Source organism: Vicia villosa, linkage group LG6 (assembly GCF_029867415.1).
Source record: "Vicia villosa cultivar HV-30 ecotype Madison, WI linkage group LG6, Vvil1.0, whole genome shotgun sequence".
NCBI classification, from domain to species: domain Eukaryota; kingdom Viridiplantae; phylum Streptophyta; class Magnoliopsida; order Fabales; family Fabaceae; genus Vicia; species Vicia villosa.
In genome coordinates, this window is record NC_081185.1 from 87,882,774 (window position 1) to 87,954,862 (window position 72,089).

The following is a 72,089-nucleotide window of genomic DNA, read 5'->3' on the forward strand; positions in this document are numbered from 1 at the left end:
ATAAATAAGGTATAAATAATATTATGTAAACTATCTTCTTCTCTCTTAGTTTGGAAGATAGCACCGTGGCCTTCAATTTAGGCATATGTATTTACTTTGCAACCTTATTGTCTATTAGAATATTTTTCATATATGTGTTGAAAATAGTTTTTGTGTTACTTTAATAAAGTCTATCAATTCATATTTATGGAAAACTAAAAAGTCACTACAAAAATATAATAGTGTAGTAAGATAAATGTTCAAGTCTTAATTACTTTTTATTTTAGTTATTCCACTTCAATTTAATAGATTTGGTCGTGACTCTATAAACTAACTAATAAATTGCTGTTAGGCTTAGTTTGCATGTTTTAAACTCTACTTGCAAAATTTGATGAACTTTTACCTCGGTTAAAATATAGTTTTTATCTTAGTTAGGTGAATGAGATAACTTAAAATGTTAATTGAAAGTGATGGAACATTTAATTACTGTTGGAGTTGGAGAAGATGATTGTGTTTGAGTTGGCTGAGGACTAAGACATTTGGTTTTTAGGGTTTTCTTGTATGCGTGGGAGAGAACAAGAAAATGTGGGGTGGTTTTAGTGAAAAACAATGTACTAAAAGGGAAACAAAAAGAAAGGAAAAAAGATGGGGTGTTTCTCTCTTTAACTTCAGGAGAGGGAAAATTAATGTAAAAGTGAAATATGATTGTATGATTTATATTATTACTCCGGGTATAAGACACTTATACTAATGGTATTAATGATTGTCACAAAAGCTATTTGTCACAAATTTGTTAGGCCTAAGGTATATAAATTTTAAATGTATTCTCTCTATTTTTTGGTATTTTTTTTGTTTTTGTTTTTTTGCTGTTTATTTTATTTTTGTTGCACATCTCTCTTTTTCTCCATCTTCTTATTTTTGTTTATTTATCAAATTTAATATAACTATTTTAAAGACCAAAATTTTTACCCTTCCGGTGTTTCGGTGTCACTTGGCCAACAAGGTTAAATCGTGTATTTTCATTTATTTCTGGGATGGCCTAGGGGTCATTCCTCATAGATTCTTTTTAGAGACATTACCCTATTTGTAATCAGGAAAAAAAAAAGAAAGAGAAGGTGGGTGAGATAGGGTCTTGAGTTAATGAGACTTTAATCAGGAAAAAAAAAGAGAAGGTGGGTGAGATAGGGTGTTGAGTTAATAAGACTTTAATTTGTAACTTTCAGAGGGTAAGAACTCTCTTTGAATATGAGTTAGATCTAGTTAATGACATTCTTCTTACATTTCAGGACTACTCTTTCTTTGGAGTCTGTTAATGTTGGATTCATGCAGATGAGGTCTCTATCATATATATCGCTTTTTTCTATCGACTTATTTTTTTAAGAAAAGCCTAAAACCAATACTTTTTCAAGTAGGTTGGACTCTATATTAGTTTTTGTTTAGAGCAGTTGACCCTCCAAATAAATTGATACTTTTTATTGGAAAATTCTCAGATAATATTTCAACTAAAGATAACATGCTGAAAAGACTAGTTCATCTATTACCAAATGATATTTCTAGTAGGTTTTGTGTTGGGATAGTTGAATATGTCAATAATATGTTTCTCTTGTAGGCTTTTCTTGGAATTGGAGGGGTCGGGGGAAGTCCTAAGTATCTCTGACCGACCTCTATGTCATTTTTCGGTGTGGAATAAAACTGAATCGCTTTGGATCAGTTTTGAAAAAGTAATTGTGAACAAGCGCAATTAATATGGTTTCATCATTGAGACGCTTCTTCACTCATTCCTAACATGTGCGATGATGTGATCAATTAGGGTGTGTTACAATTCATATAATGCTTAATTGTACTTAAGGTTAACATGTTTCTATGAGTGGAATTCAAGTCGTTAATCTTCTGATCTTTGTTCATAGTTGGTCCTGATTTTTTAGTTGTCATTGCTGATAAGTAGAATGTGTTGAATATTTGGAAGTTTTCTTAAACTTTTAGCTTTCAATCTTTTAGTTAGTTTACATAAAACATCTTTGTTTCTTTTTCTTGAGAACATCACTAGAAGTGAGTTAAATTTTTGTTCAAACCTTTTGTATTTTCAATCTCGTTGTTTCATAAATCTCATGCCACAAAATACCCTTCTAACTCCACTTTTCCTCTAGTATTCCATATTACCTTAGTTGGGATTAGCAATAGCACTACTGATATAGTGAGAAATTCTAAAGCGGAAGCTTCATTTGGATCATCCCATGAATCTTATCATTTTCCCTCTAATAGTGATCACGTAGGACCATAAATCATACCCATTCTTCAGCTTCCTCTTGCAACGAATGAGTGCCAAATTGCACCTTCTGCTTTTCTAAACAAATCACCACTTGAAAAACCTTCTCAATTTCCTTAAGCCATCTCAGAGCATCATCGGGTTTGTGCTTGCCTTTAAAGATTGGCGAGTTGTTCCTCTGAAACCTCCCCCAAGCATGAGCCTCGTCATCATTTCCACTGTTTTGGTTTTGCATACCTTGTTTGTTTTGTAGAGCTTGATCCATTGCTTCCAAAGCCTGATCAATAACACCATCATTTATACGTCCAGCCATACTGTTCACATACACAATCAGTCATTAGGATCGGAGAATCACATATCGAAATGTTTTCACATTAATCGATCGAGAGGGATACACTTCATATAAAAACCTGGTCAGACGCACCGGTCTGCTCTAATACCACTAATGTAACACTCTTCTAAACCCACAAATATTTCGCATATAATTTACGAATATAAATCAAACAAAAATCAACACACAATGGTGTCACACTTCATATAAACCATCACAATAACCATCTTGCTCCGTAACACGGGTTACATCAATTTAAAACATACATTCAATAATAATTCAACACATCATATAAAACTTCGCAGCATAATCACCGTCATAATATCATACTTTATTTCTTAAAACTCGTAGTAATAGTCTCATCAATTGGAAACCATTTTAACATTTAAACCAATGCAAAATTTGTATCGAAGATCAAAAGAACATAACAATCACAAAGCATAGAGTTCTCAACCTGATGTTACGCATCAGAGCAAGACACCTCTAATTAACATAATTCAACAAAATACTCCGGAGCTATCCTCGAATACTTCTACGAACTACTCCTGGTCACCTGCGTGTTACCCACGTGGAGGAAACATTCAAACAGAAAGGGTGAGTAATCACAATTCATTACAGAATATATAAGGAAATGTATAAAAATTGCAACCAACATCACTATATAGTAACACACATCATTCGTCAATACGTCATACTCATTGATACATCATAATAGCTCACAGACATCTTTTATTGTCAAAACATCATATAATCACAAAGTTCACAATTATCATCACGTAGCAACGCATCAACAAAATTCATGCAATGTCACACATTATGTCAATGCAATAACACTGACTCAATACATATGGTACCTAAATTATGAACACCTGGTTCATCACCGTTCAAAGATCCCCACCATAGGATTGATTCCCTCTTCAAATCGGAGTACATCACAAAATGCACTCAATCAGCACAATGGGATTGAGGCACATCACAAGCGGATCACCGCCCAAAAATGCTATGAGTGCATGATGCACAACAACATCATATAAAATTCGACCACGGCTAGCCAATTGGGTTATCATTCACATAATCACCATCACATAATATAACAAGCAACAACAATGCATTTACGATTATGTCGCACCACAACAAAACAATACAAATGTATTTACCACCACAACAAATATTAGCTTTTAGGTACAATTTTTTTTTAAAATAAAGTTCACTGTGTTAGCTTCCCAACGCTTCGAATGACACTCGAATCAGACTTGCGGAACTAAAGTTGTGAATTTTGGAAGTTTTCAAAAATCTTTCATAACAGTGGTAACCGATTACTCCAAAAGCGGTAACCGGTTACTCTAAAAACACTAGCGCAGACCCCCCATTTTCACTCAGCGGTGACCGATTACTCTTAAAACGTTAACCGATTACCACGTAAAAAAATCCAATTTTTCAAAAATTGTCTCACTTATAATCGATTACTCCAAAAGTGGTAAGCGGTTATCACCATGACAAAAGAAAATTTTTCTGCAATTTTTTGATGTACAAAAACTAGTCCTAAAACCCAAATTTTCATGAAAATAGTGTTTCCAATTTCGACAGATTCAATCCAAAACACATAGCAATCATCATATATCACATAACAACATCGAAACACATCATAAACACCAATTCATGGCAATTTAACATCAAATATATCATCAATTCATAAATCACCACGTTCTTCATCAAAACATAATTGGAAACAAGAACAAAACCTACCACTGCCTTAATATGATATCTACCATATTAAACCCAATTACACCCCCTTACCTCGAATGCCTAACGATTGATTCCTTCCTTTGCATTTTAAGGAAAATTTCTCTTGGTGCTCTGTACCCTAGCTCTCTCACTTTCACGTTCTACCCGAGTTTTGACGACCAGTCAGAATGTATCCTTCATTCCCTTATTTTTCCTTTTTCTATTAATTTATTCTCTCTAATTAGCCTTTTACCATCATAGTCTCACTTAACCACACACACTTACCATTATGCCCTTATTCTCCTTTTCACTTTATTATTCTAATATTCTAATTTTAATTATTATTATTATTATTATTATTATCATTATTATAAATCTATATAAAAACTCAATTATTATTATTATTCTAATAACATAAACTAAAATTATTAAATCTAAGTAATTTCTAGTGATCACTTTAATTTAACACTACCCCACAACACATCACACACATGTCATCATATGTCACACAAACTGACCAATAATTCACAAATAATCAATTAAATAAATAATTCTAAATTTTGGAGTGTTACACTTCCTACTTAAAACATTTTCGAAAATGATGTGTTACTTCCATTCTACCGTAACACATGTAACGCATAAGCCATAAGACCTAATGCTAGAATGTGAACTTTAACATTGTCCATAAAAAACATCTAACGAATCAAACATTTTCTAGAAGAACTACGAAGCTCGGACTTCTTTATTGCACTATGAGGATACATAGGCACATGGTTCAAGAAATTTTGGCGAGCACACTAATTTAAAACCTTCGTTTCACCCTTTCTTAGCAAGTAAACCCTTAGATAACAATACCCTTAGAAACAACACACAAAATGGATCCTGTTGAGTACAAAAAATGTGAGGGGTGCTAATACCTTCCCCTTGTATAACCGACTTCCGTACCGAGTTTTGGTTGCGAGACCATCTTATCGATTCTTTAGGGTTTTCTTGATGTTTCCCCTTCCCTTTGGGATAAATAAAGTTCAATGGCGACTCTGTGTTTTTTCGCGTAGGAACACCTTTATATAAATTTTATGACAAAATCATAACTTTTATTTTATAACCTAACAAAACCAAATATACACAAAATACCTAAATACATTGTTTACGAAATTTGCAACTAAACCTAATAATACACATATCCAAAATGGTACATAAAGATAACCTATATACATATTTGAAAATATAACCATCAAGAAAAACTTATACATAATGCTTACAATAATTAAGAAAAACTTATACATAATGTTTACAACAATCAAGAAAAACTATTGTTGTTATTATTCATAAAAATATAGGAAGCAATTGGATCAACGTGATTGGGTGTCATTTATATCTTCTTGTTGGAATGGTGTTAGGTCCTTAAACACCCATAACTTAAACAAAATTTAAAGATAACCCAACAAAAACAACATTAAAGATTCAATCTCCACAAAACAACAACATAAATCTTTTACTAGCTAACAACAATAACATTAACTTAACAACTATAAAAAAAATTACATGTATATGAATAAATTTAATATCTTAACCCATGAATTTTTAATTCCTCTAGAGAAATTATCCAACATATGTTTCTAACTCATGCTTCTCTATTTCAATTACTTCTACCAATATATCATAACGTTCTAGTGGAACAGAAGTACCATCTTTGAATTTTTCAACCAGGAAATCCTACAACACTAATAAAATTTCATCTTTACTAAATTGAAACTAAAATAAGTAATATTGAAAATACTATCTACTTACAATGTTTTCAACAACTTTATGTGTAGCCTCTGATGTGAATTCACCTCATGGTCTTTGACGTGCTCTCTTCCATTCCTCATGGTGAGGTGGTGGAGATAGGTTGAGATCGAGGCTTCTAGAAGGATCTCCCGACTCTAGTTCAGTTTGTTTTCATTTTTCTTTAATCACTATTTGTTCCAGTTTTTTGTATTCTCTAGGAGACAATCTATATGGATTGATATTTGTTGCCCTTTTCTCCTTTCCATTTTGGTTTTTAGACAAGAATTCAGAAGTGTTCCGAGACTTGACAAACTTCTCTAAAGTGTTATTCCTAATAAGTTTATACATCACATATGGAGGCTCTTGTGAGTTTTGTTTTAAAGCCCCTTCAACATTCACCAACATATGTGTTCTGTGTCGACCAAAGACTAATGATACATTGCTTCGTGCCGACCAAAGTTCCCAATAACATGAGGCCCATTTATCCAACCTGATCCGTTAGACCTAAGGTATAAATACTTTCACAAAGTATTTTCAGGTACACAATCTCTAAGCTCCACTTTCACTACCACTTTCTTGATTCCGAAACTGAATTTGATGTTAGAGTGTTACCATGCAGGTACTCCCTCCCCCTTTTCTAATTTGTTGCATCAGAGAGTAAGAATGATGATTTAAGATCAACACATTTGATTCTAGAAACACCGAGATTGCAACCTTTGATCCACTAAGCCTCATTGTCGTATAGCTCAGGAAACCTCGGTCCACCACAATTTCCATAATTATCTCTATTTCTGGTTCCGCAACTGAACAATAGGAAATCCATTTCTTTTTTAGCTTATTGTTTATGTGAGTGCAGGGCAAGCAACAAAAGATTTGGAAATATTACTCCGAGATTTATCGTGTCCAATGAGATGGTGAGAGTGCCATACAACAATTTATATGGTTCCGAACTCGGGTTTGAATGAAGAAAAGCGTAAAAACGGAAAAGTAAATATTAACACAAAATAATTCTTCTTCGGAAAGAAACGACTTATCAAGCTTTACATATAATCTACTTTTCACAAACTTAAACTTATCGACTAGTTATACCCAACCTACGATACTCGTCAATGTCATCACATATCTCTCACATCAGTGTTCATCTCAGAAGCACCTACGAGACAATATCACAACCAAGCTTATCTCTAACACAAATTTGCGAGAACATCCATATTCTCGCGTCGGCGATCTCTCACGGGTCACTCAAACACGAAAGCATTAAAGACAGATACACAAGTGATTGTTAGCTCTAAATCTATCTCAAGAGTTCATAAACTAACAGATAATCATCCTAGATAAGGATTCAAGAAGTTTATCTCTAAAGCAACCGAAATCCTGAGCACAGGGCAACAATCTAAGACAACAATCAACACAGATTTATAAAGCAAGTTTTATATAACGCCATGGGCGACAAATATACATGAGTTGAAAGTAAATACATACGCAAAACCCAACTATAAGAGAAAACACAAAGAGGAAGAGAAATGAACCAAAAATCTCTCGATTTGTCAGCTCCGTTCGACGCTCAATCCACCTCCAATCATCCAAATTCAAGCTCCATAGTTGTTTTCTAACCTAATTTAACCTAAAAATGATAGTTTGATGAGTTGGAAACAAATACCCCAAAACATAACCTAAAAAATGTGATTTTTTCCCTTTTGACGAGTTGTTGTCTCATTCAATCTCGCTTAGCGAGTAGCAGAAAAAATCAAATTTTGTTTTCGCCATAACTTGAGAACCCTAACTCTGAATTTCGTCTGGTTTGAAGCATTGGAAATCTTATTCAATGCTCTATCTAAATATGATTAAATGGAAAACAAATTGATAATTTTTTCATCCTTATTTTGAGCCTATGGAAGCGGGCTTGAAGGCGGCTAAGCAAGCTTCTGCATGATTTTCATTTTATTGCTCCAAAACTATGAAATCAAAGTCGTGCCTTCTACACTTTATTCCTCGAGGCTCCGATATGTATAAATACCTATAAAATAAAGGAAAACTATCAAACGGTACACAAAATGAATAAAAACTCAAGAATACGAATATTTACACAAAAGTTGGAATTTTATTACAAAAGCCAAAACAATAGAATTGGTAAGTGCCACAATTAAATACTCAAGATAACGACATTTTGACACTTATCATTGTTTGGAACAATAAACAAAAATAAAATAAATGGTCATTTATACTTACAAAACAAATCATAAAATCGAAAATAAATATCATAATACCAGTCATTATTTGATCTTTCAATTCACTAGATACTTTGTTCTAATTATCTATCAAAATAATAATTTGCTTCTACCTTGTTTTGCCACATAACTCTTAAAATTATCAGCTTTTTTATCATAAGCCTTACCAGTTCCTGTACAAAAATCAACCGGATAACTAACATCGCTTTTATGATATTTTGACAACTTGGTCATCATTGTACCACCTCTAAAATTACCTTTACCTTTAGTCTTAACAGAGGTTGTATGGGATGTGCTGGTCGAATTGACCATCTCTCTTTAAACAAGAATTATACTACTCAATAACATCAACAAAACCAATAACATTAACATTTTATTTAACATAACATCAACACTCCCTAAGAACATTTAACTTTAAATAAAACCAACAACATCGACATTTTATTATACTACACATGGTACAACTGAACTTTTATCAACAACAACACTAAATACCAAACTAATTTTTATCAACATAAGCAGAATAATTTCTCTCAACATAATCAAAATAACTTCACAACATCAAAACCAAACATTTATTAGTTATGTGTATTGATAAAATGAGTTACATACCGAAAATGTGATAACGAAGTTTCATTCGAGTTTGGTTGGAAGAGTTTATGTATGAACACGTAAGTTTGTTGGAAGATATGATGCAATATGAATTTACGGAGTTTCGATGGAATTGAAAATCGTCTAGTTTTTTTAAGAGAATGAAGATGAAATGAGTGTTAAATGATAAATGAACAGATAGAGTCCAGTTATGTGACATATACATGCAAAAGAAATTTTCACATCTCATAACAAAACCAACTGAGGGAATATATAGATTTAAAAAAAGAACAGAAAAATGCCATATTTTGGGAAAAATAACCGAGGGATAAGACAAATTTAAAAGTAAAAAAAAAATCAAAAAATAAGGATCATTTGAAACAATGATACATTTTATAAAATAATTTAATGAAATCTATTTTTTTTAATAAAGAATTAATTTAATTTTTTATCAAGTATTTATTTTTCTTCCAACAAATATATATTTCGTAATTCAAAATAAATAAATAAAAGGGAAAAGGGGGGAAAGACGACAACTAAAATAATGTAACTAGGACTCGATGCGAGGTCCCTGATATATCTATTACCTCAATGTTAAATAAAACCGAGACAATATATTGTATTTAAAAATAAACAATTTAACACGGTTCACCTAGGAATTATTCTTATTTGTTGAACAAGATGAAAACTTTGTCAAAGAATATATTATTTGTAGTAGTGAAAATTTAATGAAAGAGGTAATTCGGAAACTGATGTATTTTGTCTTAAATACATCCTAAGAAACATTTAAGAATAGATGCACAAGTATAAGACATTTCCGTGAAATTTTACAATACTTTAGAATGATAATGGTTCATGAAAAGACATAATTTTGCATTTTGTACTTGTTTTCTTAAATCAGGTAAACAATTACCTGATACAAAAAATGCAGAATGACTATTAAATTTCAAACAGCAACAGTCATGTAATCAGTTTCTTAAATCGAGTAACGGGTTATCTGGCTTAAAAAGTGTAGAACATTTTAAAAAATTTAAAACATACAAAATGAACGTGTAATCGGTTACGTGATTTGTGTATTCGGTTACATCACTATAAATTTTTTAAAATATGCTTTGGAAATGGTTGAATTAAGTGGTTTTGATCCATGAATGCTTATGAACATTAGAGATGAAAAGATGAATAATTTTCTGAGCATCTATGGATATACTAATGTGAATTTTAATTGAATACACTTCCTGTACATCTTCTAATAAATTTCTTTTAATCCAACATGCAATGACTTTTACAATCTTGAAATTTGATTAAGCTAGACTTCAACCTTTTTTCTTCATTGATTATATTTTTGTCTTCATCAAAACTTCACACTAGAGAAAATCTTTTCAAGTGGAATGTTATAGTTGATCATCTAATTATCTTGAATCATGAGTGGGGACTTGATAGAATTAATTTCATATTTTTTCACTTGTTGTTTAGCTTTGTCTGTGTGGTATAAGACTTTTAGTGGTTTTGGTGGTTGGTTTTTCTTCCTAGGATCTTAGAATTCTTTTTGAGATGTTTCTCTCTTTATGAGATATAGTTTAAATTATAGGTGGTTTTTTATGATTTGTCATGCAAAGAGGTGGAGGAGAAGAATATTTTTTTTGTTCGGAACTTGTTTCTTAGTAAGTCATATGCAAACTCATGTGTTCTTTCTCTGGCCGGTTTTAAAACGGTATCATAAATCTTAACAAATAGCATATCAAAAGTTTAGATCTGATTCATAGATTGTTTTGTGATTTAGGATCTCTATTTATTTGTTGGTGGTCCTGGTAGTCCTAGATCTATCCTGAGTCTCTTATAGGTTAGTTTTAGATGAGTATCTTATTCTTTATTATTGGTGTTTCCTCTATAGTGTTTTTTATTTTTATTTTGTTTTGTCTCCTTTTTTTTGTGTAAGCAAGAAATCAAATTAAATGGAGAACTAAAGGTTCTCCAACCTTGATACACAAAGACGGCCAACAACCGACAAAAAAAACGAGATTACAAACCAAATAAGGTTACGACATAAAAGACCAAGGGTTTTTGCGAAAATCGTAAAAACTATAGTTGGGGAGTGAGTAGTATCGCCAAAGGAAGACCACTTCCAAACCAAACATTTTATATTCCAAACCATGTTGTTAATGTTCCAAACCTCATTCTTAAAGCAATATCCATTCTTTGTCAACCAAATAACCCACGAAGTGGCTAACCAAAACACCCCCAATTTGTCTTCTTTAATCTTTTTTACTCAGCCAAAAGAGTGTCACTCCATAAAAGACAAAAGACACTCATCCTCCACTAAACCCGGAAAATACACCCAAGAGGTTATCTCCCTCCAAAAAATCTTAATCACATCACATATAAAAAATATATGGTTCCTATTTTCCAAGTGATAATCACAAAAAATGAAATTTAAGTTAGGTAAAGTAAAGTTAATACCTCTATTTCTCAATAGATCTTTGGTGGGTAATCTATTAACAGAAAGTCTCCATCTGAAAGCTTTAATCTTGAACGACACCTCCATCTTGCAAACAAATTCCAAAGCCCCATCACACCTATTAATAGGCCCAAAAGGAGTACGCAAAAGAGCATAATGCGAGTAACAAGAGGAAGCCGTAAAACCCCTTTTTGGATCAAGAGACCAAAAAACTGAATCCTTTACATCAAACACACCTCCAAAAGACTCTAAATACCCCCATGAACTCCATGAAAATTGGTAAAATGTTCATCCCCGTAATAACAGATCGGAAATGCGCAAATCACCCCACTTCCATACACCATCGCACAAACCTCCCATACCCATCACCGATACTTTCTTAAGAAGAAGCCAAATAAAGCCTCGGAAAAGCCTCCTTCAGACTAACATTATCTAACCAACAAGCTTCCCAAAAAGGAGTTAGAAAACCATTTCCATTAGAGAAACGACAATTAGAAACAATAGGCTCCTTATAAGAATAAGACAAAAGTCCTACCTTTAGAACATATTGCCACCAAAAAGAAGAAGATGTGCACCTATAAGAATCTCCACCATAAAAAATAAGCATAGATAAATCACCATAGTGAGTCTTCAAAACATCATACCACAAAGATTTATGCCCTTGCATAATTCTCCATCTCTATTTGTTTAGAAGAGCGAGATTGAAATCGGCTATGTCTTTTATCACTAACCCCCTTCAGATAAGATAAAGTTACAACTTTCCAACTCACCCAATGAATCTTCCTTTTGTCGTCCACTCCTCCCATAAGAAGTTACTTTGAATCTTAGTAAATTCTTTAACCACTTTATTTAGCATCTTGTAAAAGGATAAAGTAAATATGGCGGGAGAACTCAAAATATATTTCAAAAGAGTGACCCTACCTCCAAGATTGAGAAAGCGATTCTTCCGTCCCACTAGACAATTTCTCATCTTGGTCAAGAGAGGAGTCTAAGATGATTCCTTCCTAGGAGTCATGCCAATTGGAATTCTAAGAAAGGTTAAATTACTCTCTTCAATTTTGCAAGAAAGATAAAAAGCGGCGGCTTCTAGAAAGTTAGTCGATACATTAATACCAATCAACTTGCTTTTATGAAAATTAATACCATGTCCCGAAACAAGTTCAAAGGCTCTCAACATGGTCTTCAAAGCCTTCACATGCTTCCAAGTCCCATTTCCTACCAAAAAAGTATCGTCCGCGAATTGGAGAATATCCACACTACAACTCCTTTTAATAACAAATTTCTCAAATTCACCAATTTCAATCGATTTTCTAACCAACCTAGTGAGAGCCTCCACCACTATTACAAAGAGGAAAGGCGATAATGGGTATCCTTGTCGTAAACCTCTCTTAACTACAAATTCCTTTGTTGGACTTCCGTTAACCAACATCGACATGTTTCTTTTTAAAATAAGAATCTCCATCCATTTCCTCCATCTCACCCCAAACCCCGACCTCACTAGCAAGTAACGAAGGAAGTCCCATGAAACTCTATCGTACGCTTTTTCAAAGTCAACTTTGAAGAGGATTCAAGAGGCACCCTCTTTTCTAGAATAATCAACAACTTCGTTTGCCACTAAAACCCATCAAGAAGTTGTCTATCAGGAACAAAAGCACTTTGACTTTGAGAGATAATAGAATTCAAGATACATTTCAATCGTCCCGCCAAAATTTTAGTTAGCACTTTATACATACATCCCACCAAGCCAATAGGCCTATAATCATCCAACGATAATGGATTGGAAGACTTAGGAACCAAAGCCAAAAAAGAAGATGAAACTGTCTTAGATAGCTCTCCACCCACATAGAAATAATCAAAGAATCGCACAAAATCTTCTTTTAGAAAGAGCCAACATCTCTTTATAAAATGAAAAGAAAAACCATTTGGCCCTGGGTTTTAGGATCCACCACAACCCCAAATAGCTTCCTTTATCTCCTCCTTTTGAAAAGTTTTTTCAAGCCACCCACTATCCTCCTCACTAATGTTTTCAAAAAGAATACGGTTTAGAATTGGGTTCGCTTCCTCTACTACACAGAATTTGTATTGTCTCCTTATTTTTCTGTATTCTGTTAGATTTTTTTCCGTTTCGGTATGATACTTCTTGTAGTAGTTAAATAGTTAACTCTTATTTAATTGATGAGTTTTTCATTTTCTAATATTTATATATTTATTTATTTTCAATAAAAGTCTATATTTATTTTCCCATTAAAAAAGGATGACGTGTTAAAGACATTAACTTCCACACATTAATTAATAAAGAGACATTTATAATGATAAACTATTACATGATCAAAATTTGGAAGAAATAAATGATGATAAATTTTTTATTTGAACTCCTAGTCCTAGCTAATTGCCCGAAAGGGTTAAAGGTAACTATTTAAAGGTTATAAAATAATGGGTTAATGAACTTTTTGGTCCCTCTAAATATTGCAAATTTCATTTTTAGTCCCTCCAAAATTTTCCTTTAAGAAATCGTCCCTTCAAAATTTTTTGTCTAAACTATTGGTCCCTAACGTCAAATTTGCTAGAAATCAGCTACGACTTTAACCACCGATTAGCTACGAAATTTGACGTTAGGGACCAATAGTTCAGAAGAAAAATTTTGAAGGGACGATTTCTTGAAGGAAAATTTTGGAGGGACTAAAAACGAAATTCGAAATATTTAAAGGGACGAAAAAGTTCATTAACCCTAAAATAATTTTAAATAGATATATTTCCCACACCTCCTTTCTGCGTACCTAAAAGGCAGAAAATACAACATATTCATATATTTCAGAGACAATTAATAATTATAAAATCTAAGATATTTATTTTTACAACTTTACAAGTACTGTGTGGAAAAAACTCAATAACTGTTAAAAAAACAACTATATAAGTATTGTAAGTGAAGTATTAAATCTTAAATAAGAGAGTAATACAATAATATTTTATTTGTTACGGTAGACAATATGGTTAAAATTGTTAATTTTGTTTTTGTTATGATCAACATTTTTTCTCTATTTCTTGTCACAACCAGCGTTGACGGTAACTTTTTTTTCTTTTTAAATTTTCTTCTTTACTTCTTGCATAATATTTTATCCTATTTTAGCAATATTAACTTTTATTCTCTTTTTCTACTATAGTGGATCAATATCGTAGCTGTTCTAGTGATAATGATTGTCAACAATATCGTTGCAGAGATCATTTGATACCTGTATGTGTTTTCAAAAAGTGTTTGTGTGTTTGAATGACTTCACATATGAAATGTTGATCAAATCCTATAATATTAAATAAGTTGTCCTTAATTATGGTATTGATATCTTATAGTTTGATTTTTATTTAGTTATTTTTTCAAATTTTATGGACTATAGTTGTGGCTTTAAAATAAGGTATAAAAAAATATGTAAACTATCTTCTTTTTGTTTATTAGAATATTTTACATATTTATGTCGAAAATAGTTTTTGTGTTAATTTAAAGCCTATCATTTTATATTTCTATCATCGTTTTCTTATAATATTTGTTTTTACTACACTTCAATTTACATTACTCCTACCTTTCAATTGGCTTATCTTGTTTTGTCTTTTCAACACAAACCTTTTGTTTCTCTATTGTTTTGAGTCGTTTCTATGCACAGTCATGTCCCATTATTTGCATTCTTTGAAAAATAGCGGTTTCCACTCGTATTCCACTGGTTGATAGAAATTGTTTCCTCGAGGGTCCCTTATGTATAGTTGGTCTTTCAATTCAAGCATAATATCAATGTCTATCAATACACACGCATAGGATACTCTTAAATTTTTTGTCATACATTCATTCGTCATCATGGGTTTGCCAAGAGCACTTACAATCTTTCCAATACTTCTTTCTCCCAGTATAGTAGAGGCAATTGGAGTAAAGTAACCAATATTGGTATTAATCTCACTGCATCTTCTTTGAATAGTGCTTTCCATTCGTGTAAGAACATCGGCTTGCGGTAGATTGTGTACAGTCCTCTCATTAGGATAGCTTGCTTGTCGGCTTTGGATGTCAATTTGTTGATGAAATAACCTTCCTAATTATAGTAGAGTTCAGGTAGTGAAATGAAATTCCATATATTAAGCATGAATTTCTTCACAATATTCATAGGTAATTCACCCCCCCAAACATACATAATCAATGAATTCTCCCAAAACCTAATCTCTGATTGAATGTCATGTTCTTCAATGACTACCTCAATTTCCCCATATATAATGTGGGGATCGGTATAGACAAAATCAATCCCATTGGATTGCAATCGGTTACCTCGAACGATGTCCACCCAAGGTTGATTATGTTCTTATGTTGTATCCTCTTGTTTATCTTCTAGAACTGGTTCAAGTTTTTCTTCGTTATGCGAGCTGGAACTTTTTTTATGAGTATGCATTATACTTTGGGGCTCTAATTACCGTGTAAAGACCCAAACACTCACCGGAGGTGTCTGCGTCGTCGCCTGCTTCCTCAGCCGGCCACACACTCGTCCCTTTCCCTAAATCGCGGCTCTGCTAGGGTTTCAGCACTTAAATCGTTGCTATGTGTAATAAATAGTACAACATTAATAGCATTAAAATCAAATGTTCTGTTAAAAAACAAATATGCTGAAATCATTAAAGGACTATGCTACCAATGGATCTCCATGTTTTACGGCACAACCTCGTACCACTATTACAACTGTGAAATTGATGATGCTTCCATTTTTATCCTCCAATGATATTATTCGTTATCTATTTTAAGAGGACAACAAATTATGAAGAAATAAGAACGCACAAAGCACTGTATAAAATATCCACAAAGAACATCCCTGAGAAACATAATAGAAAAATGAAAGAACTTCAACAAGAAGTATTTTGAGCAAAAACATTCATCCGTACATTTAGATCTTTTCATTGTATATTTTTTAAAGTGTAAGGCCTAAAATATACATTGTGTATCCACTTATTTAGACGTATCTTTGTAAACACACAATCTTTGTTTCTAACTCTGATTGAATTCCTTGAGAGACTAGGTATAGTCTGAAGCCTCAAGAAGTCATTGACAACTAGTCTTGAGTTGTAATTTATTAAGAGACTAAGTTTAGTTAGAATCCTTGAGAAGTAATTAACAGTAAGTCTTTGAAATTGTAATAATTTTGATTATTGAAATAAAATATTGTTCTGAATGCAAAATCACTCTAGCGAGTGGACTGGATTAACCTTGTTAGCAGTAAACTAGGATAAAAATAACTTGTCATTTTTAACATTGTTGTTATTGTTTTTGGGTCGCGTAAATCATATTTTAAATCCAATTCAATCCCTTTTTTCTCGTATTTCCTGAACATTTAATTGACATATGAGCTACAATTATGATATTAACTCTAGTTTTGATATTTTATGGTTTCGGTAGTCCGAGTTCAATCATGAATTCCTTATTGGTTAGGTTAACATAGATTTCTTTTCCTCTATAATTGTTTTTCCTCGGTAGTGCTTTTTCTAGACTTTTAGTTTCGATGTATAGAGGGACGGAGCCACTCTATGGTTATGTGGGCATATACCACCACTAAATTTCATTCATATACTAACATATAATATTCACATGTTTCAATCATAGTCTAGTACATAATATTAACACATAAGTGTTTCTTCCGCCCCTATTAGTTGTTGTGATGTTTTCTATGAGAAAATTCTAAATTTTTATACACCAATATTACAATATAATTCTCCAAACCAAAAATAATTAGTATTAGATATATGCAGAATGGTTAAATTACTCTCAAGGTCCTTTAAGTTATTTAATTGTAACAGTTTGGTCCTTCAAATTTTTTTTGTAACAACTAGGTCCTTTTGGGTTATATCTGCCTCCTTTCATCTCTCATTTTAATCATTTAGAAATGTTGATTGTTGTGTTTTTGGAAACACTTCATCATTTTTACATCCTCAAAATAATTGCATCCACAATTAACACATATTCTCGGATAAAAAAGGATAACATAAAGGATCTAGTTGTAGCGAAAATAACATGAAGGACCAAATTGTTACAATTAAATAACTTAAAGAACCTTGGAAGTAATTTAACCTATGCAGAATCTATTACTTCATAACACCTAATTAGACATATTTCTAACGCAATGTAATCTGACTCTTTTTTTTTTATTTAGCACAATTGGATTGAATCTGTTGAAACCACTAATATGTTACTATATTTTAATAAATTATGAATATTAATTTATGTTTAATATATGATAATATTTATTTTTTCAATAAAAAAATTACAGTAGTAATATTTGTAACATCCCAATTTTATTAATATTTTTATTAATTATATTAGTAATTATACTATTTGGTATTTTTAATATTCATTTATTTATTTAGTTATTATGTGATATAATAATTATTTGGAATATTTAATTGTATGTTTGTTTGTGTTATTTGGGTTAATTAAGTTGTATGAGAGATATAGTTAATTGGGCCTTAATAGTAGAAACATAATAGATGGATTATGGATTAAGCCCATTAAGAGAAAAGAGATAGTAAGAGTAAAAAATTAGGGTTTTAGAGTTGGAGTCTCATAACTCATTTTTGGGGAGAAAGGAAAAATAGAAGAGAGAAGAGAAACAAGGGAGGAGCACTTGAGAGAAGAAGAAAATTATGGAGGAAGCCTTAATTTTCGCAGCAAGTTTCAACATAGAGTCACCTTGGCAAATCGGGCATATCTCTCAATCCAGCCGTTGGATCGTTACGGTACGTGGACACAATGTTCGTGACTCATAGAGATAAGTTCTGACCGGAGTGATTTTGATTTTGAGGGTTTTGAGTTCGTCTGATAAGCTGATTCCCGAACTGGTTTTTAGGTGTGTCTCCAATTGATGTTAGAAAGGATTTCTTTTTGAGAAAAACTTAGAGCTATGGTGAAAGAGTCCATATTTACCAAGGTAGGGTGGGGTTCAAATTATATAACCCGGAATATGATAATTGTATGTGGGATTAGGGTGTATTTAGTTATCCGTAATTAATTGAAAATTGTAGAGGTAGTTCGTATATGCTAGTAGGTGATTGTGATCGGCTTGTTTTGTGAATTATGATGAGTATGTTGTGTTGTTATTAATTTGTGATTTCTGAGCGATGTGTATATTGTTGTTGTTTATGCGAAGTTGCAAGATGTTTCAGTGACGATGTATACCTATCTATTTATTGGTATATCGGCGATATAGGCTTATGCCTTTGTGACGATGATGTTGTTTGTTGTGTGTGTTTGTTGCATTCATATACATATGCATTTTTGGTGACGGCCTGGATTGGCAAATTAGTGACGAAGGCTTATGCCTTGATGCCTCTGTTAACTAGCAAGCGATGGGGGCTGAAGCCTTGGGTACCACATGCATGTGCAATTGTAGAGTCTCATTATATGTGGCATGAGTGTGATTTAATTGTGACGTGATGTGACTTGAGTTGTTGTTGAATATGACGATGTGTAGTAAATTGTGATAATGTGAAGTTGTAATTATAAGTTGTTATGCTAATGACTTGTTGTGACAGGTACCGCCTGGAAGATGAAAAATAGTTGTTATAACTATTATTGTGTTGTTGTTGATTTTGTTATTATAACTGTACTGTTTTAAATTGTTGTTATAGCTGTCGTCTGAAAGCTGTAAAGTGATAATTTTGTATGATAATTAATTTTAACATATTAATTATCATACTTTTGTCTATATTTTTCGATATCTCACCCCTTCTGAATGATGTTTCCCTTACCGTGGGTAAATTAATTTTAATATAATTGTTGGGTAAATTTGGGGTGTTACAATATTATTTTAATATTTTATAAATTAATTTGTGTTTAATTTATGTTATAATATTTATTTTTTCAATAAAAAATATAGTAATAATTTTTTATTTTTAAAAAACACATAGTAATATTTAAAGTAATATATCATATTTGATATAAAATTTAATTGGTATGAATATTGTTAATATATGAAAAATAAGAAAAAAAATTTAAATAACCAGGTTTAATAAAAAAATTACAAAAAAAATGTTTTCGGGGTATTTACCAAAATGTCTAGGTTTGGGATCCCGGGTAGGTTGATGCGCCAACTAAAATGGCGCATAGGTATTGAAAAAGTGTGCATGCGCCAAACCATTTGGCTAACCCTATTTTTCTAAGTGTTGGCGCCAAATGGAATTGCGCATTAGTCCATTTCCTTTATTTTATATTTTTTTTAGTTTTTATAATTACATTTAGAAAACCCTAGATTGACATCGGTTATTCGAAATCGAAACAACTGAGCTATATATAATAACCGAAAATAGCAAGTTTCATTAATTTAAGAGAAACGATACATCGACAACAATTGATTAAAGAAAACATAACAAAATTCCTAGAGCAATCGGAAGGAAGTGGGGTGATGTTAGACAATTTGGTCAACTGTTAAGTGATAGTTGCATGAAATTTATGCAAGAGCAATCGACAAAAGCAAACACTCATCAAGTAACTTCTTTCGACCGATTCAACCGCATGTTCAGTGTACGCTAAACAATTGACCACAATGAGGGTTTGCCAAGACAACAATATAGGGTTCTGCTAGACGAAGATTGGTGCGACTGTGGAAGGTTTCAAGCTTTTCGTATGCCTTGCTCACATGTCATAGCTGCATGTGCATTTGCGCACCGCAACGCAAAATCACTACTGTCTCCAATTTACAAGACTTAAACATTGCTCCGAGTTTACAGTGCTGCATTTCCAGTGGTAGCCAAGGAGGATTACTGGCCTGAGTATGATGGGGAGGTAGTTTGGCTAGGGATGTCAACTTGCCTCCGTTAGCAGGGTTCCCCGTGGGAATTCCCCGTTTGGGGCCCCAAAGACGGGGAATTTTCCTCCCACGGGGACCGGGATGGGGAACAAAGTCACCCCGAAGACACTTCGGAGACGGGGGTGGCGTAAATATCCCCCGCCCCGTGGAATCCCCGCCCCGCCTAAAATAGCATAATGTCCTGAATTTATGTATAATTTTAAATTATTATGTAAGTTTATTTTTCATTTCATATGATTAATCTTATATAAAAATTAAAAATATATATGTATTGTTTGTAAAAGAGTGGGATCTAAATGATTATTTCAATTTTTTTTGCTTGAAATTTTGGTGGTCATGACACTAAATATTATAGATTAAATATTGTTAAAACAATATATTTATCATAAAGGAATAATTTCTAAATTTTTTGTGGTTAGTTTTTGAAGCTTTTACTATTAATTTGATTTAAAATAATAAATAAAAAATCATGTTTATGGATCTCCGCATGAACCGCGGGGATCCGTGGGGACCCGCGGGGACGGGGATGGGGGAGAAATTTCCCCCGTAGTGGGGACCCGAAGTGAGGATGGGGAATAAATTCGAGGGCGGGGATTGTGATGGAAATGTATCCCCCGCCCCCGCCCCGCCCCATTGACATCCCTAAGTTTGGCATAACTACGCAATGCGGCAAAAGAAAAAGGGTCGCCCCAATAGTACGCGGATTAGAACCGAAATGGACGTCCACGACAAAATGGAAAGAAAATGCAGCATTTGTCGTCAGGTGGGGCGCAATAGAAAAAGATGCCCTAATCGTGGCTCGACCTCGTCGCAAGTTTAATCTACTTTGTATTTTTCTTTTACGACAATGTATCAATTTCGCTTACCACCTCTTGTAACCTTTCCTTAGTCTTTCATCAATAAAATGTGCTTTAGTAAAAAAACCGAAATCGACAACGCAAACATTATTTAGGGTTAATAAGAATTTTACGAACGCGATTTACTAGACATTTTTACGAAAATAAAAGATCAGAATCAAAAATTTTGCGCGAAAACACCCAAAAGGGATTATTTTTAAAAAAAAAAACCCAACACATAAGAGCCAAATGAAATGGCGCCTATGTGTGGGATGTTGCACTTATGCGCCAATTGAATTGGCTACAAAAGTTTTGCCCTAAAATTTAGGTGTTTGCGCCAAACCATTTGGCTAGTAACACATGAATGCGCCATTTCATTTGGCGCATACACCTTTCCGGTGTCCCAAACCTAGACATTTTGATAAATACCCCGAAAACATGATTTTTTTTTGTAATTTTTTTATTAAACCTGGTTATTTAAATTTTTTTTCCGAAAAATAACATATATTAACTTTGTTCCGCTCCTATCAGTTATGGTGATGTTTTCTATTAGAAAATCCCAAATTGTTATACACCAATTTTACAATATAATTCTCCAAATAAAAAATAATTAGTATTAGATATATGCAGAATCTATTACTACGTAACACCTAATTAGACATATTTCTAACGCAATATAATCTGACTTTTTTTTTTCTTTCTCTTTATTGATTTAGCACACATGACTGATTTTGTTGAAACTACTTATACGTTTTTATATTTTAATAGACTATGAATATTAATTTATATTTAATATGTGATAATATTTATTTTTTCAATCAAAAAATTACAGTAGTAATATTATTTTAGTATTTTTTAAAATAAATTTATATTTATTTGTTAGTTAGGGTAGAAAATATGGTTAAAATTGTTAATTTTGTTCTTGTTATGATCATCATTTTTTCTCTATTTCTTGTCACAACGAGCGTTGGCGGTAACTTTTTTTCTTTTCAAAATTTCTTATTTGCTACTTACTTAATATTTTATCCTATTTTAGCAATATTAACTTTTATTCTCTTTTTTTACAACTATAGTGTACTGTGAGAGTGATGATGATTGTCTACCTAGTGGTTGCAAGACTCCTTTTATACCTATCTGTATTTTCGAAACGTGTTTGTGTGTTTGAATGACTTCGCATATGAAATGATGATCAGATCCTATAATATTAAATAAGTTGTCCCTAGTTATGGTATTGACATCTTATAGTTTGATTTTTATTTAGTTTTTTTTAAAATTTTATGGACTATAGTTATGGCTTTAAAATAAGGTATAAAAAATATTATGTAAACTATCTTCTTATTGTCTATTAGAAGATTTGTTGAAAATAGTTTTTGTGCTAATTTAAAGCCTGTCATTTTATATTTCTATCATCGCTTTCTTATACTATTTGTTTTTATAGCACTTCAATTTACATTACTCTTACCTTTCAATTGGCTTATCATGTTTTGTCTTTTCAACCAAAACCTTTTGTTTCTCTGTTGTTTTGAGCCGTTTCTGAGCACAGTCATGTCCCACTTTTCCGTACTTTTTGCAAAATAACGGTTTCTATTCGTATTTCACTGGTTGATAGAATCTATTTTCTTGAGGGTCCATTATGTATACTTGGTCGTTCAATTGAAGCGTAATATCAATGTCTATCAATACACGCCCATAGGATACTCTTAACTTTTTTGCCATACATTTATCTGTCATCATGGGCTTGCCAAGAGCATTCACAATCTTTCCAATATTTCTTTCTCCCCAGTATAGTAGAGGAAATTAGTGGAAAGTAACCAATATTGGTATTACTCTCACCGTATCTTCTTTGGATGTGAAGTCTGCTTCCATTAGTGTAAGAACATCCGCTTGCAGTAGATTATGTACGGTCCTTTCATTAGGATCCCTTTCTTGTCGACTTTGGATTTCATTTTGTTGATGAAATAACCTTCCTAATTATAGTAGAGTTCAGGGAGTGAAACGAAATTCCATATATTAAGCATGAATTTCTTCACAGCATTCATAGGTAATTCACCCCCAAAACATAATCAATGAATTCTCCTAAAACCTAATCTTCGATTGAATATCATGCTCTTCAATGACTACCTCAATTTCCCTATTTATAATGTGGGAAGCAGTATAGATAATATCAAGCCCGTTAGATTGCAATCAGTTACCTCGAATGATGTCCACCCAAGGTTGATTATATTCTTGTGTCGTCTCCTCTTCAATTTCTTCTTGTTTATCTTCTATAACTGGTTCAAGTTTTTCTTCATTATGCGAGCTAGAACCTCTTCTATGAGTTTGGATTATACTTTGGGGCTCTGACTGTGGTGTGAAGACTCGAACACTCACCGGAGGTGTCTACACCGTCGCCTGCTTCCTCGGTCGGCCACGCACTCGTCCTATTCCCTAAACTGTCGCTCTCCCAGGGTTTCAACACTTAAATCGTTACTATGTGTAATAAGTAGTACAACATTAACAGCAACAAAATCAAATGTTCTCTTAAAAATACAAATTTGCTTAAATCATTAAAGGACTGTGCTACCAACGAATCTCCATGTTTTACGGCATAACGTCATACCACTATTACGACTGTGAAATTGATTATGCTTCCATTTTTATCCTTCAATGGTATTATTCACTATCTATTTTAAGAGGACAAGGAATTGTGAAGAAATAAGAACGTACAAAGCACTGTATAAAATATTCACAAAGAACATCCCTGAGAAACATAATAGAAAAGTGAAAGAACTTCAACATGAAGTATTTTGAGCAAAAACATTCATCCTTACATTTAGAGCTTTTCATTGTATATTTTCTAAAGTGCAAGGTCTGAAATTCACATTGTGTATCTGCTTATGTAGAAGTATTTTTGTAAACACACAATCTTTGTATTCTAATTCTGATTGAATTCCTTGAGACACTAGGCATAGTCTCTGTCCTCAAGATGTCGTTGAAAATTAGTATTGAGTTGTAATTCCTTAAGAGACTAAGTTTAGTTAGAATCCTTGAGAAGTCATTAACAGTTAGTCTTTGAGATTGTAATCATTTTGATTATTGGAATAAATATTGTTTTGAATGCAAAGTCTCTAGCGGGTGGACTGGATTAACCTTGTTTGCAGTAAACTAGGATAAAAATACCTTGTCATTTTCATCATTGTTGTTATTGTTTTTAGGACGCATAAATCATATTTGAAATCCAATTCAAACCCCATTTTCTCGTGTTTCCTCAACATTTAATTGACACGTGAGCTACAATTCTAATATTAACTCTAGTTCTGATATTTTATGGTTTTGGTAGTCTAATATCAATCATGAATCCCGTATTGGTTAGGTTAAGATGCGTTTCTTTTCCTCTATTATTGTTTTGTCATCTATAGTGCTTTTTCTAGACTTTTAGTTTGGTTGTATAGAGGGATGAAGCCACTTTTATGGTTATGTGGGCATATGCCCCCACTAAGATTCATTCATATACTAATATATAACATTCACATGTTTCAATTATAAACTAGTAAATAATATTAACACATAAATGTTTCTTCCGTCCATATCAGTTGTTGTGATGTTTTCTATGAGGAAATTCTAAATTGTTATACACCAATATTACAATATAATTCTCCAAACCAAAAATAATTAGTATTAGATATATGCAGAATTTATTACTAAGACATATTTCTAACGCAATATAATCTGACTCTTATATTTTATTTCTTTTATTTAGCACAATTGGATTGATTTTGTTGAAACCACTTATATGTTATTATATTTTAATGGATTAAATGCACTTTTAGTTCTCCTATTTTCATATTTCTTAAATTTTAGTCCTTCCATTTTAAAATTCAACTTTTTAGTCCCTAAACTATACCTCATTTGAGATTTTGTTGGTCCCCTTCCAATTTTGTATATTTTTCAATAATAATTGAAATAAAAAATATTTTTAATGATGTGGCACTGGTGACTGGGTTAATATATTAATTAATATTTTTTTAAATAACAAATTATCAATTTTAATTCGATATATTTTGGCTTAATACTTTTTTTCGTCCTTTAATTTAATGCAAGTTTTCACTTTGGTCCTTTATATAATAAACGTTACATTTTAGTCCCTCAAAAAGTATTCCGCTAGACAATTTAGTCCATTCCGTTAATTTTTAACTTTAAATATTTAAGATGGAATAATATTATTGAGTGTCAATCATGGACCCTATTTTTAAAAAAAAAATTAACCATTTGATTTGATTATAAAAATATCAAACGGTTGAAAATTGAAAGTCTATTAAATTTAACAATGAACCCCCAACACCTAATATTTTTTTACATTTATTCATCTTCTTCCTTCTCCTCTTTCTTTATCTCCATCATCACCTTAAATATATTCATATCAAAACCCCGAAAAAATTAAAATAAACCCAGAAAAAATTAATGATTAAACTCAAAATTTTAAAACACCACACACAAAAAATTATCATTGAAACAACCTTTCAAGATAGTGAAATTACCACATAAACACCACACATGCATTTACGTTTGTTTTGTTTTATGCTGGTAAAAAATTAATTTAGGGTAAAGGGCCCAACAATTTAAAAGAAGCACCACCATAGACTGAAAACACAATTCTGAAAAAAGAAAGTTATGGAAACCAAATTCAAGTGTTCACCGAGACATAATAGTTAAAGCAAACATGAAAGTAAATAATCTGGTTCTAAAAACAAAAACTGCTAGATGATGGAACACACTTCTCTAAATCCAAACTACATAAGACGAAGGAGAAAAAGATGAATAAATATAAAAAAAGATATTTGGTGTTGGAAGTTCATTGTTAAATTTAATAGACTTTCAGTTTGCAACCGTTTGATTTTTTTTTAATTAGATCTAATGGTTAATTTTTTTATAAAAATAGGGTCCATGAAAGACACTCAATAATATTACTCCATCTTAGATATTTAAAGTTAAAAATTAACGGAATAGACTAAGTTGATTAATGGAATACTTTTGAGGGACTAAAATTCGTATAACAAATATTAAAGCCCAAAACCCAAAATATTAAAGCCCAAAACCCATTTTGCTGCAACATGAGTCTGGTACCCAATATATATTTTAGAAAAGTGTTGCAAGGTATAAATAAACACTAAATATATTTCATAAACAAACTATGTGAGAACTTTAATATTTTTCATCTCCATGTTCAATTCAAAGCCAACCATTAATACACATCTAAGAAGTTTACCCACATCGTTTTCTTTATTAGATGAAATTGAGAAGAGAGAAAGAGGTGAGAAAGAATGTAAGAAGAGAGAAAGAGATGAGAAATAGAGTAGATTTTATATATTGTTTGTTATAAGAGAAGTATAAGAGAAATAGAAGAGAAAGAAGTATGTTTAATTTTAAAAACACAAAAACACCCTTATGTTAATAATATATTTTATTTGAAGGAATGGACAAAAAAGGAAAATATTGAGTTTTATACTCTCTCATCATTTCTTTGGTGAATTGGGAAGAAGAAAAAACATGTGGGTCCCATTCTGTTTTGTTCTCTCTCTCCCCTATTTCTCACATGTGCCAAGCAGAATAAATAGCACACTTCTCTTGTACTTCTCTCTCCCCTTTCTCTCTCTTTGCAATTTCTACTCTTCCAAGCAGACCTAAGAGTATATATTGCTAACTCATGCGCACTGTCTTAAATTGAAAAATGCATCTGTGGGCCATTAAAGCTAGGCCCAAAAGTATTTCTTTGTAGGTATTTTGACTAATAAATTAAATAAAAACATAACTCTAATTATTAATTAATTAGTTAGTTAATAAAAAATATTAATTAATTTATTAACCCAGTCACCAATGCCACATAATTAAAAATATTTTTTAAATTCTAATCATTACTGACAGCAATGCAAAATTGGAAGGGGTCCAACAATATCTCCAATGAGGTAAAGTTTAGAGACCAAAAATGAGATAAAAAGTTGGGTTTTAAAATAAGAGAGTAAAAACTTAAAAAACATAAAAATAGGGAAATCAAAAGTACATTTAAGTCTATTTTAATAGACTATGAATATTAATTTATGTTTAATATATGTGATAATATTTATTTTTTCAATCAAAAACTTATAGTAGTAATATTATTTTAATATTTTATAAATTAATTTGTATTTTATAAATGTTATAATATTTGTTTTTTCAATAAAAATTATAGTAATACTTTTTTATTTTTAAAAAATACATAGTAATATTTAAAGTAATATATCATATTTGATATAAAATTTAATTGATTTGCATACAGTTAATATATGAAAAAGTAACACATTTATTAAGTTTGTTCCGCTCCTATCACTTGTTGTGATGTTTTCTATGAGAAAATTCCAAATTATTTTACACTAATATTACAAATATAATTCTCCAAACCCAAAATAATTAGTATTAGATATATGCATAATCTATTACTACATAACACCTAATTAGACATATTTAACACAATGTAATATAACTCTTTTTCTTTCTTTTTACTGATTTAGCGCAAAAGGACTGATTTTGCTGAAACCACTGTTATATTTTAATAGACTATGAATATTAATTTGTATTTAATATATGAGATAATATTTATTTTTTCAATCAAAAAATTATAGTAGTAATATTATTTTAGTATTTTTTAAATAAATTTAGATTTCATATAGATTATAATATTTATTTTTTAAATAAAAAATTATAGAAATAATTATTTTTATTTTTAAAAAATATATATTAATATTTAAAGTAATATATTATATTTTAATTAAAATTTAATTGGTTTGCATATTGTAATATATGAAAAAATAACACATTTATTTTACCAAAAAAAAAAACACATTTATTAAATTTGAATTTTGATTGTGAATTTTTTTTAGAAATATGTCTAATTAGGTCTAAAAATTATCATGCCCCACATTCTAATTTTTTTTATTTAGTCCTTAGTTGTTTAGTTGTATGTGGTTTATTGTCTCCTTATTTAGTCCTTAGTTGTTTAGTTGTTTAGTTTTATGTTTTAATATGTTACTTCTTATACTATTTAAATAGTTAACTCTTACTTAATTGATGAGTTTTTAATTTCCTACTATTTATATATTTATTTTACCCTTAAAAAAGAACTACATCTTAAAGGCATTAACTCTCACAAATTGATTAATAAAGAGACAATTATAATGATAAAATATATTATTAATGTTTTGTTATTTTCATTTTTGAATTACAAAAGATAATAAAATGATTTAGTAATGTGTTTTGTTATTTTCACTTTTGAATTATAAAAGAAAATAAAATGATCAAAATTTAGAAGAAAAAAAATGAAGATAAATTTTTTATTGATAAATTTTTTAAGTAAACTCCTAGCTAAGTAGTCCAAAGGATCAAAGGTAACTAATTAAAGGTTACAAAATAATTTAAAATAGATATATTTACATCATCTCCTTTCTACGTACCCAAAAGGCAAAAAATACAGCACATTCATATATTTAAGAGACATTTAATAATTATAAAATCTAAGATATTTATTTTTACTACTCTAACGTGAAAAAAAAAAAACTCAATAACTGTTAAAAAAACAACTATATAAGTATTGTAAGTGAAGTATTAAATCTTAAATCATAGAGTAATACAATAATATCTTATTTGTTTTTTAAGGTAAAAAATATGATTAAAATTGTTAATTTTGTTCTTGTTATGATTATCATTTTTTCTCTATTTCTTGTCACAACTAGCGATAGCAGTAAGCTTTTTTCTTTTCAAAATTTCTTCTTTTGCTACTTACATAATATTTTATCCTATTTTAGCAATATTAACTTTTATTCTTTTTTTTTTACAACTATAGTGTACTGTGAGAATGATGATGATTGTCTACCAAGTGGTTGCAAGACTCCTTTGATACCTGTCTGTATTTTCGATAAGTGTAATTGTATTTGAATGATTTCAAATATGAATTGATGCTCAGATCCTATAATATTAATTAAGTTGTCCTTAGTTATGGTATTAACATTTTATAGTTTGATTTTTATTTAGTTATTTTTTAAAATTTTATGGACTATAGTTATACGGCTTTAAAATAAGGTATAAAAAATATTATGCAAACTATCTTTTTATTGTCTATTAGAATATTTTTCATATTTATGTTGAAAATAGTTTTTTGTGTTAACTTAAAGACTTTTTGTAATTTGTTTTTATTGCACTACAATTTAGATTATTCCTACCTTTTAAAATATTTCACAATTATAAATACTTTGTTTTCCTTAATACTATATGGAAAACTAAAACGTCACAATAAAAATATAATACTCCCTCCGTTTTTTATTATAAGTCGTTTTAGACTTTTTACACAGATTAAGAAAAATAATAATTGTTGTATGAAAATGAGAAATTATGAAGGTTTTTACAAAATTATCCTTCATTAATGACATGTGGAAAATAAATTTATATAATTGAAAGGAGAGAGAATAATAAATATTTAAGGATATAATAGGAAAAATAGCATTAATTATTCATTGGAATTGTAAAGCGACTTATATTAAAATACAATTTTTTTTCCAAAACGACTTATAATAAAAAACGGAGGGAGTAACGTAATAAAATAAATGCACAAGTCTTTATTAATTTTTTATGTTACTTATTCGACTTTAATTTAATAGATTTGGTTTTATGTTAGTTATTCGACTTTAATTTAATAGATTTGGTCGTGACTCTTTAAACTAACTGATAGATTGTTGATACGGCTAATTCTGTAGATCAAGATTATAAAGAAAAAATAATAAAAAATAGATCAAATTTTGACTACTCCATATAAAGTTAAGGAGGTAGTTTATCATAAATCACGTTTATCAATGTAATCTTGCCAGATGAAAGTAAAATATTAAAGAATCAAAATTAAATTCAGAAAATAATATATAACTTGATTTTTGAATAATAAGATGTTGTTATATTAATTGTGAGTAATAATTTCTAATGGGTAGAAAAGAGAATGTTGAATACTTTATAAGTGAGAGGAGACATAGACAAAATACTTTAAAATTTTAAATTAATATATAATTTTAAAAATTTATTTTATGTGACAAAATTTCGTTAGTATATGTCATTTGAGATAAATTACCCCCAATGTCACAACTAAGGGGATGGTGATTCCAGGAATGTTCTAAGATCCTTGGAACCATCCATAGGGTTTTGTAGTTGGTATTGTGGGTTGAGATCAGGTTTTAGAAGATTCTGGATGGTTTCTTTCAAGGGGAAGTGTAATTTCTTGTTCTATGGGAAGAGAAGGTTCTTTTTCTGTTGAGAGTGGAAGTTCTGTTGTATTTGGATTTGATGGTTTGGGAGCAGAAACAAGAGTTTCCGGTTGGCTTTTTGGTGGAGCTGATGTTGTGAGGTCAGGGAGTTGAACAATTTCTGTTTGTGAGAATGGTCGAGCTTCTGCTGGTGATATTGCTGAAGATTCTCTTTGTGTGGGGATTGGATGTTATGTTTCAGGTGAGATTTCTGAAGTGTTTGGATCAGTTTGTTCTGGTGGAAGTTCAAAATTGTCAATATCAGACAATAATTGTGCGATGTTTTGGTTTTGTTCTTGATTTACTGGAGGACTTGTGGGATCAGATTCAGGATTTAAAGCATCGAGATTTTGTTTATCAAAAGTTTGTTGTGACATTGGTTCCAATGATGAAAGTGGTTTGGATGTATGAGATACAAATGGTGGAATTATCTGAGGTGAGGACAATTAAGTTGTTGGAGATGGAAAAAGGTCAGAAATTTGATGTATAGGGGATTCAATTGTTTGAGATGGTTGATGTTCTGATGTTTGGGGTTGTTCAGATGTTTCTATATTTTCAGAATTGACAACATATATAGAGGTAGAAGGATTACCTGAAGATTTATGTTTTAAAGTTTTGAGTATAATTGTTAATTTTAAATTTTTTTGAGTTATGATAGGAATGTATTTAAGGTGATGATGAAGACGAAGAAGGAGAAGAAGATGAATAAATGTAAAAAAATATTAGGTGTTGGAAGTTCATTGTTAAATTTAATAGAGTTTCAGTTTTCAACCGTTTGATTTTTTTAATTAGATCTAATGGTTAAATTTTTTTTATAAAAATAGGGTCCACGAAGGACACTCAATACTTTTTGAGGGACTAAAATGTAACGTTTATTATATAGGGGACTAAAGTGAAAACTTAAATTAAGTTAAGGGACTCCATGAGTAATTAAGCCTTATATTTTAAAAATTAATTACTTTAATGAATTAAAGTTCGTATAACAAATATTAAAAGTCCAAAACCCATTTTGTTGCAACATGGGTTTAGTACCTAATATATATCTTAACAATATGTTCCAAGGTATATATAAACACTAAACATATTTCATAAACAATCAATGTGGAACTTTAATATTTTTCATCTCCATGTTCAATCCAAAGCCAACAGTTAATACACATCTAAGAAGTTTACCCATTGTTCTACTTGCACGTGCATTAACAACATCATTCTAAACATATAAATATCACGATGAAATCAATCCATGTCAAGTTTTTCTTAGTTATCCCTAACATGTTATACTGAAGCCTGAGATAAGAGAAGACCAACCACTTCCGGGTTTAACTTGCAAGGAGTTAATGTTGGAGATTTTTTTCACATATAGAAACCATCTGTCTGAGGGCATGAAGGTTAATATTGTTGTGGCTGGATTTGAAATGCTAAATTATTGCAGTACTTCATACAAGGTAGATGATAAAGGAAAAATGGTTAACAGTAGTTCACCCCTGTAATGTTAGCGAATTTTGTTTTTCCCCCCTTCCTACCTTTTGGCAACAGTTGGGGTAAACTGGGGTAAACTACTATTAATCCAAGGAAAAATTAATTTTAGTGCATGTTACGAAGAAATTGTATTCATATCTGTTGTTTTTCAAAATAAAAGCATTTTCAAGCAAGAGTTTTCAATTGTGCGAAGAAGCTTGATAACTGCATCAAAGGTGCCAGATTTTTGTGCTGCTCGTGGTCAGCTAGAAAGCATTGAATCTGAAGTTATCAATATTTGTTGGAGAAGTTGGGAATCAGATCATCTTCCTTGAAACCAGAAGAAAAAATAACAAAAAAACCAGACAAAGGTAGTGTATTTAGTACAACTGTTACTTGAATCGGTAGTGTCTTTAATTGTGGGTTTGTAAAACTTCTATTGTCATTACAATTTGATGCACGAGTATATTTGAAGAAGAATGAAGAACATCATAAAGTGTACCATCTGGATTGCAAGAAGTGAACATTTATGGGATAGTGAAGACTTATGGGATATTGAGACTTGATCAGTGTCCCACTTCGTTTTCTTAAGGTAAATTTTAAGAGTATATATTGTTAACTCATGCGCAGTGTCAAGAATTAAAAAATGCATTTGTGGTTGATTAAAACTAGAATAATGCTATACTTACACCCCTAAACTTACACCAAACACTGTTCACTGTATTTATACGGTGAACAGTGTTTTTATTATTATAAAATAAAAATAATAATGTAGTGTAAAAACTTGGTTAATGCAGTAATGAAGTTGGTTAATGCACGTCCTTATATGAACAGTGCCGTCCGTAATTTTAAAAATAAAAAATATTTTTTATAAATATTATTATTTTTTATGAAGTTGGTGTAAGTATTGGTGTAAGATTGAGGTGTAAGTATAACATTGCTCTTAAAACTAGGCCCAAAAGTATTTTCTTGTAGGTGTTTTGACTAATAAATTAAATAGAAACATAATGTCACATAATTAAAAATATTTTTTTTATCCTAATCATTACTGACAGCTACGCAAAATTAGGGATTAAAAAGTTGGATTTAAAAATAAGAGGACTAAAACTTAAAAAACATGAAAATAAGGAGACTAAAAGTGCATTTAAGCCTATTTTGATAGATTATAAATATTAATTTATGTTTAATATATGTGATTATATTTATTTTTTCAATAAAAAATTATAGTAGTAATATTATTTTAATATTTTATAAATTAATTTGTATTTGATAAATATTATAATATTTATTTTTTCAATAAAAAATTATAGTAATACTTTTTATTTTTTAAAAATACCTAGTAATATTTAAAGTAATATATCATATTTGATATAAAATTTAATTGATTTGCATATTGTTAATATATGAAAAAATAACACATTTATTAAGTTTGTTCCGCTCCTATCACGTGTTGTGATGTTTTCTTTGAGAAAATTCCAAATTCTTATACATCCATATTATAATATAATTCTCTAAACCAAAAATAGTTAATATTAGATATATGCAGAATCTATTACTACATAACACTTAATTTAATTAAACATATTTCTAATGCAATGTAATCTGACTATTTTTCTTTCTTTTTATTGATTTAGCACAAATGGACTGATTTTGTTGAAACCACTAATACGTTATTATATTTTAATAGACAATGAATATTAATTTATATTAAATATATGAGATAATATTTATTTTTTCAATGAAAAAATTATAGTAGTAATATTATTTTACTATTTTTTAAATAAATTTATATTTAATATATATATATATATATATATATATATATATATATATATATATATATATATTATAATATATATTTTTTAATAAAAAAATATAGTAATAATTATTTTCTATTTTTAAAAAATATATATTAATATTTAAAATAATATATTATATTTTAAATAAAATTTAATTGGTTTGCATATTGTAATATATGAAAAAATAACACATTTATTAAATTTGATTTTTTTTTTTTAATAAGCAATGGAATTAAGGGAGCAAAAGGGATGCTCCGCCCCAATACAAAGAGATTACAAGGTAAAACACAATAGAGGTTGGGTATTCCAACCGAAATAATTACATAACGGCACCTTCTTTTAAAAAGAACCTAACCAATTTCACGAAATGATAACAATCTCCAACATGCACTCTATAAAACTAAAAGACTCATCTTTGAAAATAATAACGTTACGCTTAATCCACAAAGTCCAAATCGTTGCAAGCCAAACTACCGGTAAGATGGCTCTCTTAGAAAGACAATTAATCTTCGCACAATTATAGAAGAAATCTAGAAATTCCTCTAAAGACAAGAGATCTCCAACTCCAAGCCACATATAAACACGGCGCCAAACTCTAATCGAAACAACACAATTCGAAAAAAGATGAACCCGAGTTTCTTCCGCCATCGAACAAAAGACACGAATAGAATCACTACCCTCAATCAATATACCTCGTCTCACTAAGTGATCTCTAGTAGCAAGACGATTATGAATAAATCTCCAAGAGAACGAATCGGTCTCCTCCTTCAACATAGCAAGAGGGCGAAAGAGCTCCCTAAAATCATAGAGAAACTGCTGCACAGCTGCGCTGCCAGCAACAGAAACGGTACCAGCCGCCGCAAGAACGTCAATTCCATCTCCCTGCACAGACTCCCTTCCTGACCAATACCCGGCATCACCACCAGCATTTCCAGCCCCTTCGTTACTATTCTCAGCCAACAAGAATGCAATACTGCCAGCCAGAAACAAGTTTTGCAAAGACCACTTCCAACAACTATTCTCAAAGAAACCTGCAGATGCAATGTTTTGAGTATGTTTATGAGCCATAGAAAACAGAACAGGGAACCTCTCCATTAAAGAACGTTGCCCGGTCCAGTTCGCATACCATAAAGGAGTTGAATCCCCATTACCCACACTAACACGGACAACACTAGTAAAATTATCCAAGAGTAGATTGTCATAATTGTCCGAAATAATTAAATCTCTCCACCAAATAGAATCATTTTTATGCACCACCGAAGAATCTCCAACCAAAACCTTAAGCTTAATGTTACCATACCGCACTTCCAAAAGATCTCGTTAAACCGCCTCTTTATCCGTAAGAACTCTCCATTTCCATTTACTAAGCAAGGCCACATTCATGATCTCCATACTTTTAATACCCAAACTACCTTCTTCTCGGAACTTACACACCGTATCCCAATTTACCCAATTAGTGGAGCGTTTAAGATCTCCACCTCCCCAAAGGAATTTGCGTTGAATCGAACACACCTCATTCAACACCTTCTTAGGCGCCTTATAAAAGGAAAGCGTATAAATTGGTAAAACATTAATTACCGAGTTAATGAGAACAACCCTCCCCGCCATACTAAGATTGGTACCTATCCACACCGATAATTTCTTCTTGAACGACAAAGCAAACTCTCTCCACATTGACAATTTCCTCAGATTATCTCCCACCTTAACACCAAGAAATTTGAAAGGTAACATCCCTACCTTACAAGATAGAAAACTAGCCGTGGCTTCCATAAACCAATCTCCAGAATTAACCCCATACAAATTACTCTTATGGAAGTTAATCCGCATACCCGACATCATCTCAAACCCTCTAAAAATAGCTTTTAGACTCCATAGATTAGCCAAATCACACTCAGCAAAAATCAATGTATCGTCCGCAAATTGGAGCAAGTCCACCTCCTTATCGCCATTAATCTTGAAGCCACAGAATTCTCCCAAATCTTTAGCTTTTTTCATAAGGGCCGTAAGAACTTCCATCACAACTACGAACACAAAGGGAGACAAAGGATCTCCTTGACGGAGGCCTTTCTCCACAACGAAGTCTTTATTAACGCTCCCGTTAACAAGAATCGACGTCGTGTTGGTGAAGATACTACCATCCATCCATCTCCTCCATATCAAACCAAACCCCATTCTCTTAAAAACATATCTAACAAAATTCCAACTCACCCTATCGTATGCCTTCTCGAAGTTTACTTTCAAAACCATGCAACTCCGACTTTTTCTTTTAGCCATGTCTAACACCTCATTAGCAATAAGCACACCTTCCGAGATATTTTTACCCGGTATAAAAGTCATTTGATTGCTCGAGACCAACTTGCCCACCACACTTCTAAGCCTATTCGCCAACAATTTAGCCAAAATCTTATACAAACTTCCCACCAAACAAATCGGTCGGTATTCCTTCAAAGATTGAGGATTCTTGATTTTAGGGACAAGAGTAATAAAAGAAGAAGTGCAAGCTTTAGTTAGTTTTTCTTTTTCATGAAAATCCCTAAAACACTTAAACACGTCCTCCTTCACTACCTCCTAATTTAACTTAAAGAAATCCATCGAATATCCATCCGGACCGGGACTTTTATCACCATCACAAGACCAAACCGCCTCCTTGATCTCAACTTCGGAAAAATCTCTCTCCAACCAAACCACTTCACTTTCCTCCAACCTCTTAAAACAAAGGCCTTCCGGAACCGGTCTAGCAAAGTCTTCTTCTTTAAAGAAATTTTGAAAATAACCACGAATCTCCTCTTTGATATTAGCAACTCCTTTGACTCTACCCTCCTCTCCTTCCAAAGAAGTGATAGAATTACGTCTTTGTCTCTCTTTAAAAGAATTATGAAAAAATTTAGTGTTCCTATCCCCCTCCTTCAACCAAAGATTACGCGACTTGAGTCTCAGCATACATTCTTTTAAATGCATACCATTCCAAAGATCAACCGACACATTTCTTCTAGCTTGAACCGCTACTTCATTGTTACCACCCATATTATCCTCTATCACCATATCCAACATGTTAATACTATCCCTTGCCTCCTCCATCTTAAGGTCAACCCACCCAAAAACCTCCTTGTTCCACCCTTTGAGTTTCTCTTTAAAGCTCTTCAATTTCTCATAAAGCACAAAATTGCCCCTTCCCGTTACAATCAACTTCTTCCGTTCCACCTCCAGAAATGCCTTGAAACCTTCATGTTTAAACCACGCATTATTAAACCTAAACGGTTTCGGGCCCCAATCAAGCTTTCCCACACCTAACCAAATAGGAGAATGGTCTGAAAAGTCTCTTTTATCAATCATTTGTTCACCAACCTCCCACTCCTCAATAAACTTTTTAGATAGAAGAAATCTATCTATTCTACTAAGAGCTTTACCATTATCTTTAAACCACGTGAATTTACCTCCAACATAATTTAAGTCGATCAACTCCATTTGATTCACAAAACATCTAAACTCCTCCATACCTTTAGTAAACCTAGGGACTCCCTCCCCAACTATTTCTTCCTTCCTCAAAACTTCGTTGAAATCTCCCACCACACACCATTCCTCCCCCCTCTGAATCTTTTTAAGGAGATAATAAAATTCCATGTTATAAGCCTCTCCGCCCTATTACACGCCTCATAGACATTCACCAAGTTGTACCCTACACCCTTCCAATCAATGTTAATCCCCACAAACCCTTTGCCCACAAAACTATAATTTAAAGAAAGAGAACCTCTCCTCCACAAAATCACCATACCCCCCACTGCTCCAATAGAATTACAAGCAGTCCACTCGACGTCCTTAGAGCCCCAAAAATCACGCGCAAAGGACTCATCAAAAGCAGAAATCTTAGTCTCTTGGAGAAAACAAATATCAATCTTATTCGAGTGAATAAGAAAACTGACTCTCTTCCTTTTGGAAAACAATCCTCCTCCCCTTATGTTATAAGATATCAAATTCATGGAACCGCGGGTAACTTCGCCTTCTCACCAGTGACTCCCTCCTTATCTCTTAGTTCTAAAGCATTAATTATGTTAACAACATCAGAGTTCTTCTTAGAACTGACAACACCCAACCCAGAAATTGAGTTCCACACCCTGATACCAATCTCTGAATTCCCTCGTAAGCTATCGTTGCAACGGCCAATATAAGAATCACCAAGATTAATAGAAGAATGGAACTCACCAGACGAGATCGAATCCTCAGCCGAACTAGCAAAAGAGCCCCTGACATTCGCCTCCTTTGAAGAAACCTTTTTGGGAGCGATGCACGCAAAGTAAGAGGGTGTCGCAGCTACTTCCTGCCCCAAATCAGCTACCTTCTTTAATTTCAAAGTCCTTTTCTTAATCTGCCGCGGAGAATATTTTTTTGATTTGGTCAATAAGTCTCTGCAAGCCTTATCAAAGAAAATAGGCCCACCCAGCTCCTTTTGGCCCAACTCCTCTAAAACTCTAACTGGCCCATGTAACTCTATGTCCGGTCCACAGACTTTAGATGGCCCCACATTAGAGAAATCTTTATCTATCGAATCCCCCACTCTACTAAAATCCTCACAAAACACATCATCATTAATTGCTTTGGACAAATCAGCCTCGGAAGAATCGCTACAAGCCCTATCAAAAGAGTCAAAAACCACCTTTTTCTTCCTAGACTGATTCTGAGACCTTTTAGGTGAAAGGATGCTACTAACACCTAGGTTTCTTTCTGCAACAGAGAAGCTAGCATCACCCATCCCATCACTGCTTCCAGACTTCGAAGGGTCAAACTCCGCCGCACACTCCTCCCCTACATCCCCCGCTACAAACTCATCCTCCTCCGACTGAGACGACTCTGAACCTTCATCATCCCTATCTCTCGACACAAACATCTTGGGATTCACCCAACCACAGTCTTCCAAAATAGCGATGGTGAAAACCAATCCTTCAATCTCCACATTAACACATTCTTCCACCTTACCAAAGCGACTGATTTTTAAACAAATACGGGCAACATCCATCTTGGATTTAAGAGTTGTACCTTCATCACACTTGACATAACAACCAAACAAGTCAGCTATCATCTTGAAAAAGTTCTCCTCCCATGCATAACACGGTACACCTATGATCTTGATCCAAGTCAATATTTCTTTATCAACATCAGAAGGATTCCAAGGTTTGATAGAACGGAACCAAAGCTGCCACCATTCTTTTCTCTCCTTAATGAACCCTTCGATCTCACCCTCTATCAGATCCTCCAGCAGACAGAGATTAGGACCCAAGTAAGTGAATTTTTTTAAAAATATGTCTAATTAGGTCTAATTTAAATATAATAAACTTACTTGTATATCATGCCCCACATTCTAAATTTTCTTGTTTTGTCCTTAGTTGTATGTGGTTTATTGTCTCCTTATTTTCCTTTATTCTTTGTTATATTTTTTATGTTTCAATACGTTACTTCTTATACTATTTAAATAGTTAAATTTTATTTAATTGACGAGTTTTTAATTTCCTACTATTATATATTTATTTTACCCTTAAAAAAGAACTACGTCTTAAAGGTATTAACTCTCACACATTGTTTAATAAAGAGACATTTATAATGATAAAATATATTATTAATGTTTTGTTATTTTCATTTTTGAATTATAAAAGATAATAAAATGATTTAGTAATGTGTTTTTTTATTTTCACTTTTGAATTATAAAAGAAAATAAAATGATCAAAATTTGGAAGAAGAAAATGATGATAATTTTTTTTACACAAACTCCTAGTTAAGTAGCCCAAAAGATCAAAGTTAACTAATTAAAGATTATAAAATAATTTAAAATGGACATATTTACATCACCTCCTCTCTACGTATCTAAAAGATGAAAAATACAACACATTCATATATTTAAGAGACATTTAATAATTATAAAATCTAAGATATTTATTTTTACAACTCTTCATCGAAAAAAAAAATCAATAACTGTTCAAAAACAACTATATAAGTATTGTAAGTGATGTATTAAATCTTAAATCATAGAGTAATACAATAATATCTTATTTGTTAGTTACGGTAGAAAATATGGTTAAAATTATTAATTTTGTTCTTGTGATCATCATTTTTTCTCTATTTCTTGTCATAACAAGCGTTGACGGTAACTTTGGTAACTTTTTTTCTTTTCAAAATTTCTTCTTTCCTACTTACATAATATTTTATCCTATTTTAGCAATATTAACTTTTATTCTCTTTTTTACAACTATAGAGTACTTATGTGAGAGTGATGATGATTGTCTCCTAACTAATAGTGGTTGCAAGACTCCTTTGATACCTATTTGTATTTTCCGTAAGTGTAAGTGTATTTGAATGACTTAACATATGAGATGATGATCAGGTCCTATAATAATAATTAAGTTGTCCTTAGTTATGGTATTGACATCTTAATTATAGTTTGATTTTTATTTAGTTATTTTTTAAAATTTTATGGACTATAGTTATATGGCTTTAAAATAAGGTATCAAAAATATTATGTAAACTATCTTCTTATCGTCTATTAGAATATTTTTCATATTTATGTTTGTTAAGAAATGTGGTTGGGCCTAACTCATCCCTACAAAACCGGCTTGTAGGGTGAGGATTGCCCCCACTTATAAGGACATGTTCAGGTCATATATTGTCCGATGTGGGACTCTTAACACACCCCCTCACGCCCAGGACTAGACAACTGGAGCGTGGAAATAAATGGTGGGTGGCCCGATAACGGAAACCATGGAAGGTGGCCCACCAGATCTTAAACGAGGCTCTTGATACCATGTTAAGAAGTGTGGTTAGGCCTAACTCAACCCTACAAAACCGGCTTGTAGGATAAGGATTGCCCCCACTTATAAGGACATGTTCAGGCCATATATTGTCCGATGTGGGACTCTTAACACACCTCCTCACGCCCAGGACTAGACAACTGGAGCGTGGTAATAAATGGCGGGTGGCCCGATAGCGGAAACCATAGAAGGTGTCCCACCGGATCTTAAACGAGGCTCTGATATCATGTTAAGAAATGTGGTTGGGCCTAACTCATCCCTACAAAACCGGCTTGTAGGGTGAGGATTGCCCCCACTTATAAGGACATGTTCAGGCCATATATTGTCCGATGTGGGACTCTTAACAATGTTGAAAATAATTTTTGTGTTAATTTAAAGACTATCATTTAATATTTCTATCATTGTTTTTTATACTTTTTGGTTTTATTGCACTACAATTTATATTACTCGTACCTTTTAATTTATTTCACAATTATAAATACTTTGTTTTCCTTAATACTATATGGAAAACTAAAATGTCAGAGTAAAAATATAATAACGTAATAAAATAAATGCGCAAGTCTTGATTAATTTTTTTATTTTAGTTATTTGACTTTAATTTAATAGATTTGGTCGTGACTCTATAAACTAACTGATACGGCTAAATTTGTAGATCAAGATTATAAAGGAAAAATGAATAAAAAAAGATCAATTTTTTACTACTCCTTATAAAGTTAAGGAGGTAATTTATCATAAATCACGTTTACCGATGAAATCTTGCCACGTGAAAGTAAAATTTTATAATCAAATATTAACTTAAAATATTAAAGAATCAAAATTAAATTCAGAAAATAATATTTAACTTGATTTTTGGATGAGTATAGACCGGGTCAGGTTGATGTGCATAAGGTATATCCTTATGCACGGTGCATAAGTCTCGTACGAGTAATATTTAAATTATTCCGAGTAACATTTTAGTTAGAAATGAGTAATAATATCATAATCCCAGAATAATATACGAATTATTTGTACACATCTATTAATTATGAGTAATTATTAATTATGAGTAATAATACACTATTCTGAGTAATATTTACATCATTCTGAGTAATATCGAATTTTAACTATTTTGAGTAATATATTCATTGTTTTGATTAATATTTATACTATTTTGAGTTATCTGTATATCATTTTGAGTAATAAATATAATACTTTGAGTAATATAAACAATATTTGAGTATTTATGCACCGTGCATAAGGATATACCTTATGCACATCAACACATCCCAGTATAGACCTATATGTTTGGTGGGATGCATGTACAAGGCTATTTCAAAACTTCTAGTGGGTAGGTTGAAAAAGGTTTTCCATGCGATTATCTCTCCTTCTCAAAATGCTTTTGTGCCGGGTAGACAACTTCTTGACGGAGTGGTGGTTGTAAATGAGGTTGTGGATTTAGTCAAAATAGAGGGAAGAATGAGTATTTTATTCAATGTAGATTTTGAGAAAGCTTATGACAAAGTTTCTTGGAATTTCCTTAGGTATATTATGGATAGAATGGGGTTTGGTGTATTGTGGAGGACATGGGTGGATATCTTGGTTTTCCATAGTAAGATGTTCGTTTTGGTGAATGGGTGTCCAACAAAGGAGCTTGTGGTATAGAAGAGATTGAGGCAAGGTGACCCCTTATCGCCATTTCTTTTTGTTTTGGTGGTTAAGGGCCTAGCGGGTTTAGTGAGGAAATCAGTGGAGAATAGTGAATTCAAAGGTCTTGATATTAAGGGGGAGTGTGAGGTGGATATTCTCCAATTTGCAGATGACACACTTTTAGTGGGTGAAGGGTCGTATAGGCATGTTTTGGCTATCAAGGCGGTTCTTAGGGCTTTCGAACTTGTTTCGGGGCTTGGCATTAATTATCACAAGAGTAAATTGATTGGTTACAATGTTAGTAAGAATTTTTTGGATGCGGCTTCTTAGGTTCTTTCTTGCAAGGTGGAAGAAGGGATGTTTTCTTTTATTGGTATTGTCATTGGGTGTAATCCGCGTAAGGTAGCGACTTGGAAGCCTCTTGTAACTAAGTTGAAGAAGCGGCTTTCGGGTTGGAAGAATCATTTCCTTAGTTAGGGAGGTAGAATAATTCTCTTTAAGTCAGTTCTTAGCTCTCTCTGGATTTTTATTATGTCTTTTTACAAGATGTCGGCTTTGGTGACTAAGGAAATTACTAGCATTCAAGGTAATTTCTTGTGGGGAAGAGGGATGGAGGATAAGAGGAGGATCCGTTGGGTGAGTTGGAAGAGTGTATGTCTACTGGTGGAAAAAGGAGGCCTTGGCATTAAAAATATTGTGGACTTTAATTTGGCGCTTCTAAATAAATGTAGGTGGAGAATTATTAAAGGAGCAGAAGCTCTTTGGTTTAAATAGTTGAAAGCGCGCTATGGCGATTTAATCATGAAGACTTTTTGTGGAGGTATGCTTCCTTTATCCTTTTCTACTTCATCTTATTCTTCTTCTACCGCTTCTTATTGGTGGAGGGATTTGATTGCAATTGGGAAAGTTGGGGTTGGAGATCCTATGGAGTCATATTGTCGTTTTAAAATTGGGAATAGGTTTTCTATCCCGTTTTAGGAAGCGTTGTGGTTGGAAACGGTTTGTTTAAAGAAGGATTTTCCGGAATTATATGAGAAATCTAGTTTGAAGAAGGTGGCGGTGGCGGGTATGGGAGGTGGCGGTGGCGGGTATGGGAGGTTGGGTGAATGGGGTATGGACTTGGGGGAATTGTGGGATTAATTCGTTGGATTTAGCCGATCATAATCTTGAGTCGGATATGGAATCCTTGGTTGTTTTGTTGGAGGGTCGTGGACCGTGTTGTGCAGAAGGTGATGGGTAAAATGGAGAGCCGAATCGGATGGAGTTTTCTCCGTTGCATCTTGCTATAATTTTTATGTCGGTTCTGGTATTCCTTATGGCCCTTTTAATAGATGTGATGTGGCATTACGTTTGGTGTGGAAAGCGGAAGTTCCGTTCAAAATTAAGGCGTTTGGTTGGAGACTCCTTGTGAATAGGATTCCAACAAAAGGATTTACTCTCACATAGAGGCATTATTTTTTCGGTAGATAATTCCAAGAGTGTTTTTTGTGGTGTCGATTCTGAAAGTAGGAATAATTCTTTCTTTACTTGTTCTTCGGTTAAGGTGGTTTGGAGAGAGGTGGCTATGTGGATTGGAAAACCGTATGGAGGTGTGGAGGAAGATTATTTTTGTGGTTTTATGGATTGGTTCTCTTTTTGTAAAAAAAAAGAAAGTTAAAGAAGGTAAACTAGGTGTAGTTTGGTTTGCAACTTTATAGACTCTTTGGCTATATAAAAATTGGGTTTGTTTTAGGAATGAAGGGTGGAATGTGGATAATACAATTTGGAGCATTAAGTTTTTGGTTTGGAAGTGGGCGTTTGTAGGAGATATTACATATCCCATTTGTAGTTTTTACGACTTTAACAAAGATCCTTTGTTATTTATTTCACAGTACTAATTGGTGTGTAATCTCTCGGTTTTGGCAGGGTTGTCTCCCCTTTCTTGATGTAAACAGGTGTTGAGAACCCTTAGTTCTCCTTTTAATATAACTTGCTTACTAAAAAAATGTAACTTGATTTTTGAGTAATAAGATGTTTTTATATTAATTGTGAGTAATAATTTTCAATGGGTGAAAAAAAAGAATGTTGAATACTTTATAAGTGAGAGGAGACATAGACCAAATGCTTTAAGATTTTAAATTAATATATAATTTTAAAGTTTTATTTTATGTGGCAAAATTTCATTAGTATATGTCATTTGAGATAAATTACCCCCTAATTTTACAAGGGATAGTCTAGATCTCACAAAAAAAACATATGTTTTCATTAACCTCAATATACTTAAATAGTTAAAATTTTCTAGAAATAAATGATCATGTGCCGTTTTTGAAAAATAACACTAAACAAAATAGTAAGGCTGATATGTTTTGGATTGCTACCTGTTGGATTATTTGGATGGGGAGGGACTTTCCTTTGTTTCAAGATAAAGTATTTAGTTTAGAAGAAGCCTTATTTTCTATTAAGGTGATTACTTGGAAATGGTATATTGTAGGCAATAGTTTCTCTAGTACTTGTAGTAAGTATGATTGGTTTATTGCCCTATTATAATTTGTGTTAGTTTCTCCAGTACTTGTAGTAAGTATGATTGGTTTACTGCTAGTTTATAATTTGTGTTTGTTTGTAAGGGTTAGAACACCTCTTATACTCTTTTTGATATTGAATCATCGCTTTTAAAAAAAATTAATAAATTTATTTTAATTGCACCCCTTTTAAAATTAATAGCAATATATAAGTCAAGCTATTTTTTTCTTTTTCTCTTGGGCTTTAAATTGGGCCTCCTAACAATACGCTTGGTCCCTTGAGGAACCTTGTCCTCAAGGTTCATTGTTGAATTGCCATATGAGATAATATAATTAGTTGGTGAAAGGACCAGAATTAGAACACATGGCATAACATGGTGGGCTAAAGAGATGGCAAAATTAAAGGCATAGAGGGGTGGCTCACGTCTATGAAGTAATTTGTGTCTGAATGCAATGACATTGAATTTGGATCCAATAATATAGACTAATTGGGGGACAATAAAGTAGGATTGAATGGTATGATTAAGGGTTTGAGTTAAGAAGAGAAATTCTAGGTCTCTAGTTGCTTATGGTAGCTTGTGCTTGATTAAAGTGGATTTGTGAGTTGGAAAGAGGGACTAGTGAGACCGGTGATAAAAAAAAGTCGACAGGATTTTGAATGAGTGGTAGTGGTGTAGAGTTAGGAGAAAGGATGTGTCGCGGGCGAAAAACCGTTTTGTTCCTCTTTTTTGTGGGATGAGACACCTGATGCCTTCTTTGGGCTCGAGTGCTCATAAAAATGATTTTTCTTTATTTCGACCAAACTTTTTATTATTTCCAAAGGAGGAAAAGGAAAAAAGCTGCAATAACCTAAAAGTGGGGGGAGATCTTGGGTAAGAGGGTTGGTTATACGAAGGGAAGGTATTAGCACCCAACGTATCTGTAGTACTCTACAGGGTTCTTTATTGTTTTTTATTCCATGTTACGGTGGAGGTTCTGTTGTGAAATAGGTGGGACCTAAGGTGTTTGTTTGATTATGCTCGCAAAGATCATCGCGATCCTCTGCATACATATCCCTTAGAGGGAATCAGAGCATCTGTAGCTCGGGGTCTACGGGTGCTAAGGTTTGAATGGTTTTTTTTGTTTTGTTTTGCTCGCCAAGGATCGACCTTGTGCCTACGTATTCTCAAAGGGATGTTGAGAAAGTCAGAGCAATCGTAGTTCCCACTTATGCTAGTGGAAGCAAAGGAAAATAGACAAATGTCGTCTAAATGCTAGATGTATCTAATCTATATCATCACATACATCTGTTTGATTTTTGTTTGAAAATCTTTTCATTATAAGCCCGGGGCCATGCCACTTAGGGTGCTTAGAATGATAAAGATGTTTTTGTTTGTTTAACCAGCCTTGTGGCAAAAGTTTCAATGAAGTCAGCCTTGTGACAAAAACTTTGATTAATCAGCCAGCCTCGTGGCAAAAGTTTCAATGAAGTCAGCCTTGTGACAAAAACTTTGATTAATCATCCAGTACGGTGGTAAAACAGTTTGATTGATTAGCCAGCCTTGTGGCAAGAAAAAAGTTTGATTGATTGATTGTTTGTGATGATATATAAGAGATACTCCTAGCATAGAGATGAAAAATGTCTAATCTCCTAGGGTATTTGGTTTTGGATATTGGGGGATGCTTATAAGAAGCCCGTGGGTCCTTGTACGAAGCCCAAGAGGAGGCTATCCGAGGGTCCTTGCATTGTAAGCCCAAGAGGAGGCTATGGGAGGGACAATCCAGGGTCCTTGCATTGTAAGCCCAAGAGGAGGCTATGGGAGGGTCACTCGTTTGTACAAAGCCCAAGGGGAGGCATGGTATAGTTGGTTTGAGCTCTTAGAGCGATTTCACCGGGAAACCATACTCTATGTCCTAACCTAAACTAGTGGAGATTCTTTGCACGAAGCCCAATAGGAGGCTATGGGGAACCTAGTGTTGTACTAAGTTGAATAAATATATAACACAATCACAAGTATGAACAAGTACAAACAAACATGAACAAGTACATGAACAAATATGAACAGTTATATATGACAGAGTGTGTGTATATAATGGAGTTTATGAAGGAAATATACCTGTAAGCATGCTCCATTTGTATACATAGGGCTCGGGACTTATACTCGGGGAGAGGTCCACTTGAGTTTATTCAAAGCTATGTAAACAGGTATTTACAAAGGGGCTTGGGACTTATACCTACATGGAGGCCCATGGTATATTTTTGGGAAGATTTAAAGAAAACCTTCATTTTTGATTTGTTATTCAAGGTTAAGAAACAGATTGAGATATGTACAAAAGGCGTACAATGAAATACCTAATTTCATGTACTTGAGTGGGTATGTACAAAAGGGCTTGGGACTTATACCTACATGGAGGCCCATGGTATATTTGAAAAGCAGACGCGTCGTTTGAAAAACGGTTTGAAAGTTTGTTTTGAAAGAAAGTTTATTTATTTTGAATAAAAAGACTGTGTAAAAAGAAAAAGGAGTGGGTCTTATACTCTCTAATATTCGAGAGGCCCCTGTTTTATTTTCATAAAACAGGGTGGATGGTTTTAAAAATGATTTGAATGATTTGAAAATTGTTTTGAAAAGATTTTGTTTTGAAGAAGTTTTATTGTTTTGAAAACTGTACAAAAAGAAAAGAAATGGGACTTACACTCTCTAATATTCGAGAGGCCCCACTTCATTTTGAAAATTGATTGATTAGTCAAAAGGATTTAATCAAAAAGAAGTGGTTTATCGTTTTGAAAAAGAATCGCGATCACTCGTCTTAAAACGATTTGAATTTTGACAAAAGTCAACTTAATTAAGTTAAACAAGTTTTAATGCCTAATTAAGACCTAAATGATTAGGGTTTGATCACAAAAAATATTTACAAGTGATTAGGTTAAAAATTAAATGAAAAAACAATATTTAAAGTATTTAAAAACACTTAAAAATGTATCATTTTAAACCTAATTAAAAGCATATTAAATAAATCCTTTTTTATGATTTTTTTTGATATTGTCAAAATATGTATATCAAATAAGAAGTGTGTAAAAAATGAAGTAAAAATGAGTTAATTTGATTGATCAATGAATTAATTAAAGTTGTGTAAAAAATTGAAAGAAAAATAGTGATAAAAAAATGTTTTGGCCCCCATGAGTGTTGAACTCGCGCCCTCTCTCTCACAACTCAAAAACTTAACCAACCAGACCACGCGCGTGGTCTGTTAGTCTCTTGTAATGAATTGAATATATTTTAAATCAAGTTCCTGAGTTCAGTTTCAAAATTTGGCGCCAAGAACACAACCCCCAAATTGAATTTGAAAATTCTGAAAACTGAATTGTTTGGATCAAGTGAATAGCCTAACTTGCTCGATTTTTCATAAGGAACACAATGGTATCATTTAATTGCATTTATTTTAACCCTAAGGCTATCAATTTTCTGATGAACACGAAGAACCCTAATTCTGAGTTTCAATCTGAAATCGTGTGTGTGCAAGATAAATAGCAATTGATTGAGGGTTAATGATCCTCATGTGTGCAGAAATGAGATGGTATGTTCATATTTCATTCATGATGCATGATTCACAGAGTTTGAAGTTCAAGTAGCTTACCTTCAAAAACGGCAAAAGTGAGAATCGAATTCTGCAAATGAGGAGTTCCAGTTGTTGTTTCTTGATCTGAACACCTTCAGTGGACCTTATGGAACATGTTTGGATGCCTGGAACAATTTGAAAACCTCTTGATCAATCCATGGTACTCGATCTGCAGTATGGTTCAAGTGAGGATCAAGCTTAGTGATTTTGGTGTTTCAGATCATGTATGATGGTTGGAACAGTTCATATGAAGTATATGGATGATGTTTAGAAGGTTAGTTTGGACAGAATTTGCTTGGTATGGATTTTGGCATGATAAGGCTAGTGCTATGCATATTTGGAGGTGAGATGATGATTCTGAGTTTTGGGATGATTTGAGGTGTGTGAATGGTTCAAACACATCATGTATGATGTTTATGAGATGTTAGAATCATTACTTTGGCCAGAACTTCAAGGGTTTGGAGGTTGGGATTTCTTCCTCACTTTGAAACACATGGCTTGTAATTCAAGAAAGAAGAGAGAAAACCTATAATTGTGAGGTTTTGGTGTGAATTTGAATGAGTTTTGGACCTCTATTTATAGGCCAAGAGTTCTGAATGCAGAGCTTTGCAACTTGCTTCAAAGTTTGGTGATTTGGCATTTGGAGATAAAGTGGAATCTTCACATTAAATGCAAATGGTTAAAGTAACTAAACCATGGTTATTTTTCTAAGCTTCTTATCTCTTTCCATTCTGATCTCAAACCAGAAAATATCTATCAATTATTGCATTGGTGTGTCATCACTTGGATCATTGGCCATATAGTATAGAAACTTAGTGAAAATGGCTTGAAATTTCATGCTTAATGACCTCTAATGTCAAAATTCAAAACCATAGCTATGCTCCATATTTTTTCATGCTCTTGGACATTTTGGAAAGCTCATACTACATACTTCAAAACCCTAGTTGAAAGTTTCTTCAAACTCTTTAAGGAAATGGGTGAAAAAGATCCATGAACTTTGAGAAAAATGAAGTTTTAAGTGAAGTTTTCAAAAAGTACCAACTTTGAAGCTCCATATCTCTTAAATGGTTGATCTTATGGAAAAAATTTATATGTGTCAAAGTTGTTTATTGGATCAAAATCTACAACTTTCATGTTGGAAGTTTTTTTCAGTTTGTAGGTGAAATTTTGAGAAATTCCCTTTCAAAGTTTGGAAAAAAACATGAAAAACACTTAGAAATTTTTCTAAGTATGGAAAGTCAAACTTTTGACTTTTTGATTCTTGATTGATTTTCTTGATTTTTCTTGATCAAATGACTTCTCATATCATATATTGATGATTTAAAACTTCAAAAGTCATGGTTGACCAAAATTCCCAAAAGTCAAAGGTGTTCTTGTACAGTTGACTTTTTCAGACGAATCGCGTTTCTGGAGATTTCAAATGAAACAGGCTATCCTCACCATATGAGTGGTATGAATGGATCATATTGAAGCATTAGAGGATATTGAGCCATGGTTTGAGTTGTGGCACCATGTCCTGATTAAAAAGTCAGTTGTTCAGTGAATTAGGTCAAAAACCCTAATTGTCGACCTGATGAAATTGATGACTGTGGATCTTGAATTGAGATGTAATTTCCATTGTATGTTGTCATAGGGATTATTTGAGGATGATTGAAACCTTTGATTGACTTCCTGGGGGTTTTTAGGGTTTCCCAAATGTGATCCCTGATTTTAGTCCCTGATAGTTCAAAACCCTAATCTGAGGATTTGTCTGATCAATCTTTGTGTAGGAGATGTTATGAGCCAATGGATTAGGTCAAAATGATGCACTTGAGGTCTTGATATCATGTCCCAAGCCATTAGGTCAAATTCTGAGCAAAAGTCAGGAGTGTGCTGTCTTTAGTCAAAACCCTAATTCAGTCGATTCAAAGCTGTTGAGCTTGTTGAAATGAATCTCTGAGGACCAAATGTTGATTGTTGATGAAGATGATTCATTTGAGATGAAGGGAGAACAAAACCCTAATTGATTGTTACTTATACTGATGAGTGATTTCCTGATTAAATCCTGCTGAGTCACAAGTAGCAAACACAAGCTATGCAATTTGTTAGAGATGCAAATGATGCATATGCAAATGATATGAGGTGGTATCTTAGGTCAAAAATTGGGGTATGAAAGATGCCCCTATTTAAGTTTCTTCAACCTGAGACATGAAGATTGAAAATCTTCGTTTTGATAGGGTGGAAGAGACTTAAATATCAGAAGACGCGAATTTTGGACCTAAGATACCAAAATTGCGAATGATGCAAGGATGTCTTTACCGAGGGAATATCACGAACTGACTCCACTGGGGAAAAGAGATTGGGAAGGATGTCTCAATCCGTTTTAGGAAGAGAATCCGTTTTTCGGGAAAGCAAGTGTATGCTTCACCGGGGTATGATAGCTTTGTAAGAAAAGCTTACCTATCAACATTATCGACTATCAGCATGGGGATAGACTTGTTTAATAATGCGAAGGTGAAAGGTATGAAACTGTGTTACCAACTATCAGCATGGTGATAGACTTGACAAGGTAAAAAGAGTTTCAAAGGTTTGGTTAATATTACCGACTATCAGCATGGTGATAGACATGTTTAATAATATAACCAGAACAAAAGGTTACCGACTACCAGCCTTGTGATAGCGGTTTTGAGGACAAGATCAATTATCAGCCGAGTGATAAAATGATTTTGGAGACTTTGCTAGGGAAATTACTGGTTATTCAGCCTTGTGAACAGTAATAAGGCCCTGATTGTCACATGGTCTTCATGATTGATTTCCTAGAGAGGAAAAGTCTTTTGGAAGAGACATAAGCTGCTCAGATGAGGCTCTTTCTTATTGTCTGTTTTTCACGACTCTATTTAAGGAATCGGAATTTGAATCTCTGGTAAAGACAAAGTTCTAACCAAGAATGAATTGGAAAGAGACAGTCAAACAAGACTTTGTACCCATGAGGAATGAACTCGAATGGGTATTTTCTCCTTTGTTTTGAGAGGAGAAACTAAAGCAACCTTCTTCCACGAGGAATGATCTCAGTGGGGAACTGGAGAAAGAAAGGATGTTATTTCTGCTTATGGGTGACAACCTACTGGAGAGATGACACGCCCATACTTGTCTCTTTTTTCTTTTCTTTCTTCTTTTTTCTTTCTCTTCCTTCTTTTTTTTTTGGGATAGATATATCCTAAACAAGTGATTATTGAAAAATGCAAGAATGCATAAATGATGCAAATATGTATGAATGATGAATGTCATGAATGTAGCATGCATACTGACAATACTGACAGACAGAGGAGTATATACTGGAGAGGGACCGACGTCGCAATACAACCAGATACTTGGCAAATGTTCTTCAACACGGTGTAGATAACACAGGTGATGAATGGTGTTGCATGTTTTTAGCTTCTCTGGGGAAGATGATCATCTTTTCTCATTGAGATGGAAGAACCTTCTTCACTGGAGATGGAAAATCTTCGTTACTGGGGATAAAAGACCTTCTTCACTGGGGATAGAAGAGCTTCTTCACTGGGGATAGAAGAGCTTCTTTACCTTGAGGGATAATTGCTTCAAGAATTCTTTTCTGGGACAAGAATACCGTTGTCTCAACAATTTTTTAGGGAGAATCCTTTTGTCCATCCTATGGAGACGACTGCTGATGTTCCTTCCGTTGTTCACAACTCAAAGGAAAATTTCGCTTTTATTTTGAAAGAGAAAAGTGAAGTAAATTCATTTAAAACTTATTTTTTTCTTTTTTTTCAAAAGTGAATAACACAATTAAAGCGTCATTTTGCAAGCTAAAAGAAATTAGAGATTGCAAACAAATGGGCACAAGGCTCAAATTTATTTAATAGGATGGTAATCAGCTAAAGGCGTGATTCCATGGAGTATTTACAAAAATTGGAAATGGTAATTATGCGGAAAAGGCTACATTAAAAGCAATAACCACTATTCCCTAACAACTTTGAGTTCCAACTGTGCTTGTCGCTTCAGATTGGCGATGATTTGATCGAAGTTCCTTTGATGAAAAAGACTCTTCAGGTGACGAAGTATGGACTGATGCAGTTACTTTGTCATAAATCCCTAATTTTTGCCTAGATTGCCCTTTCAGGTTTTCAATCTACCAGGATAAACTTTTCTGTTTATTGTCTCTAATTTTTGCCTGGACCGCCCTTTCGGGTTTTCAGTCCACCGAGACGCTCATTTTTGCCTAAGTCGCCCTTTGCGGGTTTTCAACTTACCGAGCTGGTCTTTTGTATTTTTTAGACAAAGTATTTCTTGACTGCATCAGCATTCACAGGATGTGGGAGTTCATCACCATCCATGGTTGTAAGAATCATGGCGCCGCCAGAAAATGTTCTTTTGACAACATACGGGCCTTCGTAATTAGGAGACCATTTGCCCCTAGAATCTGGTTGAAAAGACAAGATCTTTTTAAGCACGAGGTCGCCTTCTTGAAATTCACGAGGTCGAACCTTTTTGTTGAAGGCTTGTTTCATCCTTGCTTGGTATAACTGTCCATGGCAAAGAGCAATCATACGTTTTTCTTCGATTAAGTTCAACTGATCGTATCTGTTTTGACACCATTCAGCCTCTGATAACTTAGTCTCCATGAGGACTCTCATTGATGGTATTTCAACTTCTACGGGGAGCACAGCTTCCATGCCGTATACTAGAGAAAAGGGAGTTGCCCCTGTCGAAGTACGCACTGAAGTACGGTACCCATGTAAAGCAAATGGCAGCATTTCATGCCAGTCTTTGTAAGTGACGACCATTTTCTGGATAATCTTCTTAATGTTCTTGTTGGCAGCTTCAACGGCGCCGTTCATTTTTGGTCTGTAAGGAGAAGAGTTATGATGCTCAATCTTGAATTCCTCACATAATTCTTTCATCATTTTGTTGTTCAAGTTTGAACCATTATCAGTAATGATCTTGCTGGGAATACCATATCGGCAAATGATGTTATTCTTGATAAACCTCACAACCACTTGTCTTGTAACATTGGCGTAAGATGCTGCTTCGACCCATTTGGTGAAGTAATCAATAGCTACCAAGATGAAACGATGACCGTTTGAAGCTTTCGGTTCGATCATTCCAATCATGTCGATACCCCACATGGAAAAAGGCCACGGAGATGAGAGAACGTTGAGTAGAGTCGGTGGCACATGGATCTTATCTGCGTAGATCTGGCACTTGTGACATCTCTTCACGTGTTTGTAACAGTCAGATTCCATTGTCAACCAATAGTATCCTGCTCTTAAGATCTTTTTGGACATTGCATGCCCGTTTGAATGAGTTCCAAAGGACCCTTCATGCACTTCATGCATTAACATGTCTGCTTCGTGTCTATCCACGCATCTGAGCAAAACCATGTCGAAATTTCTTTTGTATAGCACATCCCCGTTCAGGAAGAAACTGCCAGAAAGTCTCCTTAGAGTTTTCTTATCTTTGTTTGATGCCCCAAGTGGGTATTCTTGAGTTTGAAGGAAGCGTTTGATGTCGTGGAACCATGGTTTATCATCGATGACCACTTCAGTTGCAAATACATAGGCGGGCCTTTCAAGGCGCGTGATTCTGACTGTAGGCATATCGTTCCAATGATTGACTTTGAACATGGAAGATAGAGTAGCCAAGGCGTCTGCCATTCGATTCTGATCTCGAGGTATATGATGCAATTCAACCTTGTTGAAGAAAGTCAAAAGACGTCTTGCATAATCTCTGTAAGGAATCAAGCCAGGGTGGTAAGTTTCCCATTTGTCTTTGATTTGGTTGATCACGAGGGCTGAATCTCCATATATGTCTAGGATCTTGATCCTTAAGTCAATGGCTTCTTCGAGACCCATGATACAAGCTTCATATTCTGCGATGTTGTTGGTGCAATCAAATAGCAATCTGGCGGAGAATGGGATATGAGTACCCTTGGGAGTGATGATGATTGCCCCAATTCCATTGCCAAAAGCGTTTACTGCTCCATCAAAAATTAGACCCCATCTTGATCCAGGGTCAGGACCTTCTTCAGGTAACGGTTCGTCACAATCTTTCATCTTCAAGTACAAGACATCTTCATCAGGAAAGTCAAACTTGAGAGATTGATATTCATTAATTGGTTGATGCGCCAAATGATCGGCGAGAATGCTTCCTTTGACCGCTTTTTGAGCACGGTATTCAATGTCATATTCGGATAACAGCATTTGCCACCGGGCAATCCTTCCTGTTAAGGCGGGCTTTTCAAAGACATACTTGATCGGATCCATTTTGGAGATTAACCAAGTGATAACACGATTTTATATCGTATATTTAGCCTAAAATCCATAGATATTTATAGCATTTTCCATTTATTACGTCAATTTATTATGATATTACGCGTGTATTTGCTTTGTTTCAGGTTTTACACTTCAATTACGACTATTTGCGAAAAGGAAAGAAAATCGAGCTTAAATGACCAATATTTATGCTTAAGAGACGAAAAGGGGTGCTGAAACGAAAGAGGGGTGCAATTAGGACCCAAAAGGCCCAAAAGAGCAATCCAGCCCACGAAGGAAGCAACCCAGGCCACACTAGTAAGCAGAGACGCACGTCTCTGCCACCTCAGCAAAGGGGAGACGCACGTCTCCACCTCCCTAAAGAATCTCCACTTGAGACGCACGTCTCAAGTCAGTCAAGGCCACTCCCTGAAGAATAGGAGACGCACGTCTCCAAGTCCCGGTCTGCAAAAAGTCCCGTTTTTCACGCAAAGCAACTGCAAAGCCTCACCTATAAATAGAGGCAGCCACTTCAGTCCAAAGTGTCCGATTTCCTGCCAACGAAGTGCTGCCGAAATTGTACCGCGAACTGCTTTTCATTATTCTGTTTCCATTTAACCTTCTATTTTCTCACAACGATTTCTACATTGGAAATTGTTGTGAACTTTTCATAGATCTAGCCTTACGTTAGATTTATCGCTTTATTTTCCTTGTTTTTATTTTCTGCCATTTAAATTCCGAAGAACGATCCAGCCAAGCTGTGGTGGAAGTTCGATACTTGAAGAATTATTTGCCATTTATTTAATTCAGGTTTTTATTTACCGCTTTTATTTATATTACTATTGCATGATATATCTATATTATATGCCATTTAATATGCTTATTATTATGAACAAAACCGATTTATGCATGTTTAACCGTATTAATATGTCTGGCTAAAATACTAAAGGTATCGGTATGTAAAGTAAGTTAACCGTAGGGATCCGAAATAAATTGGCTTAAATTAGGTTTTATTAATTATCACTTATTTTTGGTTTATATGTCTAGTTTAATTAGTAAGTCTTAAAACCAATAGAGCGAAAGTTTGAGGGATTAGGACGGTCAAAGGTTAAAACCAATAGAGCGAAAGTTTGAGGCCTTTAACTGGATAGTAGACATAGGACATTAGTTTTAAGGATGGCGAAAGCATATTAAAACTAATTGGAACTTATTTATTTTCAAAAATTGTTTTTACACTCGAGCGGGATAGCGAAAGCGTACGTTAGGGGTATTAGCTTGCTCCGAGTCAACAGAGCGAAAGTTTGAGATTAGGATATTTAAATAGATAACAACCTCGTAAAATAGGCATTTTATTAATTACATTGTTTTCAAAAAGCTCTTCTAAAATCTAATGGGATGGCGAAAGCGTACATTAGGATTAGGATAGTAGTCTGAATCAACAGAGCGAAAGTTTGAGACGAGGATTTTTAATCAATTGGAATTAGTAAAGATTTTTAATTTAATTATGTAAAAGCCAATGAACCTTCGGATTACCTTTAGTTAAACGAAATACATACTGATACCTGTCTTTCATTATTATTCTTTATTTTCTCACAATCACTTTCCCTTAGGAACAATCGAAAATTTTAGTACTCCTAGCTTTACATAGTAACCTTAGATAACGGTAGATCGATTCATAGTCCCTGTGGATTCGATATCTTTTAAAACTACACGACACGACTGTGCACTTGCAGTTATCAGATTTATAGACACGTAAAGTCGCGATCAAGTTTTTGGCGCCGTTGCCGGGGACTATTTAAGTCGATATCGTAACTCACTGTTACACCGTAGAGACTAGGAAAATTCTTCCCTATCTTTTTGAACGATTGTATGCCAAATACTCGTTCACAAGGAGGAGACTTAATACAACGAATTAACGAGATCGAACGTTTCATTAACGTTAAACGTCGAGCTCGCAACCTTCCCGAAGTAGCAGAAATTCCGATTAATCAGGAATTGAATTTTACTGATCAAATCAATCAAATCACCCCGAAGTTAGAGATGGCTGCTATTCGTCCTCTTAGAGACTATGCCGCTCCTTCGCGCGCTGAACCGCATTCAAGTATCGCACCACCTGCGATTGAAGCGAACAATTTCGAACTGAAACCTTCACTGGTCCAAGCTGTTCAACAGAATCAATTCTCTGGAAGCCCTGTAGACGACCCCAATCTCCATTTATCCGTGTTCGTGCAATACGCCGACACTATCAAAGCCAACAATGTTAGTTCCGAAGCTATTCGATTACGCCTTTTCCCTTTCTCCTTGAGAGATAGAGCGAGAGCGTGGCTTCAATCCCTGCCTTCCAATTCCATAACTACGTGGGACGAATTGAAGAGAGTATTCTTAGCAAGATACTTTCCGCCTAGCAAAACTGCTATGCTTAGAGGTCAAATCAACGGATTTACCCAGAAAGATAACGAATCGCTTTTCGAAGCTTGGGAACGTTACAAGGACATGCTTAGGATATGCCCTCATCATGGACTCGAACCATGGCTGATCATCCATACCTTTTATGGTGGTCTCTTATATAACACTAAAATGACTATAGATGCCGCTGCTGGCGGAGCATTAATGGACAAACCCCATGATGAAGCATACAAACTCATAGAGAACATGGCACAAAACCATTACCAATGGGGAGGAGAACGCGCCGCCCTAGAGAAAGCCCAAACCAAAGGAGGAATGTACGAAATTAGTGGTATAGACCGCGTTAACGCTAAAGTAGACGCTTTAACTCAAAAGATTGAGAATTTGACCATCACCCCTTCAGCCACCGCTGCCGCCGTAGCACCTAACTGCGAGATTTGTGGATTGACTGGGCATGTAGTTGCTGAATGTCAACTCTTGACTGGAGTCCCATCTGATCAAGTAAATTACGCTCAAGGAAACCCTTATTCTAACACGTACAACCCTGGATGGAAAAACCACCCGAACTTTTCTTATAAGAACAACAATGCGTTGTACGCGCCTGGACAAGCACCTGCTGTACCACCTGGCTACCAAAAAGCGCCTGTAGCTGCTCAAAACACCCCTAGGAAGTCAAACCTAGAAATCATGATGGAGAACTTCATAGCTTCCCAACAACAAACCAATAAAGACTTCCTGAATCAAAACATCCACAATAGCGAGCAACTAAAACAACTATCGAACAAAGTAGATGCTTTAGCTACGCATAACAAAATGTTAGAAACTCAAATCTCACAAGTAGCTCAACAACAAGCACCTACTGCTGCCCCTGCTGGCACGTTTCCTGCTCAACCACAACCTAATCCTAAAGGACATGCGAACGCGATAACACTACGAAGTGGAACTAATTACGATGGACCCATAGATCCTAGAACCCAAAACGTACCCATGTCACAACAAGAGCCAAAGGAAACCCAAAAGAAACCAACCGACGAACAAACTGCTAAGACTGATGAGAACAATAACGAAGTGGAACCCGAAAAGGAGAAACCTTATGTTCCACCACCACCTTATAAGCCACCAATTCCTTACCCTCAGAGATTAGTTAAATCAAAAACCGAAGCGCAATTTAAAAGATTTGTAGAACTTCTGAAGCAATTAAACATAACCATACCATTCACAGAAGCCATAACTGAGATGCCTTCGTACGCTAAGTTCTTAAAAGAAATCTTATCAAACAAAAAGAAGCTCGAGGATAACGAAACTATAACGCTTACCGCTGAATGTAGCGCTATCATCCAAAACAACATGCCTCCAAAACTGAAAGACCCTGGTAGTTTCTCTATACCCTGCGTAATTGGAAAAACCATCATAGAGAAAGCCTTGTGCGATTTAGGAGCTAGTGTTAGTTTGATGCCTCTTTCGACCTGTAAGAAACTCAATCTAGGTGAGCTTAAAGCAACAAAAATGTCTCTTCAACTAGCAGACCGTTCAGTTAAATATCCTGTAGGAATGTTAGAGAATATCCCTGTTCGTGTAGGTCAATTCTACATCCCAACTGACTTCATCATTATGGATATCCAAGAAGATTCTAACATCCCGATCATTTTAGGAAGACCATTTTTAGCGACCGCTGGTGCAATTATAGATGTAAAGCGAGGAAAGCTTACTTTCGAAGTAGGAGAAGAGAAAATAGAATTTATCCTTTCCCAATTCCTAAAAGCACCTTCTATAATTGACACATGCTGTTCTGCTGATATAATCGACGAATGTGTCAAGGAAATAAAATCCGAACCAAATAAGGAAACCGAAACCCTAAGAATTCCTATGCCGCCAATTTTTGAAGATGACAACTGGCGTGAGGAATATCAAGATAACCACCTGAGTGAATGCTTAGCTTTAACCCCTGATCCTATACCTGGACCTAAGAAACCTGCTATAGAGCTGAAGACACTTCCTACCGATCTTAGATACGAATTTCTAGACGAAGAACTAAACCGACCAGTTATAGTGAACGCCAACTTAGGACGAACCGAGACTGAAAAACTACTTAATGTTCTAAGAAAATACCCTACCGCTTTAGGATACAACATATCAGATCTAAAAGGTATAAGCCCTTCTCTGTGTATGCACCGCATTATGCTCGAAGACGATAGTAAAACCTCTAGGGAACATCAAAGGCGAATAAATCCTATTATGAGCGATGTGGTTAAAAAGGAAATCCAAAAACTGCTAGAAGCTGGAATAATATATCCTATATCCGATAGCAAATGGGTTAGCCCCGTTCACGTCGTACCAAAGAAAGGAGGAGTCACTGTAATCACTAATGCAAAAGGAGAATCTGTAGCACAACGTACCCAAACTGGATGGAGGATGTGCATTGACTATAGGAAGCTAAATAAAGCTACCCGAAAAGACCATTTCCCTTTACCTTTCATAGATCAAATGCTCGAACGCCTAGCTAAACACTCACATTTTTGTTATCTGGATGGATACTCCGGATTTTTCCAAATTCCTATCCACCCTGACGACCAAGAGAAGACCACATTCACCTGTCCTTATGGTACATTCGCTTATAGACGAATGCCTTTTGGACTCTGCAATGCACCCGCGACCTTCCAAAGATGCATGATGGCAATATTTGCCGACTTCCTAGATGGAATAATGGAGGTCTTTATGGACGACTTCTCTGTCTGTGGAGGAAGTTTTGAAACATGTTTAGAAAACCTTGAAATGGTGCTTAGACGATGCGTAAGCGTAAACCTAGTCCTCAATTGGGAAAAATGCCATTTCATGGTTCGACAAGGAATTGTACTTGGACACATCGTATCCGATAGAGGAATCGAAGTTGATAAAGCAAAAATCGAGATTATCGAAAACCTTCAACCTCCCAAAACCGTTAGAGAAATAAGAAGTTTTCTGGGACATGCTGGTTTTTACCGACGCTTCATTAAGGATTTCTCTAAAATAACCAAACCTTTAACTGAACTACTCATGAAAGACGCCGAATTTGTTTTCACCGATAAATGCACTGAAGCATTTCAAACGCTTAAACAAGCATTGATCTCTGCGCCAATTATGCAACCTCCCGACTGGAATGAACCTTTCGAAATAATGTGTGACGCAAGTGATTATGCTGTAGGAGCCGTTCTAGGACAAAGAAAGGATAAGAAACTACATGTCATATATTATGCGAGTAGAACCCTAGACGAAGCTCAGATGAATTATGCCACGACAGAAAAAGAATTATTAGCTGTCGTATTCGCATTAGACAAATTCCGTTCTTACCTGGTAGGAGCCAAAATAATCATATACACTGACCACGCCGCCATTAGGTACCTCCTAACCAAAAAGGACGCTAAACCAAGACTTTTGAGATGGATCTTGTTACTACAAGAATTCGACCTGGAAATTAAAGATAAGAAAGGCACTGAAAATGTCGTAGCAGATCACCTCTCTCGATTGGAAAATCTGAAACCCGAACAAGTACCAATTGACGATGATTTCCCTTATGAAAGACTCATCGCCCAATTAGAAGCAAATGAATTCGAACCATACCGTCCAAACTCTAAAACCGAGAAATTAGCTGAAATAGCTTTAGCCCGATCTAACACACCTTGGTATGCAGATTTCGTAAATTACCTAGCTGCTGGTGTGCTTCCTCCTGATCTAAGCTACCAACAGAAGAAGAAATTCTTCCATGACCTAAAACATTACTATTGGGACGACCCACTCCTTTTCAAAAGAGGCCCCGATGGAATCTTTAGACGTTGTGTACCCGAGGAAGAGATAAGAAGCATAATAACACATTGTCATTCTGCACCGTGTGGAGGACACCATAGCACATCTAGGACCTGCGCCAAAATTCTTCAATCTGGACTTTTCTGGCCTAACCTGTGGAAAGACGTCCATTTTGCAATACTAAGCTGTGATAGATGCCAACGAACTGGAAACATTTCAAGACGCGATGAAATGCCTCAAAAAGGCATTCTAGAAGTAGAAATATTTGACGTCTGGGGAATAGACTTCATGGGACCGTTTCCATCATCGTTTGGAAATCAATATATACTCGTAGCCGTCGATTACGTTTCAAAATGGATAGAAGCTATTGCTTCTCCTACGAACGATACACGAGTAGTTATTAAACTTTTCAAAAACGTCATATTTCCTAGGTTCGGTGTGCCAAGATTGGTAATTAGCGATGGTGGTTCCCATTTCATTTCAAGAATACTTGAGAAACTCCTTCGAAAATATGGAGTAAATCATCGAATAGCCACACCATACCATCCTCAAACAAGCGGTCAAGTAGAAGTATCTAACCGCGAAATAAAACAAATATTGGAGAAAACTGTTGCTATATCGAGGAAAGATTGGTCAACCAAGCTAAATGAAGCTTTATGGGCTTATAGAACAGCTTTCAAAACTCCAATAGGAACTACTCCATTCAAACTCGTTTATGGAAAATCATGCCACCTACCAGTAGAGTTAGAACATAAAGCCTATTGGGCTATTAAGAACTTAAACCTAAACTACACTGCCGCTGGTGAGAAACGACTTCTAGACATAAACGAATTAGAAGAACTTAGACAAGACGCTTACGAAAACGCCAAAATCTATAAAGAGCGAACGAAAAAATGGCACGACAAGCGTATATCTAGGAAAAATTTTAGCATAGGCGATAAAGTGCTCTTATTTAATTCTAGACTAAAATTATTTCCTGGTAAGTTACGATCTAGATGGTCTGGCCCTTTCGAAATAACTAACATATTTCCGAGTGGAGCGATAGAAATCAAAGGAGAAACCGTCAAACCTTTTGTCGTAAATGGGCAACGTCTTAAGTATTACCATCATCTCGAATACGACGAAAACATCGAAGTTTTTAAACTTGACGAACTGCCCGCTCTTTCGAAAAAATAGTTTTCTGTTTTTAAATCGTCGAGCTTACGACATTAAACAAAGCGCTTGGTGGGAGACAACCCACATTTAATTATTTTTATTTTTATTTATTAAAACTTTAATTTTTCTATTTGTTAATTTTATTTTTTTTATTTTTAAAACTTTATTCTATTTTTAATTTAATTTTAATCATTTTTTATTTTCCATACATCTTATAATAATTATTATAATTATAACTACTATCTATGAATTGAGAAAATATTTCCGTTATAATTATATTTATTATTATAACTTGTTACCTAAGCTTAATTTTAACTTTTTATTCTATTTTAAATAAACACTAGCCTAATTCTAACTCAATCTTAATATTTTCAACTTCTAGGTTTTTCATTTAATTACTAACTACGATGCAAGAAGTTGACAATATGGAAGTTGTGTTCCGTGGTAGAGGACAAGAAGCAAGATTTAACAAGCTGGCTGAAAGACACATGGAATTGACTTGCTATCCTCACCAACCAACTATGGTGAAGCTTGGTATCGAAGAAAGCATCCTACACCTGCTTAACCAAATCGGTTGGACTGGTTCTCACTTATTCCGCAAGTTTAGCACATATCGGAAGCTCACTCTGGAATTCCTGAGCTCCCTGACCTATCTTCCAAACTGTGGACAAGGACTGAAAAAAGGAGTTATTCTCTTTAGACTCTTTGGTATGGAGTTTAATTTCTGCATCCGAGATTTTGCTGAAATGTTAGAACTACCTCATGGACCCGATGCATACGCCCAAGTAGCTGAAGAAAATCTTCCATACTGGGAGTTGGAAAAATACTGGGGCAAGATCACTGGAAACGACAACCCTGAAGAGAATGAATTTCAATCTGAGAACATCCACAATCCTGCTTTCCGCTACTTTCACAAGATCCTTGCTCACTACATTTTTGGAAAGCCTGATAATGTCACTGAAGTTACTAGAGAAGAGCTGTTCATCATGTTCTGTACATCTCAGAATCGCCCGGTCAATGCCATCGCATTCATGCTAACAAACTTCGAGCGCATCACGCAAGACGAAGTTTCACCCATTAGGATCGGCGGATTTGTCACTATGATCGCTAATGCCATAGGAATGAGAGTGCCTTTGCTTAGATTGACACCTTTTGGTACCCATACCTCTATGGACATCAATTTCTGCTTTAATCGAGGTATCATCGGTAATCTTGGACCTGATCGTTTTGAATTGCTCATTGATAACAAAGTTTGGTATCAGTTCACCTTACCGAATCCTAGGACAAGTGTGCACAACCCTACCAACTGGCTTTACTATGGTCAGATTCCTGAGAGAGAGCCATCACCTGAAACTCCTCAAGCTTATGAACATTTTGATGAGGAAATGCCTGCATCTGAATCTGAACCTGAAACACCTCCTGGTTATTATGAACCTCTTCCTGTCGATGAACCCATTCCTGATTATGAACCTCTTCCTATTGATGAACCTATATCTGAGTATGAACCTGAAACTCGTTCTGAAGATTCCGTTGAAGATCACACTGTTGATATGACTGATGTCGAGGTCGAGCAACAACAACCCGCTACATCTACCGCATCGGTAAATCAAAGGATGCCCACTCTGAACACGCACGAACAAGCAATCAATGCCCTACAACAAGATGTACAACATGTGCGCAACGAGCTTCACACTTTGCAAATGCATTTCTTCGATTTCATCGACACCGTAAATGCTCAGTTCGACGAAGTTTTCAAACACATTCAGTCCAATCAGAACAACAATAGACGTGGCTAGATGTTACCATATTAGATTATTAGATTTTTATTTCTAGTTTTAGTAATTTCTATTCTTAGTTTAGATTTACATTTTTCTGCACTTTTCCATTCTGCTATTGTTAACACTCAGTACTGGTTTAATTTTAAATGCAATATTTTATTCACTACTGCTGTTGTGTTATAATACACTGCTATTAACTGCTATATATATTTTCCTGGCTATCACTTTTTGCTGTTAATAGTATTAAAATAAGACACTGTTCTGAACTGATGGACACTTTTTGCTGTTAATGGTATCAGTCAACACTGGCTGGTCATCTGCATGCGTGACCCACTTGTCTGCCACAGGAGACGCCCGTCTCCATCTGTGTGGGACCAGTTGGAACGAAACAGGGGACAGGAGACGCACGTCTCCATGCTCTGCCCCAGCAGACTGGCTGCCTGAGACGCACGTCTCCCAAGGCTAGCAGTCTGCATTTGACCACGCAGACACTCTTCTCTCCCTCTTGAATTTTGAATTTGAATTTCAAAATTCATTCTCCTCATTCTTCCCCTATTTATTCCATTTAAACCCCATTAACCTCATTCATCCTCCATCATTCACCTCTTAAACTCCATTCATTTCCCATTCTTCTATTCTATTCAAACTTCAAACACCACCATTAATCCATTTTAATTCTCCATTAACCACCCCATTTTCAAACCTCACTATAAAACCACACCACCACCACTCTTATTCTTCACAACCTTCATACCATTTCTCTTCTACCATTCTACTATCATATCTATTTTCCATTTCCATACTCACCATGCCTCCACGTTCATTAATCCGTAGCGAGCGTCCCGAGCGACCACCTCCCGACCTTTCAAACATTATCTTCCGAGATGATGCTCAACGAACAAAATATGTTGCTTTCTACGAACGTTCGGTTGTTCCCACAAAATTTGTGAACACCGAGTGTCTAGAAACTTTGGGTCTCATTGATGGTGTCACCCGTTTGCTCACTAAATCTAGCCTCCACCATCTTTGTACCGAACCCGTACCTACTTATGAGCCGCTCGTCTTAGAATTTTTGAGTTCCTTCAACTACGACACTCCCTCTACTCAACCATTCTCAACCGGTACCATCCAATTCCGGATGTTCAACCGTGAATATGCTCTTGATCAAGATGTCGTAGCTTCATATTTGCATTTTAATCATGCTCCAATTGCTCACCGCTCAATCTTTCAAGAACTCAATGGTCGATCCTGGGAGGATCTCGCTTTTGAATTTTGGTTCCATCTCACTGGAGAAAATCCTACCGGTTGGAGAGCTCTTCATGCTTCTCACATTCAAAACCCCGCTATACGTTATTTTCAACGTGTCTTGGGGCATATTATTTTTGCAAGATCCAACAACCACAAGGTAAACCAAAATGAATTATTTTTCCTTTACTGTGCGCTTAACAATATCCGTTTCAATGCCGCACCGTTTATGTTCCAACACATCCAAGGCTTAGTCAACGCCCCCGCTACAAATCCATTCTTGCTTGGAGGCATTATTACTACCTTGGCCTGTGCTTTAGGTCTTGGTGACGAGCTCCTATCACTCTCTCATCTCATGAAGCCTGCTCAGTCACTCGATCTCACTTACTGCCGCGATTCCCACTTGGTTTCACCCCGACATGATGGCCGATACACTTTGGTCGTCAATAAAGTTCCCATTCCTTATGTCATCCTTCCTTGTCCTGAAAGAATTAACATCCGTTATGTTCAACGTTGGAGGCTTATTGAAGAAAATCCTCAAGATGACCAACAAGAACATCCTAATGAACCAATGGATGCAAATGAAGAAGAACTCAACCAAGGGCAAGCTGATGTCAACCAACCTCCTCCAAACAACCCTCCGCCTATCACTCTTGAAGCCATGTATGCTGCTATTCAACGCCAAGATCAACTCGTTCAAGCTATGCAGACAAACCAAACTGAAACAATTAGGCTCATCCGAGAGATGCAACAGGAGCACCGTGACTATGCTATTAGGAACGAAAGTCAATACGCTGAAATTGCCACATATTTGCATGATCTTGACATTCGTGTTAATGACTCTCCTGATAGACGTCGCCGTGTTCGTACAAGAGGCGCGAGCAGTTCTCGAAACCGCAACAATGAGGAGTAGTTCTTATGCACTGAGGACATTGCATCATCTAAGTCTGGGGGAGTCGTATTATTTCTATTTCCTATTTCCTTTAGTTTTATTTTTCCCTTCAGTTATTTCCCTTCCTTGTAATGTTTTTCTAATTCAATAAAGAATATTTATGGAATTTAAGTCTTATATGTATAATTCCGTAGTTATTTCAATTTCTTCCATTTTCTTGAGCCATAACAAAAATTTTTTGCTCCTAAACGATAAACGCAAACCCCACACGTTCAAGAAATACGAAGCTACTCAATCACTCAACGCACCGAAACTGAATTAGTCAATATCCTTATTGTCACAACACTCCAAAACCCCCGAGTATACATAACCGATTTGAATACCCGTTATACCAAAACCACCGACTTTAAGTTTTGAAATAACCCTTAGTAGTTTATTCTAGCAGTCGGCACCGTCTTAGATACAAACTACGCAGAGAGTCGATGAATATAAGTGTATGATCCTCATAATAATTATGTGTTCAACTATAAGAAGAAATGTGCCTACTAAGTAAGGTGATCCTCACAAGATCATTTAACCTAACGGTCGCAAATCTCATATACAAAGAATTTAAAAACTCACTGTCGATTGGTTCAGAAGTCATCTGGTAATGAACTTGGTAGGAAGGACTATTGTCCGATTCCCCACAATCTACAAGTGAATGCTAAGGAGTATACCACATATTGTGCCAGAACTCCATGAGAAGGATCATAGTCACTAACCGACTACTCTGCTATGTGCGTGTCAAGATAATGGGCTTAATGTGATTGCGCGCGAATGAAAAGGGTGAAACATGATGACAAGTCAAATAGGTCGAGCTATAATGGCATGATTCGGATTGGTATGCATGCTGGGAGTTGTTTAGTGTTGTTACTATAGGTTTATTGCTAAGATTCATTACTTCCGAATAAGAACACTATGTAGCTAAGTATGACTGAACGACGTGGTGGAAGTGTGTTTCATTTATCTTTATCTTCTTATTTTGCTTGAGGACAAGCAAAGGTTCAAGTCTGGGGGAATTTGATAACACGATTTTATATCGTATATTTAGCCTAAAATCCATAGATATTTATAGCATTTTCCATTTATTACGTCAATTTATTATGATATTACGCGTGTATTTGCTTTGTTTCAGGTTTTACACTTCAATTACGACTATTTGCGAAAAGGAAAGAAAATCGAGCTTAAATGACCAATATTTATGCTTAAGAGACGAAAAGGGGTGCTGAAACGAAAGAGGGGTGCAATTAGGACCCAAAAGGCCCAAAAGAGCAATCCAGCCCACGAAGGAAGCAACCCAGGCCACACTAGTAAGCAGAGACGCACGTCTCTGCCACCTCAGCAAAGGGGAGACGCACGTCTCCACCTCCCTAAAGAATCTCCACTTGAGACGCACGTCTCAAGTCAGTCAAGGCCACTCCCTGAAGAATAGGAGACGCACGTCTCCAAGTCCCGGTCTGCAAAAAGTCCCGTTTTTCACGCAAAGCAACTGCAAAGCCTCACCTATAAATAGAGGCAGCCACTTCAGTCCAAAGTGTCCGATTTCCTGCCAACGAAGTGCTGCCGAAATTGTACCGCGAACTGCTTTTCATTATTCTGTTTCCATTTAACCTTCTATTTTCTCACAACGATTTCTACATTGGAAATTGTTGTGAACTTTTCATAGATCTAGCCTTACGTTAGATTTATCGCTTTATTTTCCTTGTTTTTATTTTCTGCCATTTAAATTCCGAAGAACGATCCAGCCAAGCTGTGGTGGAAGTTCGATACTTGAAGAATTATTTGCCATTTATTTAATTCAGGTTTTTATTTACCGCTTTTATTTATATTACTATTGCATGATATATCTATATTATATGCCATTTAATATGCTTATTATTATGAACAAAACCGATTTATGCATGTTTAACCGTATTAATATGTCTGGCTAAAATACTAAAGGTATCGGTATGTAAAGTAAGTTAACCGTAGGGATCCGAAATAAATTGGCTTAAATTAGGTTTTATTAATTATCACTTATTTTTGGTTTATATGTCTAGTTTAATTAGTAAGTCTTAAAACCAATAGAGCGAAAGTTTGAGGGATTAGGACGGTCAAAGGTTAAAACCAATAGAGCGAAAGTTTGAGGCCTTTAACTGGATAGTAGACATAGGACATTAGTTTTAAGGATGGCGAAAGCATATTAAAACTAATTGGAACTTATTTATTTTCAAAAATTGTTTTTACACTCGAGCGGGATAGCGAAAGCGTACGTTAGGGGTATTAGCTTGCTCCGAGTCAACAGAGCGAAAGTTTGAGATTAGGATATTTAAATAGATAACAACCTCGTAAAATAGGCATTTTATTAATTACATTGTTTTCAAAAAGCTCTTCTAAAATCTAATGGGATGGCGAAAGCGTACATTAGGATTAGGATAGTAGTCTGAATCAACAGAGCGAAAGTTTGAGACGAGGATTTTTAATCAATTGGAATTAGTAAAGATTTTTAATTTAATTATGTAAAAGCCAATGAACCTTCGGATTACCTTTAGTTAAACGAAATACATACTGATACCTGTCTTTCATTATTATTCTTTATTTTCTCACAATCACTTTCCCTTAGGAACAATCGAAAATTTTAGTACTCCTAGCTTTACATAGTAACCTTAGATAACGGTAGATCGATTCATAGTCCCTGTGGATTCGATATCTTTTAAAACTACACGACACGACTGTGCACTTGCAGTTATCAGATTTATAGACACGTAAAGTCGCGATCACCAAGTAGTATTGTTGATCATGTACTGGCGGAGACGTTTTGAAGCCCAAGCCAAAGCACAACATGTTTTTTCGAGCATGGAGTAACGAGACTCACAGTCTGTGAATTTCTTACTCAAGTAATAGATGGCATGCTCCTTCTTACCGGTTTCATCTTGTTGTCCAAGCATACAACCCATGGATTCTTCTAACACAGTAAGGTACATGATTAATGGTCTTCCTTCAACTGGAGGAATCAATATTGGTGGTTCTAACAGGTACTCTTTGATACTGTCGAACGCTTTCTGGCAATCTTCAGTCCATACAACCCCTTGATCTTTGCGGAGAAGCTTGAAAATTGGCCCACATGTAGCAGTCATTTGAGAGATAAATCTGGAGATGTAGTTCAATCGTCCGAGAAACCCTCTTACTTGCTTTTCAGTTTTTGGTGCAGGCATCTCTTGAATAGCTCTGACTTTGTCGGGATCTACTTCAATACCTCTTTGGCTGACAATGAAACCCAAGAGTTTTCCAGATCTAACCCCAAAAGTACATTTGTTAGGATTCAAGCGAAGCTGATATTTCCTTAGTCGTTGAAACAACTTCAAAAGGTATTCAATATGTTCTTCTTCTGTGCTGGACTTGGCTATCATGTCGTCCACATAGACTTCAATTTCTTTATGCATCATGTCATGGAAGAGAGTAGTCATTGCCCTTTGGTAAGTTGCGCCTGCATTCTTCAATCCAAACGGCATTACTTTGTAGCAAAAGGTACCCCATGGGGTGATGAAAGATGTCTTCTCCATGTCTTCAGGAGCCATCTTGATCTGATTATAACCGGAGAACCCGTCCATGAAGGAAAAGACGTTGAACTTAGCGGTGTTATCAACCAGCATGTCGATATGAGGTAATGGAAAGTCATCTTTTGGACTGGCCTTGTTCAAGTCACGGTAGTCAACACACATTCTGACTTTGCCATCTTTCTTCGGAACTGGCACTATGTTAGCCAACCATTGAGGATACTCAGAGGTGACAAGAAAACCTGCGTCGAGTTGCTTTTGAACTTCCACTTTGATCTTGTTAGCCATATCAGGGTGAGTCCTTCGCAATTTCTGCTTAACCGGCGGACATTCTGGCTTCAATGGCAAGTAATGTTGAACAATATTGGTATCCAACCCAGGCATGTCTTGGTAGGACCAGGCAAACACGTCAACATATTCTTTGAGAAGGTCTGTCAACTTACTCTTGACATCAGCATCAAGCAGCGATCCAATGGTCACTTCTTTTTTGTCTTCTTCAGAACCCAAGTTGATCTTTTCTAAAGGCTCTTTGTGAGGCAGAATGGCTCTTTCCTCGTGCTTAAGTAATCGAGAGATCTCGTCCGGAATCTCCTCTTCTTCCTCTTCCTCAGCTTCGAACACAGGAAACTCAAAGTTGGGAGAGGGCATAGGGTTATTGCATTCAATGGGTTTATCAATAGTAAATCTGCACATGTGATTTATATTTATTTCAGAAAATTTATGAATGCAAGAGTGTATGCAGATTTTTTTTTTTTTTGAAAAAGTTTTCTTTTTTTTTTTGGTTTTTTAGGATTACCATTTCCAGAAAAAGCAAAAATAAAACATATAATGTAGGGAATTCAAAATGACACTTTATTTATGATTCATTTTTGAAACAAAGCCCTAAACACAAACTCATTTGCCTTGGGCAGGACAAAGAGGGAAACTTTTAAAACAAAGCCCTATACACAAAGTTATTCGGGCGGAACATTTAAAAGCAAAACCCTATAAAACATCTCTCTGCTTTGGGCAAGGCAGGAGGTCAAAATAACAACGAGGTGATTACTTTGAGCGGCGAACAACATTCGGAACGTCGACAGCCTTCCAGTAGCAACGAACTCCTCTGTGTATTATGTATTCAGGAAAATTCTCCCCAGAATTGTCTTCAGTATTGACATTGACCGCTGGTCGAGCAGGATTTGAAGGTCCTGGTTTGTCAACCTTGTTCTTTGTAGAGTTGAAACGGTCTTCTTCTACTTCTTGAAGAGCATAAGACGAGTCACAATCTTCAGAATTTTCAGGATGTATTTCCCAGTCTTCAGGATGAAGAGACTCATTGTCAGCGACACTTTCTGAGTCAACTGCGGGACCATCTTCCCCTTCATCTTCAAAAATGGCATTTATGTGATAATAACCACCTTCAGGATTATAAACCTTGGCAGATGCATTAAATCCGAAATCTTCAGTAATTTCAGGCTGCTGAGAAAATTGACAGGGCTGATAAACCTCTTCTGGTTGACTATCATATTCAAAGGAATCTCCCCATCCAGTTGGTTGGATATCCTCAATCGCAATCTTGTAACTTTCAGGTGCAGTGTATTTCACCATATAATCAAATTTTCCACTTGGTTGTCCCAAGGTGTCCCAGATCTCTGCAGGAACAAGCTCAGTTTCTTTGCCTTTGGGTTTCTCTGACGGAGGATATGGTTCTTCCTGAGATATGTATCCCGAGTCATTGAGATAACATTTCCATTCTTCTTCAGGATCGGGTAAACCTTCTTCGATGCATTCTTCGATAAGGACATTAACCTCTTGAGGAATTGGATTGAGGAATCCTCCACTAATGAATGTTTCTTTGATCGGACGAAGGGTTTCATCTTTCTTGGTGCAGTTTGAGAACATCGGTGAACATCCGAGACCTGCTCTAGTTTCATTCTTGGTAGGGATCACAACTTGCCCCCAGCCAGTGGTAGTTCCATCTTTCACTACTTTCACTGCTTCTTTGTAAGAAGAGATTGATGCTTTCTTTTTGGAAGATTCGTCTTCTAAAGAGAGACCTTGAAACTGGGTTCCTTCCACATCATCAGCACTGATAAAAGAGAAATTGGATAAATGGCTCACCATCAAGGCTTGTTCTCCACTTATCGTTACCAATTTTCCATTTGTTACAAATTTTAACTTTTGATGGAGCGTAGAAGTTACTGCCCCTGCTTCATGGATCCATGGTCGTCCTAACAGGCAGCTATAAGCAGCTTGAATGTCCATGACTTGGAAGGTGATTTGAAATGTATGTGGACCAATTGTCATGGGAAGGTTGACTTCGCCGATAACAGATTTTCGCGATCCATCAAATGCTTTGACTACTACACCACTGAATTTCATAGGCATTCCTTGGTAAGACAAGCGAGCAAGAGTCGTCTTTGGCATCACATTCAAGGAAGATCCGGTGTCTACCAACACATTGGACAAAGAGTCTGACTGACAGTTCATAGAAATGTGCAAAGCAAGATTGTGATTTTTACCCTCCTCGGGGAGTTCTTCATCACAGAAGCTTAAATTGTTGCAAGCTGTTATGTTGGCTATTATCCCATCAAAGTGATCAACAGTCACATCATGGTCTACAAAAGCTTGATCTAAGACCTTCATCAGGGCTTCCCTGTGGGCTTCTGAATTCAACAGCAATGAAAGTATTGAGATTTTTGAAGGAGTCTGCATAAGCTGATCCACAATCTTATATTCACTTCTTTTGATAAGCTTCAAAATTTCATCAAAATCAGGATTGACATTGGTTCCACTGGATTGACCAACATCAGTGTTTGTATTACTGACAGGAGTTTCCACAGGATTTCCCACTGGTGTACCAACAGGATTTTGCCCGGTTGTAGGAGCAACAGGCTGCTTTGAAGGTAGTGGAGTATACACACGTCCACTTCTTGTTACTCGACTCACATCAGCAATGT

At 34.7% G+C, this 72,089-nt stretch overlaps 1 protein-coding gene, 2 long non-coding RNA genes and 1 other non-coding gene across 5 annotated transcripts in view; 2 read left to right on the forward strand and 2 right to left on the reverse strand.

Annotated features, from left to right (window-relative positions):
• LOC131611835 (uncharacterized) overlaps positions 1–1,917 on the forward strand; it is a 2,406-nt gene extending 489 nt beyond the window's left edge. The window contains exons 2-3 of one of the 2 annotated variants that reach the window (XR_009287179.1): positions 1–1,313; positions 1,589–1,917. The exon at positions 1–1,313 is cut by the window's left edge and continues 213 nt beyond it. This is a non-coding gene — a long non-coding RNA (uncharacterized LOC131611835). Of the gene's footprint in view, positions 1,347–1,588 lie in introns of those variants that run through there. The other variant, XR_009287178.1, reaches the window with a different exon arrangement.
• Positions 1,918–28,556: 26,639 nt separating this feature from the next.
• On the forward strand, positions 28,557–29,112 carry LOC131611836 (uncharacterized). Its single transcript, XR_009287180.1, has 2 exons — positions 28,557–28,750; positions 28,853–29,112. It is a non-coding gene; the product is annotated as an uncharacterized LOC131611836 (long non-coding RNA).
• A 7,006-nt stretch (positions 29,113–36,118) lies between these two features.
• On the reverse strand, positions 36,119–37,171 carry LOC131614074 (uncharacterized). Its single transcript, XM_058885701.1, has one exon. It carries the CDS (start codon positions 37,169–37,171, stop codon positions 36,119–36,121), a length of 1,053 nt encoding a protein of 350 aa, XP_058741684.1.
• Positions 37,172–56,734: 19,563 nt separating this feature from the next.
• On the reverse strand, positions 56,735–56,841 carry LOC131615334 (small nucleolar RNA R71). The gene has a single exon (XR_009287754.1). It is a non-coding gene; the product is annotated as a small nucleolar RNA R71 (small nucleolar RNA).
• Positions 56,842–72,089: the final 15,248 nt, after the last annotated feature.

Excerpts from the sequence above, each read along its gene's own strand:
- LOC131614074 (XM_058885701.1), bottom strand. The coding sequence starts at position 37,171 with ATGGAATTTTATTATCTCCTTAAAAAGATTCAGAGGGGGGAGGAATGG.